The sequence below is a fragment of the Strix aluco genome, chromosome 1 (assembly GCF_031877795.1).
Source record: "Strix aluco isolate bStrAlu1 chromosome 1, bStrAlu1.hap1, whole genome shotgun sequence".
Classification (NCBI taxonomy): Eukaryota; Metazoa; Chordata; class Aves; order Strigiformes; family Strigidae; genus Strix; species Strix aluco.
This window is the reverse complement of record NC_133931.1, coordinates 25,364,962-25,436,145: the sequence shown is the minus strand read 5'-3', so window position 1 is coordinate 25,436,145 and position 71,184 is coordinate 25,364,962. Positions and strand designations below refer to the sequence as shown.

Here is a 71,184-nt window from a genome sequence, read left to right as displayed (position 1 = left end):
CTGCAATGCCGTGCCGGGCACTGTCACCGGCCAGGCAGCTGGAGGGGAAGCAGCGTTGACGCTTCCATTCCAAGAGGGCAAGGGAGAAGAAAGAAAGCAGGCTCCCCCCGTTATCTGGTAGAAGCAATAAAGAGCTTTCTACAGCTGTCAGGACGACCCAGGGAGATCTACCAGACAGCACCAGCTCAACCCTGTTTTCTGTCCCAAAGCCAAACAGTTGACACGTCAAAACCTTGTTGTCAATGCCTGCATCAGTCCAGGTCTCTGTGGGGGCCAATTCTGCGAGGTGCTGAGCACCCCTGATCAGAAGCCTAGAAAACTCGTTGTCCTGACAGCAAAATGCATTAGAAAGTAGTATTTGCAGTCAGTGGGGCACAAAATAAACTGTCATTTCTATTGCCCCTGTTTTCACTGTCACTCTGTGGTGTTTGCATTTCATGTGCGTATATTTTCTACAAGGGGTGCTTATCTGAGGTGCCCTGTCATCCACTCAAGGCAAAGCATTAACCTGGAACTATATAACCAGACATTAGCTGAGTGAGGAGCAGCTCCAGCATCTATTCCTTACATAGCTCCAAAGAGCTATTGCAAATAACGGGAATATTTGTTTGTGTGTGCTGTTTCAGATGCCCTGGCTCTAAGATGTTATCAGTACATGTCTGTGGAGGAAGTTTGTCAGAACTGAGCTTGTGCTGTTGGGGAACCTGAGAAACAAGGGGAAATAAAGGAGAATTCTTAACAGATGCAGCCTGAAAACAAAGAGTGTTTTTTTAAAAGAATAGAGAGAAAAAAAATTATTTTCTGAAGATCTGTTGTGCTATGTCTGGAGACATCCAAGTATAAAACAAAGAGTTTCAATTCTACTTCAGGCAAAAACCTTGACTGAAACTTTAACATGGAGCTCCTACCAACATCTTCATTTTATAACATGTAAAGCACACATGCAACCACAGAGCTATTAATTTCCATGCACAGAAACTTTTGAAGGCACAACACCAGCTGCTTAAATATGTCTATAATTATTCACGCATTAACACCTACTGAATTAGCAGCATTAGCACCTACTGAATCATCTTGTACATATTTAAATAAATTAAGGCTGGGATGTGGTGGCACTGGCCCAGGAGACTGTTGTTGCTGGGGATACAGATGCAGTGCTGCTTGACCCGCCAGGCCTGTAAAACAGGTGAAAGATGTGCAAATATCTTTTTAAGAAAGCCTGTCCTCTAATCGGCAGCAGTGGTGTAACCCCTCAGATGATGGCAGTTGGCACTGAAATTTATTCCTTCTGATTCCTTGTTTTTGTTTCAATTGAGGAAGATTCTTGTTGCCTTTTTTTTTTCCTCCTGCACTCTTTTTACTAGGCCCCATTAGGAAACACATTTCTCCATCTGTCTCAGAGCTTATTTTATGTGGAAATATTTCAAAACTCACGCAGCTCTTGTTCAGCCCCATGCAATTGAAAGAAGTTCAAAGTTGGGCAGGGCACCAAGTCAGCAGACATTAATAACATTACCTTGCAACCATTCAAAACCTGTCATTTGTTAAGTCTGTCCCTCTCTCATTCCAGCAGACATAAATCATGTGTATAAATGAGCTCCTACCCACAAAGGAGAGCTGATTTTAACATCTAAGGCTGCGCTGTCACCATCAGGAATTCTCTTTTTTTTCGCTGTTTTTATTTTTGAGTCCAAAACCAGAAGGGAGGTGACTCAACACAAATACACCCCTGGAACATTTTGGAAAAAGGAGATAAGCAACTTCTGCATGAAAACCTCAGCCCTCCCCAGCCCTTCCCACTCAGATCCCACACACACATCAAGCACAGCAGAAGCATCCTCCACATCCCAGCCTCGACACCTTCATCATCCAGGTGGGGAGGGTGGCTGCCTGAGGGAGGGCAGCGGGTGTCCGTGCTGTCCGAGCAATGACGGGTCTTTGGAGGGACCATCCTTCCCCACAATCTCTCCTGATCTTGACAACTGCTCTTCTAGCACTGAAACATCTGTGTCTGGTGGTGTCCTTCTGCAAAAGTCTTGCCAAATCTGAAGAGACAGTAAGTCTTCACATCACCACATCAAATTGTCATGGGGCTGAGGGTTGCAGGTCACAGGAGAGGCTCCCACCTGCCAGGCAGCCCCTTTTCCTTTCCCTCACCCCTCTCCTGCAGGCACCAACCTGCTGCTTCCTATGAGATAGCCTCCAGGCACTGTGGGCTGACCTCACAAATGGAAACACAAGAAATTCCACTTAGACCATAACAGAAAAACTTTTTTACGGTGAAGGTGGTCAAGCACTGACCAGAGAGGTTGTGGAGTCTCCATCCTTGGAGATACTCAAAGCCTGACTGGGCAGGGGCCTGGGCAACCTGCTGCAGCTGACCTTGCTTGATCAGGGGTTGGACCAGGCCATGTCCAGAGGTGCCTGCCAGACTCAGTTATTTTGTCATACTGTGACTCTGTGACTGCCTCCCAGCTGCCCTCAGACACTGTATTCTCCCCACCTCTAGTCCAAACCATCCTGCTGTGGCCAGAAAATGTCCTCTACTGTACTGTGAGACAAAGACCCCCAAGAGCACATTCCCCCCAGGCAGGAGTGCCTGTTGTCCTGCAGGTCATGGGAATAGCGAAGGCATCCTTCCCTTTTTATGCATTTGTGTATACACCAACTCCTTGCTCACTTCTGGTGCCCGCAACTAGAGCCTGAAGACCAGGCACCAGAATGACCTGGTGCCCAGGGCTGTGCACAGCTACAAGTCTGCGGCACTGTCATTTTCCCACAAAGCCTCCAAGCAGCGCATATGGTTGCAGACAAACATGACAAGTGCTGTCCTAACCACAGGCTGCCTGCCATGAGAAATCATAGTGATTGAGAAATTGTAGCTTTCTGGGACAAACCATTGCAAAGCAGTTCGAGCCTACTCGAGTCTTTTATACACTGGTAGACATGAATCACTCTGGATGGTCACTTGAAAGCCACTTCCATGCCCTTTTTGTTCATTCTCAGCCACGAATTTGGGGATTTGAATTTGATCTAATCTGCAAAAACACCTAAGAAATATTTCTGATTCGGCAAGCATTGTGGAGTCTCCCCCTCTTAGAGATATTCTTTTTTATATCCGTGGAGCTAGGCAAGCTGACTCCTCAGGTCTCTAGGTTATGAGTAAGTTCAGAAAGTGCTAAAAACCATCCTGTTTATCACTGTAAAATCCAGGTACTATATGACCACTGTGACCTTCAGTGTCCTTCTCAGAGCCATAATGCCTCTGGAGTCCTCACTTCAGTTTGTTTCTGCTGACAAGTTTCAAACCACTTACAAGTTTCATTCAGTTACAAGTTGCTTGGGCTCCTTTCTTTTAGTAGAAAATCTCCTGTGGAGTCTAAGAATCAGGTTACCAAGAACCTCAGCAAAGCCATTGGAAGCTAAAATTGATGCACCTTTGTGACTTCCCAAGGCGGGGTTATGCTTTGTAGATACTGCGTTCAACAACTGTCCATCTAAGACTTGTCCCTTTGCCTTTTTGGGAAACTTCCAGACACTGCGCTCATATTTTTACAAACCCTCCAACTCATATTTTAGATCCTCTTTTAATTCCTTCTCTGACATCTCCAGCTGCTTCTAGTCTTAATTGCAGCTGCAAAGTCCACGGATCTTGTTTTAGACCTTGGCTGTGATTTCTTCAGGTCTTCTCCTAACTCCAGTCAAGCCATTTTGATATCTCCATCATTTGGTTCTTCTCAGTTCAATGAGACCACCAGCTCACAACCCTTTTGCCAGGACTGTTTTGCTGCCTGACTGCAGGGTTGTGCTTCCCAATCCAGGCAGCACTGGGAATTCTCCTGTTCATTTCTGTTAGGAAAAGTAGATGGCAGAATCAGAGGTTTCACTGATGTGATCCTGCTCAGTTACAAAAACAAAAAGAGAAAACATGTTCTACAAACATATTTGGACTCAAAGTAGCAAGATATGTTTTCTTAGCTATTCCTATCCCCCATTCTCAGGTAGTACTCTAGTGTCTCTCAGGATCACATTACAAATGCTTCCCTCTGGCTGTCTTTAGCTGAACGCTGCCCTTTTTGCCTACTTTTCTGGTGATCTGGCTTCATTTTTCATGTCATGGTTCTACCACAGGTAACATCCAATCACTGGTTACCTGCCCCCAGTGAAACCTCTCGGCCTGCACAGTGTCCCTCCTGCTGTCCACTGTTTCATCAATGGATTTTTGTGTTTCACTTGTCATATAACTACAATGAGCTTCACCATTTCTTAGAAGTAATGTATAGGATGATTCATGTTGTTTTGTGTTCTGAGTAAGCCTAGGAAGCGTCTCTGGGTGAGTAGTACCTTTGCCTTCAAACAGCTGTACCCAACATGTCCTCTTTCATACCACATCAAAAAGAGAGAACAGGAGGATACTCTTACCCAAAGGCAGCAGTGGTGTCATTGCCTTTTCTCAGCCACCCTGGCAGAGTTTCTACCCACACTTCCTTTCTGAAGTTCTCAGGTCCCTGAAATGGCAATAATCTGTGGCCGGAAGTAACTGAGACAAGGGATGGAGATACAGAGGAGAGGAGGTATGAGGAAATCTTGTATGCCAGCCCTTGTGGTCGCAGGCTGTGTTTGGACAGCCTGGGTCCAGTCAGTCCTGGGGCATGGCCAGGGGGGAGCGCAATGGGGACGACACTTGCTTCTTAGGGGCAGACTGTCAGGCAACCGGATAACATGGGCACCTTCCATGACAAGCCACTTCTGCTGGGCTACCCTGTGCCCACCACCATCAAATGTCACCTAATGCTGCTTCTCATCACCTTCAGCAGAATTTGGGCTTGCTTGTGTCTACCTTGGGCAGCAGCGCCAGCTTCCAGATCTTCACCCAGGGTATGTGCATGCAATCCTGGAGTCTCAAATCAGGCACTGTCCTCCCCATCCTCCTATTTCCTCCCACCAAGGTGTGACCCCAAATCTATGTCCTACACTTGTACCCCTCACTACCCCTAAAAGGTAGGAGCACATTTTCTGACACCATCCTCACCCCTCACCTCCTGACTACTACACTTTTTGCTTTAGCTTCTGAACTCAATACATCCTTCTCTTCAGCCTGATATATAAATACCTGCAAAGGTCGAGCCATCAGCACCAGCTCTGGACACTGTCAAGGCACCAGCTTTCACTGGAGATAAAAGACACCTGCCCCACAGCATCTGTAAGAGCTTGTATCAGAGCTAGCAGCATCCATTGCCCCTCTTTAGATATGCTGCTTTGAAGTGCCTTGGGGTCAGTCAGGGACCAGTTTGGGATCCTATGCTTCCCAGTAATCTATTTACAAGTCTTTCAAAGATAAATATATTCCCATAGACAGATGTACATAGTTTTTACAATATCTGCATTTTTGATTTACCCTATACCCTGTTCCTACTATTGCAAAAGATTAAAAGCTGAGTGCTACTGTCCTGGGAAACCAGAAGCTGACTGCAGATCAGTTAGAACCCAGTTTTTCTTCTGAGCTATCAGCAACCAAGCATTGAGTTTTTGCATGGCTGCAAGAGTACCAGAAAAACAGTATCAGAGGCATATTGATCTTAAACACCCCTCTTCCACTCATGCAGGCACACACATACACAACCAGAGCAGAGACCAGGAGGAACAATAAAAAGCTCTGTAGAAATAGTTGTTTTAAAATAGAAGCTATAGCTCAGCTCTGCACTGATATACATGACAGTTGCCTGTGCAGCTTCTCTGCAGGGGCCTGTGAAACATTGCCTGTAGTAGCCAAGCAGACTGATAAAACCCTGGAGGTTCCTGCAGGGTTGGAAGGACCCAGCACAGCACTTCTTGCAGCCAGCCAGCACCACCACTCCATATTGACATTGGCAAGGCTGCATGGGTCCGTCAGAGGGAAACTGGTGACATCATGCAGCCTTCATCCTTTCACGGTGACCCACATCAAAGGCAATTTAATCACCGCCCAGAGGAATGGACATTCTGTAACACACCATGAATCACATTTTGAAGTCCTTGGAGGTCAAACACAGCTCCTGGCAAACCCAGAAGAGGAAGATGATGTGGATGACAACCCTTTGCAGCAGATCCCAGAAAGACTGCAACTCTGATGATGAACTAGCCCCCTCAGAGGTTTAGCCCTCGCATACTGTAATGGCTGGCTAATGTGGGGTTATCAGTAGCTCTGCAGGGACACTGATACACACATCATGGTTATCCCAAGTGTTAACACAGCTCAAGAAAGAAAATCTTGTTCAGAAATTATTAGGCCAGTTAAATCAGTTGAAGATACAAGTTGTCTGATTTAGCTGAGCACAGCTTGGCAACACAACAATGCTCTAGGCTGCCTTTCCAGTCCTATGAATCCAGGTCTGCTGGGCACAAGCATGGTCCTTTAGCCATGCTTTCCACCAGCAGCCAGGTCCCCTTGCTCTCCTTGCTTCAGCAGTACTTCTGCACCAGCAAGGGCATGATGGAGGACCTATTACTGCAAAGATGAGACCTTGGAAGTTGTATGCTGCAATCAGCACATATCTACACTGTTGTCAGCATCTTCTAGCAAGCCCACTTGGCAAGGCCAGAAGATTTGGCCTAGTAGCGCTTTAAGAGAGGTAAAGAAACCAAACACTTTGGCCAGATACAGCCACAAAAGCTCACGACTTTTTCATGTTTTTGTTACTAAAGAACATGTGTCTGAAAGATTATCTACCACTGACCAAGTTAAAGGTTGCCCTACCCCTGCTCTAGAAGAACTGTATAATGCCTAATTGTATCTCAAAGCTAACTTGAAGTTATACACGGCCAGTTAAATGCTGTTCATTGTTGACCACTTTTACATATATCAGTTTTTACTTAAATGTTTACACACACAGAGTCATATATACATATACAAATAATGTATTCTTTATTGTTGGATAGCAAAAAACTATAAATTAAAATGTTGTGAGACCCCCTTGTATTTCTAGATCTGTAAAATATTCATTAAAAAATTGCCAAGTGTCCAAAATATGCAGGGGAATATAGCATCCCTAAAGTTCAGTCTTATTACTCACTGCTAGCTAGGCCTGTTCAGAAAACCAGGACTCTATTTTGTGCAAAACATGAAGGTTATCATATTTCATTTCTCTGTAGAATGAAATCAAAATACAACCTTCTCCGTGAAAGTTTTCATGAAAAAACAGACTCCCAAGACATCTGGTGGCCCCACAGGGTGACCCGGACTCTAGTTTGGCTGAGGGACTTGAATCTTAGTCTCTGATATCCCAAGCTCTCTCCAAGGAAAGGTGAAATTCCTTCTGGATGTGAGAAACTTACTTAGCAGCTTCATTTAGGTACTGCTGTATTTTAGCAGAATGTTCCACAATGATGTTTTTTGAGGAGTCTGTGATTCTGTGAAGCACTTCACATTAAAAGCCTTGTTCAGCTGGACAGCAAATGCTCTATTCTGGTTAGTTCTTTAGATGAAGTCATAGGAGTCATGCCTTTTCTGTCCATGGGTACCACCTCTGCCTCCACTTTAGTATATCTCTGGGAGGAAAGATCATAACACAGGAGAGACACAATGGGAGTTTCTGGATGTCTGAAATCAATTTAATGTGTGTGGGAACCTCTTAGGATTGAAGTGAATCTTCCTGCCAGTGCAGCTACCCCTCTCAAGTCGAACCTCTGCAAGGACAAGGGAATAGTTCATTAGCCATGTACTGCCACCATGGGCCTCCAAGCCCCACCAGCTAAAGGCACTGTAGATTCTCAGCGTCTGACAAAATGCTAACTTGCAGGTACTTCAATATATTTAACATAGTAAAGAGCAGGACATTTGTGAACAGCTGCTTGGGGGACAGAGGTGAGAGGAGACCTTTGCCTTTTTTTTATGAGTACATTGCAGCTGCTGGCAGGTCTCTGTTCACAGTTGACAAAGGAGCAGAGGAAAACAGAGGTTGTTGCTTGCAGAGGGGAGGAGGCCTGTGTCTGCATCTGCAAGGGATTGGGAATCCAGAGATTATTTACCGCAGCTGCAAGCAACTTCATGGACAACTTCAGCAGGAAGAGTTTTCCTATTTGCCAAAAAGATCATCTCAAGAGTGTTTAGTTGTCCTTAGCTGTACTGAGCAAAGCAGAAAAGTCATGATTTCTTTGATCAACAGTTCAAAGGAGTACTCAAAATGCTGAGGTTGTTTGCAGACTCATTTTCAGCTGAACCTAAAGAAGGTAAGGGCAGAGCTTGTTCAGAACTGATAGTTACCATGTGGTGATCCGCTCTCCTAACAAGCTTCCAGACAGAAAAGTGAGGATTTTCTCTAAAAACCTGCCAAGTCACAGCTCCCCTAAGTCTAGCAAGAGAGCTGCCATTTTCATAACCCTCTTTGGAAGTCCTTCTATGTGTGAAGAGGGTTTTTTTTCTGGTCTGAATCTGACCAAATCAGAGCATTGCAACTGCTCAGCAGACTCACTCAAATTCCTCTGGCCATCTCAAAGGCAAAGCTGTTGGTTTGAGAGGAGCTAGGGACAGATTTCCTATTGACATCACTTTCCCGGCTGTGACAGGAAACCACAATGTCTTTATTGTTCAGGTGTTTAATGCACTCAGAGCAGTCAGTAATAAAAAATAATGACTCTGTGTATGTATCATGGAACAAAATCCAGTGATATGCAATTCTATGCAGTCCTCAGGTTCCCTCCATGCGCTGCTGTCAAAGTTGTGCACCTCTGCCATGCAATTCTAAAATACATCTTTTTACTATGAAATAGAATTGCCTGTGGCTTTTCCTGAAGATGGTGAGAATATTTCTCCTATTTACTGCAGGGTTCACCTCTCTAAGGACCTCCACAGAAAGTGAATATTGCAATACAAGAATCCAGCATTATGCTGCCTCCAGGGACTCCAAATCACACCTACCTTCTGCCTTCACTGAAATACCTTCTCAGAGCTCATGTCTTTTACTACCACTGCTAGTGGGAATCCTCCCAACCTTTCTTCTTTGCTGAGTGATTTAGCCAGCTTTTTTAGAAAGGCAGGTTTTCAAAAGGTTGCACGTCTAAGGGCATGCCTTCACTCCTGGTTAGAGCCAGTCCTAAGACCTACAGACAGTACTATCCATATTGCAAGACTGGGTCTTTTATCACTAACCCCCTTGGCTGTATCCTAGGCAATGGTCAGCACTGTGCCAGGAAGTCCTCTGCAGTCCTGGAAAACCACCTCAGCTCCCTTTTGGAGATATACTGAATAGCATGTATGTTCACTTTTTGACACAGTAAGATATAATTGCCTCAGCACTGGTGTTTAGGGCTATTTGAGATGCCCCAGACAGTCTCACCTGTCCCCAAGCAGCTGGAGAGCAGAGTCTTCCATAAACCCTTTCCCCATCAACCACCAGCAGATGTCTTGGTGTGTCAGAACCTCTCAAATGGGACTAGACACCTACAGCTGGGAAACTGCACTGAGCTGGTTGGTGCCTTCACTAGGAAATTCACAAGGTGGAGTTAGATCACACATCTAAATGCTTACGTAGAGACTTGTGGTTTAAAGCTGGGCTACTCATTTTCTAAAATGGTTTGGAAGAGATTTTATTGTCTGACTGTTGTGGTTTAACCCAGCAGGCAGCTAAACACCACACAGCCACTCACTCACTCCCCCGCAGTGGAATGGGGGAAAGAGAATTGGAAAAAAGATAAAACTCATTGGTTGAGATAAAGACAGTTTAATAGGACAGAAAAAGAAGTGAAAATAATAATAATGGTAAAAGAATATACAAAACAAGTGATGCACAATGAAATTGCTCACGACCCGCTGATCGATGTCCAGCCAGACCCTGAGCAGCGGGCTGCCACCCCCCCCGCCCCGGCTAACTCCCTCCATTCTTTTTTTTCCATGATGTCACATGGTATGGAATATCCCTTTGGTCCTTTTGGGTCAGCTGGCCTGGCTGAGTCCCAGCCCAGATTCTTGTGCACCCGCAGCCTCCTCGCTGTCAGGGCAGCATGAGAAGCTGAAAAGTCCTTGACTTAGTGTAAGCACTGCTCAGCAACGACTAAAACATCAGCGTGTTATCAACATTATTCTCATCCTAAATCCAAATCACAGAACTATACCAGCTACTAGGAAGAAAATTAGCTCTACCCCAGCTGAAACCAGGGCACTGGCTTAATTTGTAAATACAGACAGTAGTGAGTGCATCGGCTTACATATGCGAACGTATATTTTGTTCTCTGTATGTGTATCTGTCAGTGAGTGTGTGCATACCAGTCCCAGCACACAGATGACACTCAAGAAGCACCAAAGCCAGGTGGAGATAGTGCAGGTCTGGCTTAGCTCTAGATCTAGATCTTAATTCCTTCAAAGTCAGGAGGTGTTGGGATATGAGGTTTTGCAGCAGACAGAGCCCTTGCAAACCTCAACTTCACCTGCTTCCTCCTGCTGCCTCCCACCACGGAGCGGCAGAGGAAAGCAGGCAAAGCTGACTTCGCCAATGGAGCACAACCATGCACGAGTGGAAAAGTCCTCCCCAGTCCCTGCAGGGGAGTTCATGTGTATGCTGGTGCAAGGGGTCTATTTACCTCAATCTTCACTTGCCCAGCTCCAAGTGTAATTAATTGACATAAAATTATCCAGCCATTTTTCAAATCCTGACCCATTGTTTGAATCAGTGACCTCCTGTAGTACCAAATTCCACAGGTTGACTACATACTGTGTGAAGTAATATTTCTATCCATTTACTAGCCATTAATTTCTGGCCTTTGGGAAATCTGAAATATGTATGATCATGTGAAGGATCTTGAGCCATTCATAGTTGTGTGTTGTGCAAAACACATTTTCTCATTTAACTAACTCCCAAGCTCATTTGGCCCTCACTTGAGCACCAAGCAAGACAAATCAGCCCAGAAAGCAAGAGGAATAGCAAGAAGCAAGCTGCCAGCTGTTAGATGAGCAAATGGGGAGCTACAGAGATTGCTAGAGCCAAATTCTTATCTTATTTATGCTAGCATAAATCTAAAGTAACTGCACTGAGTTATTTTGGATTTACCCTTCTGTAAAAGAGATCAGAATCTGACACTCGCTTTGGAAACTTCCTTCCTCTGATTTCCATTCTTCCTAGAAACAGAATGAGACACCATTGTGCCACAGCTTTTCCAAGTATTTCTTCACAGAAAAGGATCAAATAACTAACAGTTCTGGGGAAAAAAAATCCCTTTCAAAACTTTCAATAACCAAAATAAATCTCACAGTTTTACAAAACCAGAGGTTGTAATGCCAAGACAACTATCCAGAATTAGTGTTTTAAGTGTCCTTTGTCTCTTTGGCTCCTACAACTCTCTGCTGTAAAGTCCAGTTGCCGGTCTCAGTCAATCCTAGCTGTGGAGCTGAATTTGATCAGAGGGAAATGCAAAGAGAGAGCAGGAACAGAGATGTTCTGCAACATGGAAGGGAAAGAGTTGCAGGCAGGTTCAAATGTGCACCATAAATTCAAGTGCTCACTTGTTCTTTGTGGTTTTTTTATCTTCTTATTGTCCCTTACAGTCATATCACAAGGCTGCTGTGAGAGGGAAGCAAAACGCAAATGTTGCAAAAGAAATACAGAGCAGGCTGTAATGCTGAGTTATGTAATAACATGTTGTTACAAACCAGACTGTCCTGAAAAAAATATTACTGCTTCCCTCATTTCTAGTAAAGCCTCCAGCTTCATTTTTCTAACACATACTATTTTATTGCCAGGGTGTTTTATGCAAGACGTGCCTGATTTGCAAAAGTAGTTCTGAAAACTTTCTTAAACGATTACCTTGCAAAACATTCTGGGACATTTAATTGAAATGGCATCACCCTGTTTTAAAACATTGTAGTGTTAAATAAACTTGACCTGTAGCACCAAAGCACTCATTTTTCTCCAGCTACGTCATACCCTTGAAATGCATATGGATGTATATAACACGCTGACTTCTCCAGCTGAAAGACAAATGTAAGCCCCCATTTAAAAATAATGATGCTCCCTCCTTTCTTCTTGTCACAGAGACTAACGGAGGAAGAGGCTCTAAGAAAGAAGTGGCTTGATCTTAAATACCAATGGAAAATGAGATTGAATGAGATGATAGCTATTTTAAGCACGCACTCATGCTATGAGTCCAGCTCCCACTTTGGTAGCTACAGACCTCTGCCTGCAGCCCCCAGCTGGCAGACAGCTCTGCCTGCACCGGGGCACTGGAGAGAGGGAGGGCAGGAGTGGGGCAGGAGGGTCATGCTGGGGATGTGGAGGTCAGAGCATCCTTGTGCAATCAGGCCATGGGCAACAAGGGGAGAAGGCTCCTGGCAAGACACAGGGCGAGCCAGGAGCACTCATCGTTGCACAGCCAACGTGTGTGTGCATGGCCTCCACCTCACCCTGCCCCTATCTGGGGCTGTGGAGGTCTTGAGCTGCCTGCCAGGAGCCATGTTATAGCCTTCACAAAGCTTGGTAAGGCAGAGTCCTTCATCTCTTCCCCCTCTCCAGATTCTGCTGGCCGTCCCTCCTTTGGTGCACTTTTTTTGGATGAGAATTAAAGAAGAGGAAGGCACAGCTCAGTGCAGTTACCCAAATCACATAACTGTGCTGTGAGGACCAATAAAACTATTAGCTGTTGGCATCAAGCCAAGAATCCATTAATGACAGAGTGGTATCTCTCCAGGAATGCAAAATGTTTTACTAAATAAACATTAAAAGCAGGAAGCATTCAACTTCTGTCACTAGGTAGAACTCCAGTGTGATTCTATCCCAAGGAGGGATAGCCAGGAGGTGAGCAAGAAAACTTTGTTTCACTGATAAAAAAACTATTTAGTACCAGGAGGAGCTGGTGAGATATGTTTTATAGTGCCTTACAAAGCGTGATGAATGAAGCTCAGTGCTTTCATGGGATCAACACGCTGGCTATACAGAAAAGGAAAGAAGGCAGCAGTCTGTGCAGGCAGAAAGCTGCATCATGCACGATGATACTCAGAAATCAGCTCACCAAAATTTGTACCTTTTTCTGGCTGTACAAGCTGAATTGAGAATGAATGAAAGTAGAAAGTTTGCTAAAATCTTGTTAGGCTGTTTTGGTTTTTTTTTCATCTGGGGATCACTGCAGTGTGATTGCAATGTTACACATGGGAAACATGATGAAAATATATACAGGTTAACATTCCCTTCCCCCAGAACATGAAATGTCCAATACCAGATCACCCATATTAAAGTCCTCCCAGTGCTAATGTGTGAGATCTCCATTTGGGGGCAGAAATTGTTGTTCTTTAAGCCAGCTATCCACTCTGGACCCTAAAGAAGGTCCATGCCAAAGGCAGAGTACTGTGGCATCACTGTGCCCTCATTTGAGGTTTTCTAGTGAGAGACCTGAAAATTGGAAATTCGGACATTTAAGTTCCCACAATTCACAAGGAGGCAACTTACTTCCACATAGCTGAAACACAGAAGGAATCCATCTCTTGGAATTCAGGAGGAAAAAAGAAAGCATGGTCAGATGGCTACTTCCTACAGGTTATGCCATTAGAAGGATTATGGTGTACAGCAGGTGGAACGCATGACATATTAATAAGAGTTAAATGGTGGGCATCTAAAGACAAAAACACACAGCAAGATATTTTGAAAACTATCAGTGGCAAGACACTTGTAAGAAAATCTGTGGCTCTTCCAAACTCATGCAGAGCCAAAGTCATTGCAGGAAAGTCAAAAATATGTTTATGCTGCCAGCTACAGCATCGTATAGAAATAAGAGAGTCCAAAGTATATTGTGACGGCCAGTGTAAGCTGATATCACCCTTCTTGGAAAGAGGATGGGATTTCCCACAGAAACTGAAGTCTGCAGTGGCAATACTGGGTGCAGTCACAGCGCTGGCCAGGGGAGACTCAGCTCCAGGAGCCCCACAAGGTGCTTTGTTTCTCTTGCCCTGCAGCCTGGGAGACAAGCTGTCCATTTGACAACTGGTACCTCAAATGCATGCAGCTTCTTCCATCTAGGTCTGCCCCAGAGAAGGGACCTCTTTTGTAAGTTCAGAGCCCCAAACTCTTAGATTCTCAGCCCAGATCTGAAAATACTCCTGCAGCTTTGACAATCTTCTCACATCTCTGGTTCCCATCCTCTGTAGAAGAAAAGTCTTCAAAGTTATCTTCTTACACCCAAGGTAGGGTCTTGGTCTTCCCATGCAAACCTGAAATTAGAGACTGCACAGAAATTGGTCTGAAGTTGAAGCAGGTAGATGTGGTATGAAAGCCACCTGCAGCACAGTTCCATCGAGCCTCCAAACCCAGCCCAAGAGCCTGTCTGGTGACCGTACTCGCGACACAAGAAGGCAGAAGTAGCTACTCTGCTAGAGAGGGAATACAGCCTGACATCCCCAAAGGCAGCTTGCTACTGCCAGGGGCAAGGGGAGGAGCTGCTGCTTGAGTGGAGGTTGAGATGCAGTGGCCTGGGGAGCTTGGGGGGCTATTGGCAAGGGGACAGGAGAGAAAAGGCTCAGAGGGGGAGCAGGGCAGAGTCTAGATTAAGTGCTGTGGCTATTGAGATGGGACATCCAGAGCTATGAGGTGCAGATTACTTTGGTGCACTTTGGGCTAGAGGCAGGGGTTAGCTGAATGTTGACATTCAGTGCTTGAAATTTACTCCCCCATTTGCTCCCTGTTGGCTTTTACACAGGATGCTCATCTGCACAGTCATGGACCAATTGGCTTGACTACAGCTACCTCTATGCGGGAAGAAAACAGTTTAGAGCCAGATCCTCAGCTGCAATAAATCATGCAGCCATGGACTCAGGCCAGCAGAGACCACGCGTGAGATCTCCCAGTTTCTCCTCTCAAACTGTTATATTAAACTAAACATAAGATTCAGTAGCTCCCTATCTTTGTCTTGTTTTTGCACTCTGACATTTTGTCTGACTTCACGTGCCAGGCTAAATACAAGAAAGATGATCACACCAGAATTGCATCCAAATTGTCAATGACTCACCCACTCAAACAACTACCTCGGTAAGGAAATATGGAGATAGTTTTCACCTCTCACTGTTTTAGGAAAGCAGAAGTATAATCCATATGGTCTTGCATAGGAGGAAGATCTTTATAATTCTACGCCCCAGTGTGCAGGATCTAAGAGCCAGCCCTACAGATACAAGAGCTCTTGAAGCTCAGCAGTGAAGAGGTGCTGCTACCCCACAGGGCACTTCCCGTGTGGGACCGCCTGGTGCTGGGATTGGAAAGCCAAGACCCAGCAGCCTACCTCTTTCTGGGGCTTCTCTGTGTCACCTCAAGCCACCTGAAGGCTGCTGTCACTTGTTTGGTAACTTCTGCAGAGCTCAGTGGGCTCTGTGAGGTGCTGGGAGGAGGTACATTGCTGCTGCCCTTTCCACGAGCACACCAGAGTGGAAGGGACTGTTAAACAGCTTGTTCCAGCAACACAAAGGGATCCCCTGGCACCACGGGCACCTTCCACTGGTCAGGCAAGCAAAATAGCAAGGTGTTTTGCACAAGTAGACACAAGGGTCAAGTAGCCTTTGCAGTATTGGCGGTCTCATACCTGTGAATCTGAGAGGAGCCATGAGTGCTCCAGCACACCAGGACCTGGGGTCAACCACAGCCATCCTGTGACATGAGGGCAGCCCTGTCGCCTGCTGTGCCCAGGAGGGCACCCCACACCAGTCCATTCCTCTGGCTTTTATGCCCTTTTGAGAACTACTCAGGTGCATTGCATGAAAAACACCACCTCTACATAAGGCTCACAGCCAGCATCAGGCTCCTTGGCTCAGATTCCTTCTGGACCCCTCCTTCAGTGAGGAAAGGGTTGTAGATAAAAAAGAACCTGGGTTTTTTTCCCCCAACAGCTTACAAATGATACCAAAGCACGTATTGGCCTGGACTTCCTAACTCCATAGAGATAATTCCTGCATACAGCCCATCTAACAAACAGATGAGCAATGGCTGTGGCATCCGAAGGTGACCAGTGGCTTGCGGCTCCGCAGCACTCAGGGGAGGTTCTTTGGTTTTCACATCTGGGCCAAGCTGTTACATTTGTGTGACCTTTCAAAATCAGGGGAACTTTCTGTGAAATACACAGGCAGCCAAATATTTAGGTCTGCAGAGTTAGTGAGCCTTTATTTACTTATCACAAACACACAGCTCAGGAGAGTCAGAGCTGTCCAAAGTTTGGCTTGCATGTCAACTCTCCACATTAATGTACTTTGTCTATCATTAAAGAGTAATACCATTTTTCTCCAAGAGCTTAGTTAGAGCCCATTTTTGGTAGGAATAGATATCCAGCTCTGTCATCCTAAAATATTGACCAGGGCTTTCCTACAGCATCTACATGCCTTAATTCCAGATGGTCCTCTCCCTCCCTATCACAACACCGCTGAGCACTATTCCACCAAGGGTTAGGGAAATCAAAGCTTGTGTTTCTTCACTGGGTCAATAACAGCACATTTTCTTCATGCACCACACCTGCTTTCCCACCCGGCGCAGGTGACCCCCCCCACAGTGGGCTACAGGAAGACTTGCCACCGATTGAGCCTTGCACAGACCTTCAGACAAGATTGTCTGCTGGTCTTGACCACAACTGTGTGTCTCACCTTGCGGGAACCCTCCTCCAGGTGAAAGGTTTCACGCTTGGTGCTAAAAAGTTAAAATTGTTTAAGATCTCTTAACTTTCATTAACCCCAAGAAACAAATCCAATGTCAGTTGTTGCTGGTTGATATTTGGGATGCCTGATTTTAAGGGAGTGTGACATACAAAATGTTCTGAGCATCAGAGCTGCTAAAAATCAAGTATTTTTTAAAGTGTATTTCAAGCTGGGGGCTCAGAAGTGGAAGACCCTAAAATTGCTTTTGTGCCTGGCCTCAGTTGCTCACTGTTGTGCATAGCTGCAAGTACTCAGAGTTAACCCTTTGCTGTGCTGTAGCCTTTGGACAGCTTCCAGCAGCCATTTAATTCCCAGGGTCACTTCACTGCCACACAAGGGTAGATGCATACACCATGCTTTTCAATCATGGTGGCTCTTCCTCATCAGTTGCTTTCCTCATTTTCAAGCAGATGCAGTTTGCAGACCTCAGAACTTCTTCATTGGTCTGGTCCTCATCTTCACACAGAGCATCTGCCATCTCAGGGAAGTGACACGGCTCACCTCCTTCCAGCTTCTCCCCACCCTCACTGGGCAGCATAGATATCCTCTGTAAGGTCAGGGGTCTTGGGAGTGCCAGGAAAGGAACATGGCAATGAGCTCTTTGAACTCCCTCTGCCACAGCAAGAGCCTCTCGCAGTGACTAGACACACTGGAGAGCCAGGACCACCTCCACAAGCTACCTCAGGCGCCCGCTTCGGAGACCCCACAGGCATCGCCCAGGGACGCATCCCAGCCAAAACCTGAGGCAGAGTGTTCATTACACTTAATGACAAGTGCTGTGCCTTTTCTATTCACTCGGTGTTTATGAGCAGCTCCGTCCCTCACACACCTCTGAGCACCATCACTACTTTTGTGTTTTGGTCACAAATATCCAGAACTGGGGCTGTGCCACATGTGAGCCACTGCTGCTCACATAAGTGACATGATATCCTCTCTCCTCCCAGCACAAATAACAGCAAATCCAAAGCATGAGAACTCTGCAATTTGCTTTCTAACTGCTCTTTTTTATACTTTTTTAAATTTTACATTTGATATTGTTAATAAAATTACCATTTTAAAATTAAATGGTTTTGTTGCCTGTGGAACCCAAACTTTGCCATGCTTGTGCACGAAGGGGACAGGAATGTAACTGCATTGAATCTGTTGCAAACTGCAACATGTAATGACAGAAAATGTGCTGCAATTTCCACACTCTCCATGCAGAACAATGTCTGTCTTTGTTTTGCTGTTTTCAGTCCTTATTGCAGCATGAAAAACCTTTCAGAAATATTCTGTATAATTATAGTATTTGCTGCACAGAGATACATCGCAGGCTATTTGCAAGAGGGAAATACCAAGCTGCTCCAGAGGTCTCCTCCACGGGAGGCACCTATGCCTGCCCTCAGGTCACGTACATATTTCTCCACTTCCCACAGCCTTCTAGGAGGAATCTCTTTGAATCTGTGAAAACAACGGATGGGTTGCACCGTGCAAGTTGTGTCAGGTTAGGTCAAACAGGAGCCATCAGCACGCTGGGGAAAGTCAGCATGGCCAAACATGGTGCCTGGGTTTATTGCTCAGCCGTGCCACGAAGCTGTGCTCAGCACAGGAAGGGACAGTCACTGCTCCCGGGGTCACCGTCGCTTCCCAGGGAGCCCCAGCGACCGGCACATTGGCCTGCACCTGGTTCCTGCAGTGCTGAGACCGCTGGGTCGCAGAGCATCCCTGCTGCCCCAGTAGCTCCTGCTGCAGAGGGGAACAGTGGCTGCTTTTGAAAAAAAAAAAAATAAAACAAAGCCTTGCTGGGGTGAGGAGGGTTGCTAAGTGGCTGAGGTTTTAATGAAATGAAAATGCTTACTTTGTTTACAAAAAAGAACTTCAAGTCTTTAGGGCTTTGTCTTTTATTATTTTGCTTGGCACTTGGTATTGAAAAAATGGAGAGGGCAGAGATGAGAAATCATAGGAAGTGGTATCTTACCTCCATCCTTGCAAAAGCTTCTCTAATACCAACAGTGAAAATTTTTCAGTGATAATTTTCCCACATAAAAATCCCTTTTATTCTTCTTAGAAGTCTGTCTTTTCCAGTGGGAGGGAAGAGATGGCATCATAAAAATTGTAGCCATTTTTATGTAAAAATGACAAAGCAAAAAAGGCACTGGGGAAAATAGGTTTTTTGCACACCAGAGACAGCCTCCACCTTCTCTACCAGGATTTTGCCAGGTTAGTCTTGGGCGGGGGTGGGAGGGGGTATGAAATGAAGTGAACTAGCAGGATTTCAAGGGTACAGTGCTCCTGAAGAAAATGCAATTTTTGTAGCTATGAGAGTGATGAGAGATTTGGGATCTGGGAGTAAGAAGGGATGACTAACGTGGAAAAAGCCACAATGGAGAGGCAGAGGCACGAGGAACAAGCAGATGCCATCATCTCTGAGAGGGCTGAAGGATTGTGCCCTGAGAAACCACAACATCCAGACTGGTAAGTGGCTGCACAGGGTCTTGAAAGTAAAACTAAGTGCAAAAGGAACAAAGTGTAAAAGAAAAAGCAGAGGGAAGGGTGTGAGAGGGGAGCGTTGTTAGCCTGAGCAAAGGAGACGGATGGTTATTTACTAGCTGTGCTTGGCTGGGACGGAGTGGAGCGATGTCAGAACCTGGACGGGTGCAAGGGAGCAGAGCGGGTGATCAGCAGGCAGGGAACGACAGCGTTGAAAAGGATGGATCACTCCAGGGCAATGGTTTATACTTGCTTCATTATTTAAAAGTAGGCTGAGGCAGGTAATTACTCATGAGTCTGACCACGAGGTATTTAGCAGTTGAACCACAGAAGAAACTGCACGCACAGCCTACCTCTGCCTGGCAGGAGGCATAAGTTGATGATTAATACAGCTTAAGTCACTTACAGCTCACCTCTCCATGGGCCCATTTTCCTTGAGGAATAGGTCTGCTGTGTACAGCTTGGCTCCTGCCAGCTTAGGAATGCTGTGAAATGATGCCCGCACCTTGCAAGGCCATACGGAGCCAGGCAGAACAGAAGCCCCTCCGCCCAGAGGCACCCATCGCACCCATCCAGATGCTCGATGTGGTGTCCCAGGGAGGCTGAGCAGGACATGGGCTGAGGGTGGGTGCTGCACCCTCAGGGAACCCCAGAGCCCGTGGAAGAAGTGCTGCACCCTGAGGCAGAGTGGGCTTCGTTTCCCCCAGAGACAGGAAAGGAGAAGGCATGGCCATGCCAGCCCAAAGTCCCAGCTGTGCAAAGCAGTCCAGTCTGTTTGCACGTGTTGGCTTCTCAACATGTGCTTGGGGGTGCAGAGCTCAGCCATAGCTTTTTTTTTCAGTTGTACTTTGCCTGTTGTGACAACAGAAGGTTTAATTTTGAAGAGCACTATGAAACCAGTGAGATAGATGTAAGTATTAGCTGATACTCAATGATAGAAAAGACCTGTCTTTTATGTCCTCTCACTGTTCTGGTAGAAGCCTACCAGAATGCAGGACACATGTTTTCCAACTCAATAGCAGGTATCCAGCTGGAGAAATGTGTTTCCCTGAATTATGGCCATATGCTATATATCCCACTTCAACATATCATATCATGTTCCATCTGCACAGAATTCAACACTGCATAAAACAATCTGCTTTGAATTTGAATGCATATACTTCCTCATACAAAACAAAACTCTCTTGCTAGGCTATGAGTCTAAATGCTCTAGAGTTGCTGGTAAAGGTTGTGCCACAAGCGAAAAATACCAGAACCAAAACTGTAGGGAAGAGAAGGCATTAGCACTGGGCTGTGCCATCTGAAACAAATTCCACCTTCCCACTGAGGAGCTTGTCCTGGCGGTTGCTGGGAGTGGACAGAGCTGAACCCAGAGCAAGAAATATTAGCAGACACGCTAGGACTACCAAACTGTACAAAGCATGATATGAAGTACATCGTTCGTGCTTTCTCTAAGCTGCTCTAGCCCTTTCACATCTGTAACAGTGCAATACTTAAAAGACAGCTAGAGAGTAGATGTCTCAGCAATTTTTAATATTATAGCACTCAGAAGTATAGAAAAATTCAAAAAATTTTCACGCATGTTGAAGACAGCTTCTCCTCACACAGACTAACAGCTATGACAAGTCAATCAGGCAACACAGAGTGGTTTTTGTTGTTTTACAAGAAAATGTGAATGCTTTCGAATTGTTTGCCACACTTCTAATGGCCCCAGGGTGATCCCATCTGCCTCACCCCCTCAAGCATTCATCCTCTCCTAAGGAGGCCTATTCCTCTTTAGGAAGAAATGTGAAGTCAGAAATACTCAACAAGACCTTAAATGATGAGCACTTCTTCTCTATTTCCTCTTTCTCTCTCAAAACCTTTCAGCCAGACTTGCTGTAGCTGCTTTACATTTGATGGCTCTGCTGCCTGTTTCGTCAGTGACGAATTTGTTTGCATTGCCTCCTGGCAGACCAGCCTTTGGCAAGGTACATCCCAGGTTAAATACGTTTTTAGACTCTAGTCCAAAAGAACAAAAAGAAACAGCAACTGAACGATAGAGAAGGGTCAGTACAACTTCAGCACTGTTAAGAGTCTGGTCATAGGGTATTGACAAAAAGGGAGAGAAGTATGTTTTACAAAATTCCAGTTCTGGATGACGGTAGTCACTTATTTCACTCTAACATAACAGAACAAAACAACTAACATTTGGGAGTCTGTAGCATACTGGATGCTGATCTTCTTCACTAGTAAAAGACGTGCGTGAAGGGGTTGATTAGCAGGTATGCTGTATGCAGTTCACAGCTGTGCTGATGGCCAGCAGACACATCTGAGAACCACTTCCCCTCAGGTCTTCAGGGTTTCTGGTTCAAGATGGATCAAAGTTTTCCATTGCTTTTATCCAGCTGATCACAAATAAGGTCCAAAACCCCTCAGCAGAGATCCTCATCTGAACCAATATGAATAGTACATAACAAACAGAACAGCAGTGCCAGATTAAAACTCTTGAGGACACAAAACCCAGTCTCTGAAAAGTATTTGGGAGTCAGCTGCAGGACGCAGAAGTGCTGGATGCAGAATATCTGCTGGAAAGTGGAGATAACTGGTTTTAGGCAGATTGAGGTTTGGGACATTTTTGGCCAGCATCAGCATCAACAGCAGATCATGTCTGGTGAATTAACAGAAGCCCATCAAAACAGCACATTGTTGTCATGCCATGAGCCATTGTCTGGTTTATGATGGCAACAAGAGACTCTCATCCAGCACAGGACTCCACTGGAGTGGGAGTGAACAAAGGGTCTCTCTGATTCTGAAGCATTCAGCTGGCTGTATTAAACAGAATGCCTTATATAAAGTTATGGGAGACATTTATTCCACTCTGCTCAGTACTAATGACATCCCAGCAGGACTACTGCTCAGTTTAGGTGCCACAATAGGCATTACAATAAATCCCCTTTTTCCCATTTTAAGAGCAAAATTCAGGCCTGTATTTCTCAAGGGAGTTAATTGCAGATGAGTGCGTAACAGTTTTTAGAAGTACCATGGCATCCAATTCTCCTCGGTCTCAGGCAGTTTATGATGAAAAGACTGTGGCACTGCAGAGAGTGCTCCATGCACTGAGCCCCTGGGAGCTCCACTCCTTCCTCTTCTGATGGCGAGGGACCGAGCGAGGCCCATCCTAGTAGGGATATTTGAAAATATTTCTCAGAACATAGAGAGAAAGAAGGCAAGGAACACCTGGTCTGTGGACCACAAGCTGCCCAGTCTTACCTACATATCTGTCGTGCCCAGATATATTTAGGTCTCAGGCCTTGTTAGTCAGTCTGTGGTCAGCAGACCACCAATGGTCCAGAAGACATCAGAAAATGATCTGCAAGAGCATGACCCCTAAAACTGGACACAGAACTTTATCTGAGCCCTCATCAGTCCAAAGCACTATGGAGTATTTCTGACATCTGATATCCCGATTGTTATATTCTGGAATATCCTGGGCAACAGCACCTCATATTCAGAATTCATTTCACCATAAAGCCCAGATTCTTTCTTGCAGAACCATTATCTAGCCAGCATTCCATCTTATGCTTGAGGTTATCCTTCCTTAAGTGTAATATTTTGCGTTTGTTGCTATTACATTTCTCTGTACTTATGTCAAACTGCCCCTTTAATGTAGGAAGACCATGTAGAAACCCATTTTCTTAAGTGCTTGAGTCACATTTCACTCTTACCAAAGAAGAACATTAGACTAGTTCTGGATAAATTCACATTTCCTTTTTTTAATCACATTATCATTCTGCAGTTGCTATTTTATGAAGCACTTGAATTTTTTTCAGTATTTCTCAAAGTATTTGAGATACGTGAAGCAGGTTGGCTGATCTGTAATTCTTGGTAGCTCTTAATTCTTCTGTGTGTTCTTAAATACACTAGTTAATATTTCAGAAAAGACTGTGGCTAGTTCTTTAGTTATACCAGAGCAAACGTCCCCAGGACTTCCTTCTCTGAGTACATGCACTTTATTCAAATATTCCTTCACTTCTTTTCCATGTCTTTGCTCACTTTTTGTATGACAGATTTTTGTTGCCAGATAACCAAGAAGCTCCTGACTCAGACCCCCTGATTTCTTCCAATGCTGTCCTCCTTGCCAGCAGGATAGCTTCCTATGGGACCTTTAAACAAGGACTTTTTCCAAACTGCCTGTTTCCTTAAGCTCCTTTCAGCTCCTCCCTACAGAACCTTCCCTATCAATTCCCCAATGTGAGGAAATCTGCCTTACAGGAGTCATTTGGTCTTGCTCTCCTCCTCTCAACCCTCCTTTTTCTACAGACACATGAGCTCCAATTGCCTTCTTGCAAGTTTCTCTTTATTAGTCATATCTATCATAGCTTATCTAGCCATGTCTCCTGAAACTGCCTCCACTCTTTGAAACAAAAAAGTTGTCCCAACACATTACAAAAACTTGAAGAACTGTCCGTGCTGTGCTGTTGGGTTTTTTTCTTACAGCAGGTATCTGGTTAGATAAAGTCCTCCATAACCACTACCTCATATCCTCAGGACACTCCCAGTAGTTGCTCAGAAAACATGACATCGACCTCCTCCTCCTCATTAAGTAACCTTTAGCAGAGCTTTACAGTTTCTCTCTATTTTATCTCCAACAGCTCTGTCCCTCCCCTCTTTCTGGCCTTATATACATTCCTAATATACCAGATAATACTCTTCCCTTTTTTCCTGCTTGTCCTTCCTACACAAATTATGCTCTCTCTGCTAATACTGAAGTGCTGCAATTTATTCCACTGAGTCTGTGTGATGCTGATTAAACTGTAGCCTTTGTTGTGTCCCAAGACTTCTAGTTCTTCCTGTTTATTCTCCATACTCTTAGCATTAGTGTAAAGACATCTCAGATGTTTGGCAGTTTGCCCTTACATTATCCCTTTTGTTCTTCTATGGCCCTCCTGCAATTTCCCACTTCCACTGTAGAAATCTGTTGTCAACCAGACCTCCAGTTTTTGTATTCACCTGAGGTCTTTCCTGCCCACCCAGTCAAGAACTGGTGTCCTAGGAGTCTTCTCACTCATTCTTTCCCAGTAATAAAATTCTCATGTTCTGAAAAATGTTTTTTTCATTGATTAAACAATGATCCATAGGATGGAGATTCTCCTAAGGGTCCTCCTAAAAAGTGGCACACAAAGCTGTTAGTAGGAAAGTGATCTTACTGGATAAAAGTCCCCAGTCCAATTTCAGATTTCTCAGTTCCAGAGAGAAGGCTGACAGTGTTCATAGTTTAAACGAACACTAGTTTTGTCAAAATGCTAGCAATGGGCAAATATAGGGTCCCATACTCTGCATCAGGCTGACGTGCAAAATTTGCTCTGGTTAAAACCTTGGGAGAACCCTTTCTAATTCCCAGCAGTATAATACACTAAATAGTAATGTATATTAACTAAGACAGTGGTACTTTTCAAGGCTGCAGTCATCAAGGAACAGGCAGATGATGAGCATAGCAGGGATATGTTGACTCTCCTCGCTCACAATTATGAACAGCTGGAACATCCTCAGTTTACAATGGGTCTGACACTGCAAAGGAACAAGAACAAATATTTGGAAATCTAATCATATAATATAGCTGAATGCTGACAAGAGGACTCCGCTCTAGGGGAGTATACTCCTTTACAGCACATGGCTGCTATGTGACAGAACAAATTACATGCTATTGAAATCTGCTGTCCTGCTGCACGGCCTCTGAATGATTGACAAGGGTGAAGTTCAGTCACTTGACTTCCTCAAGGCTTCAGATGTGCTTCTGAAGCAAAAAATAAGAGTTTATGAAGGAAGATGCTTCATACAATGTGATCAACTCTGTCCCTCAGCTAACATTTGAGGTTAAACATTGAGGTGTTAAAAATAAACATGCTTATTTTATACATTTCAGTAAACAGACCAACCTCTCATCTATGTGGGGATAATGAAAAGGAAGACTGGATCTATTCTTCATGAGGGGGTTCCAGAATTTTCCCACAAAAGCCATTTTAAAAAAAAAAGCCCTCCTATAAATCAATGTTAAGAGGGAGTCTGTGACCCAAAAAGGAGCGGTACTTAAAAAGAGCTTAAGGCCCGTGCTATTTTTTTCATTCACAGAGTCAGAATTTAATGGTTCCAATGCATATCTACACTTCAAAGATGAGCCAGTGGTTTTCTTGTGTTTGAGCAACACAACCAGCATGATGGATGAGTTGTGTAACGTCTGCTGATACGTATCACACCATCAGCCAGACTGACTTCAGCTGTCTTCTGTCCGCTGGTGTCTATTCCCACTACTTCATAGATTCTGCTCCCTCTTCTGGCCAGCAACATAATAAAAGAAATCATTTCCCCTTTTTAAATATGATTTTGAGCATGGGGAGTTGAGAAATGGAAAAGAAAATTCATATTACTTTGGCAGGACAAAGAGATCTGAGCTGCGCATCCACTGAATTTCCATATTTGGATTTCTCTGTAACAAAGGCTTGCAGTATTTGTGGTAAAAGCTGAAAAAATAATTACTGGTATTTTTTGTTCAGTTTACTGGTTAGCTCTTGGGGGGGAGGGTGGGAGAGAGGAAGGGAGGTACAGGGAAGGAAAGCCCATCGATCAGCTTTGCTTTATCTTTTCAATTCTTCTAGGCACTGTACTGCTCCTTCTCAGTTTTGTGCAAAAGAATATTGCAGACCTAAAAAAGGAAACGAGCAGAGATCCCATCTTTAGGAACAGCAGACTTGCCAAAATGGGCTCAGATAATGTTTTTTATATATATGTGTATATATATATATATAATGTTATCCAGAGCACATGCTCAGAAAGGCCCATATTTCCTCTCAGTAAGCAAAATCCAAAAGGTTTGTCTCCAAAGCAAATACTGCAGATTCTGACTATTTTTGCTTTTTTTCAGGTCCTCCCACTTCCCTTGGAGGTTAACAAGCACAGACCAGACATTTGGGACAAAGGGCTTTCAAACCTTTTCTGGCCATTAAAGATGCCACCAGAGATTCAGCTAATGTAGGAGAAGGTACAAACTGCTCTACACTGTACATCCAAGGCAGCAAAATCTTCTCTGTTGCCTCTTCAAGGACTTCCTCTGAGGAGAGATTTCTTAGGCCTCCCACAGTTGAACTTTGTCCCATGAAGCTCTCCAAAGCCATGTCTGAGGCAGAGCAGAAAGAGCAACTCAGTGACAGTACAGCTTGCTACCGAGCATTCGACGTACCAGCTTGCAATAGAAGTGATATTGATTTTTACATGGAAAGGAAATTGCATCGAAAATCTCCGTGCATGTTTTTAGCCAAAGCACTGTCTGTACACCGGATGATTCATTTGCTCACTGGACAGCAAAAGAAAGAGATGATTCATTCAGCATTTGTTATCTGTAAATTTTGTAAAATTTCAGATTTTTACACCATGTTCATTTTCAGTTGACAGCGTCTTACATATCTTGATTACCTTTCCTCAGAGAGCATATTGCAGCCTGTTGGGCATCATTTGCCCATTGCTTTCCTTCATAAAGATAGCAGGAGCTTGATCTATAGCAGAAAACTGAACTGGTGTGGTCGGAGCAGCAACCAAAGTTCACACCGGTCAGAGCTGCAAACAGTGACCCCAGCTTTAAAACTAAAGCTGTTTTTAAAGCTGCGATTTCCGTATCTACTGTTAGTCATGAACTTGAAACACTATTAAGTACTAAAAAGAAATATTCCTCTGGCAGTTGTACCAATTCTAAGGCTGGACTCTTCTACAGGTCTCTCAGCTGCTGCTATTCAAACACTCGGGCCCGATTCTGCAATCCTTTGTTTAAGCACCAGTCCGAGGGGGTGAAAGTCGGCCAGAGAAAAATGTGTGTGATCAGATCCTGTGATATGGTAAAAAAATTCCACTTTCCATGAAAAGAACCTTGTTTTCAAACACATTCCACAAGGTGAGCAGCTCTTTCAGACCTTCTGCATATAAGATGAGGCTTTTTTTTTTTTTTTTGAGAGTGGGACTCACAGCCCCCACGCTGCCTGCACCACCTTCTCCTCACACATTGCTGCAAGAGAGGAGGGGAATCCTCTTACTGAAACAGCTACTCATTGAATAGTTCTTCATTATCTAAGAGATAGCCAGGAAATATTTAATAAATATATTACCCATTGCATCAAAATAAATATAATTTATAAAACATTCATTGTCTTTCGCTCATCATCATCATACAGTGTATATAAATGTGCCCAGTACAGATGAGATTTACAAAGGTTTGCCTGAATTTTTCCCCTTAATGCATTCTCCCACTTACAGTAATCATTGCGTAAAAACATAATGCAGCTTAATGCCACCAGCATATACCAAAGACGAAACCAAAGATCTTGTGAGAGTACAAAAAGTCTTCAGGTAGAAGGAATGGCTTTAGGTACGTCTTAAAGTGGCACTTGCTCCAACTCAGCTCTTCAGCATTTTAGAACTGGAGCCAATGTTTACTTGTGAACTCAGAATTATTTAACCAAATAATAGAACATATAAAAGCAAGCTGACTTTTTGGAAAAAAAAAAGTTTAATAATACAGTAATAGTTGTAGTATCGTCCAGTAAAGGTGTATTGTAAAAATGTTCTGAATATTAATTTACCTCAGATAACTTTCGAGTCGTAAATACTTGCATTATAGTGAGGTAGACAGTAAAAAAAAAAGTTCTTTTCTCCATTATTAGCACAGAATTTAAATCTTGTAATAATATCTTCAGGAAACGATAATGTTAAGCAAGGATGAAATATTTGATTAATGCTTAATTCTGTACAACTCAAATATAAACTTTTAAAAATATTAGAAATTATAACATTTCGAGTGCATATAATGTTTTGTACATTAAAAAAAAGAAATGCATGTTGTTCATCTCCATTTTGCACTTTCAGTCTGTTTAAATAAACAAATATTTACAACTTTTATATGAACAACAGTGCATCCAAAGCAAAATGTGCATTTTAAATTATTGCTTCTGGTCGAGTCTTTTTATTAGCATTTTATATTATTATTATTATCTTATCTTTATTTTTTTTCCACCAGTTTGTAGCTCTGCGAAACCAGATGAGCCAACAATTCTAGAAATCAGTGGGGAAAAGCCTGAAACTACGAACATAATAGTTACATTATGAAAGGGCTAGGCATGCTTCGAAGTGCACTTTCCTCGTGTGAAGACACAGCTGAGACCAAAGGTGGGAAAGAAACAGAAATCTTACATAAAACGCCTTTTCCAGCACGACATTTGCGTATAATACTGCTGCAGGTTGCGAGGGCTGCCGAGCTCGAGCTACCCAGAGATCTGGCACCGGCATCCTTGCACTGTTCGTGAAATCCGAAGGAGTTTCCTTTCCAATCCACCCAGGTTGTGCTTTCTGCAACACTTCGCTCTTCACAGTTTTTCATTGCCGTCTTAAAATAAAACCTAACTGGTAATTACAATCTTGAGCATTTTTTTTTCCTTTTCTCTTTCTTTTTTTTCTTTTTGGGGGTGGGGGGCCGTAGGCTATTTCTGGCTCGTAATCTTGCAGGAATGTGAAAGAGAGAGGGCAGAAATGACACAGCCCTCTCCAGCGCAACTTCAGAGAGCGGGATCAGCCTACTCCCTCTCCCTCCCCCGACTCTTTTTGTACTTGGTAAATTGCCTTCACCTTTGGAGGGAGGAGGGTAGATCGCCAGATAAACCCCGCGGGAGGGGAGGGAAGCTGGGAAGGGACCCGGCGGGGGCCCCGCTGCCCGCTCGCCCTTCCCCGGGCGGCAGCCGCGGGCCGGCGCTACCCGGCCCACCCCCACCCACCCCCCCCGGCCGCGGGAAAGAGGCGCCGGGGCCGCCGCCACCCGCCGCGCCGCTCCGCGCCGCTCCCTTGGCCCCAGCCGCGCTCCGGGCGGGCGCGGGCCGCCGCCGCTCGCCGGCGCATCTCCGCCAGACGCAGCCCCGGCTGCCGCCGAGGGCCGGCCCGCCCGCTACCTGCAGCCGCAGGACTCCACCACCATGTCCTCGTACTGCTTGTACACCACGTTGTTGCCCGCGTCGATGTAGAGGATGCTGATGGGAGTCAATTTGGTGGGGACGCAGCAGCTGGGCGGCGTGGAGCCGGGGTCCATGGAGTTCATGAGGGTCTGGATGATGGCGTGGTTCGTGGGCTCCAGGTGGGAGCGCAGCGGGAAGTCGCAGACCCCCTCGCAGTGGTGGGCCTCGTACTCCAGCGGGGCGATAATCCAGTCGTCCCAGCCCAGCTCCTTGAAGTTGACGTGCAGCGGCTTCTTGCTGCAGCGCAGGCGGGACTTCTTGCCGTGCCGCTTGCCGTGCCGGCTGGCGAAGGCGCTGCGCCGCTGGCGCCGGGGCGGCGGGCGGCGGGCGGCGGCGGGCGGCGGCGGGGGGGGCGGCGGCGCGCCCCGCTCGGCGCGCAGCTCCCCGAGGAGGCTCCGCCGCCGGGCGCGGGTGAAGACCACCAGCAGCGCCCGCTCCTGCGGGGGCCGCGCCCGGCGCCCGAAGCCCAGGCCCCGCAGGTCCAGCCAGCGCGGCGGCCCGCGGCCCGCCGAGGCCCGCAGCTCCAGGCACAGCCGCCTGCGGGGCCGCTGCTCCCGCAGGCCCTGCCGCACGTCGAAGACCTCCCAGCCGGCGGCCGGGGCCGCCCGCAGGTCCAGGGCGCGGGAGTCGAGCGGCCGCGGCGAGAGGCAGGGGAAGAGCTGCATGTGCAGCGGGGTGGCGGGCGGCGGGCGGCCGCGGGGGGCCCGGCGGAAGAGCCGCAGCTCGGCCCCCACCAGCTCCTCCGTCTCGGAGAGGGTCGACACATCAAACACGTACTGCTGCCGCCTCAAGGGAGCGGGCGAGAGATCGTCTGCGAGATAAAAAATAATTACAGTCAGTTGCGCCCGGGGGGATCGGCCGAGAGGTCTCCGCGGAGGTGAAGGGCGGGCAGGGCCGCCGCCTGCCCGGCCGGGGCCGCCCCCGGAGCGAGACGGGGGCTGAGCCGGGAGCGGGGGAGGACGGGGAGAAGAAGAAGGAAGAAGGAGAAGGAAAGAGAAGAAGGAAGGAGGAGAAGGAGAAAGAAAAAGAGGGAAGGGAAGGGAAGGGAAGGGAAGGGAAGGGAAGGGAAGGGAAGGGAAGGGAAGGGAAGGGAAGGGAAGGGAAGGGAAGGGAAGGGAAGGCGAAGAGAAGAGGAAGAGGAAGAGGAAGAAGAGAAGAGAAGAGAAGAGAAGAGAAGAGAAGAGAAGAGAAGAGAAGAGAAGAGAAGAGAAGAGAAGAGAGAAGAGAAGAAGCAGAGGAAAAGGAGAGGAAAAAGGAAGAGGAGAGGAGGTACTGAAGGACCCGCACCAGACAGGAGACCACTCTCCTGCACCAGAGGCAGCCCGCGCTCCACATACATCTTCTGCCCGTCAGCCCCGCCAGCACTGTGGGACTGGCAAGGTTTGTGTGCTCATGTACGTTACGCACACATATATAGACATACACATCTCGATTCTCCTTCAAGAGAAAAACCTGGACTTCTTTTTTGACACATTGGTGTACAAAGTGCAGCGCAGAAAGCAAACCAGATTCCCCTGAGCTGCTTTCCAATAAAATGTTTACAACCCAGCAAATACAAAAATTCCCAAAGCCGCTGGGTTTCCCCAGAAGCTAGTAAAGCTTGTGTAGATTTCAATAGTAAAAGTGTCACTGGAGCCTCTGTTCAGCAGCCCCTCACCGCTTTTCCAAGCTCGGCCCGCTCCAGAGGTAGAAACGAGACTAAAGAAATATACAGCCCCCTGTTATTTATTGATATCAAAGGTCACTGCGGTTCCTAATCAGTGTATTTCACAACCTCGGCTCTACCTGACAGGTCTGGGGGAACCTCCTGGGGGGCAGGAGGAGCAAGGGGATGATTTATGCAAACCAAGACCTTCAGCCGCGCCACGGCAATGTAAAAATCACTGCGGATTAAGGTGCAGTTAATCAGTGCGGATTAGCATACTCGAAAGTCGCCCTGCGCTGCTGCGTGTTCCCCCCCGCACGCCAACAGGGAGATGGAGCGCGGAGTGCAGCAGGGACAGCAGGAATTGCTGGGGGAAAGTCCTGCCCCACAGCCAGGACACGGGAGCCCACGGCGGAGCCTGCCTGCCGGCCGAGCGCATCCTTCCCGCCCCGCCGCCCGCCCGGCCGCAGCGCGCACCTCCGAGGCTGCGCACCTCCGCGGCTGAGGAGCTGGGTGCCCGCCGGGCACCCCCCGCCTGCCCTGCTTGCGGGCGCGGCCGGTCACGGCGGGGCGGGCGGCGAGAGGGACTTCGCGGGCCGGAGCTGCCCCCGCCCCGCGCCGGCCGCGCTGCGCTCCGCGGGGGCTGCGCGCCGCGGGGAGCGGGGCGAAAATAGGTCAGACCCTCCAGGCATCGCGGGGAGTTGGGACCCAGGCCCGCCGCATCTCTGCCCCCGCCTCCCGCCGCGGGCGCGGGGGTTTCCCTGCCGCGGCGAGGCCGCTCCTTCCCCGGCGAAGAGCGCGTCCCCCCGGCCGGCCCTCTCGGCGGGGCCCGGGGGAAATCTGCAAAAAAACTACACACACAGCCCAAAAATGTCGTCACAGCCTCAGGTGACCACAACAGCTTCTCCATCGAGCTGCTGACAAGCAAAGTGAAATCCAGCGGGAGCTGCCTACGGGCGCTGGACGGAGCAGGGTTTGGCCCACGGGTCGCTCGTGGGTTTGGGGGCGTTTTACCGCCCTTCATACGCTTGCGACTGGGGGCTGAGGTGCGCCTGGGCTGCGGGAGGTGGATCTGGCAGCTCAGGAGACCTCAGGGGCCATATTGACCCCTTTTCAAGGTGTCCCGAGCTGGACTGGAAGCTTCAGACAGAAGGGGATGTGCATCCCTCCTTCTCCTCGCCTTTGGCTTTCCCTGTGCCCAGCATCTGTCAGATACCTGGGCATCCCACACGCCGCGGACGAGTCTCCTGGCCCTGCCGAGCTGCTCTCACCTTCCTCCAAGGGCTTCAGCGACCGTCGAGGAAACCAGATCAGCACCTTCCCCTGCCGCTATCCCCACCTTTAGGGTGCGGGCAGAGCTGGGGCTGAGCACAGCCCCCCCACGCTTTTAAGCCGTCTCTCTGCTTGAAGGGTGGTGGTGGTGTGTCAGGCTTGGTTTCAAACGGAGATGCTCGCCCTGTTTGGTACTCCCTGTCGCGATGGGGTGGAGGTGGGAGGAGCGCTGCCTCCAGCCGCTGTCCCTCCGGAGCAGACATCCCCCCCACCCGTCCCCGTCCTACCCCTCGACGGTGCCCCCACCCTGGGGGCCCCCGCATCCCTGCCGGGGTGCAGGATCAGGGTAGCGCTGCCCGGCCGCCCGGGCTTTCGGGAAAAGAGGGGGCAGCCCTTTCCCCGGGAAGGTGGAGGGACACAGAGGTGACAGCGCGCTCCCCCCCTCCTCGCGCCCCCAGGGAACCCCACGCAGGCGGGAGGCTGCGGCGCGGGGACTCGTCCCCTTCGGGGGTGACATCCAGGCGTGCGGGCCGGCCGCGAGGGCAGCGGGGAGAGGCTGAATTCCCTGCGGGTCCCCGCTGCTGAAAGCGATTTATAAAGGGTCTGCAGAGCCCTGTCATGCGGCGGGGTGGGGGGACGCCAGTTCCGGCCCTGCGGGTGTCAGAGCCTTGCTCAGGGGGTGCGCCTGCAACTCGCTCCCCTGCAGCATCCTTGGAAGCTCCAGCTTGGCGGGAGTTGAACGCAGTGCACGGCCACCCCGGCTGGCTCGGTGGCTGGGGGGGACACGGCCGAACGGCAGAGAAATGTGCCCCCGGGCAAGCGGGTCTCCGAGCCGGGTTTAGACAGCACCGACTCTGCGCTGGAAAACTCCCAGTGGTTCGTGCAGCCGCCGGCTCCCGCTCCTCTCCCGAAAGGGGCAGGGCTGCCGGTTGTTTCAAATAAGCAGCTTTGAATCCGATCAGATAAACGCTATTTATTCACTCTTGTAACCTAATAATTCCAGATGAATACATAATCCTAAACCAGTACTGGCTCGCTCCCAGCGCAGTCGAGAGGGTGGGAAAAGCAGCGGAGGGCGGGGAGGGAAAGCGGTACCTCCGGAGCCTCCACAAACCGGGGAGAGACGGGTCTGGTTTGGGGACCCTTTGTTCCAGCGAAGCTGCCGCCTTCCCAGCACACAAAGAGCGGCGGCAGCGGCGGCGTGGGGACACCCTGGCTGTCCCTCTCCCTCCGTGTGAGGAGCACACGCGGATCGGGGCTTGTCCTCTTCGGTTTTCCTATAAACCCGAGGAGCGGTTGGGGTAAAATCCGGGGTTTCTAACAGCCAGCTCGAGATCTGCCTTTTTCTCAGACTGGTTGAGGCTGTCATTGCCGTTATTCCCGTTACCGAAATATTTGGAGAGAGCAGCAAAGCCATCTCACATCCAGCCGGGCTGGGGAAAGCCACATTGCAGAAAATGCACCGGAGAGGTGTGTTTGTATTTGTAACGTTACTGTAGATGACTGTTAGTTACGCAGTAAGTATTAGCTTTATTTCGACTGTCCGTTTTTTAATTTTTCGGGCGAAGAGAAAATATTGGGAGCGGGAAGGAGGGGGAGAAGAAGAGAGTAGCTCTATCTGGAATTTAAGCATGTGTCAGCGGAGAGGGACGAGAGCAGCCCTGCTCCTCTCTGCCCTTGCCGCAGCGCCCGGACAGCCGGCGTGCCCTGTGCTCCCGGGCCGGGCCCGGGGGGCTGCGCCGCCCCCCCGCCTCCTCCCCGCTTTCCTCCGCTTTGCGGTGGCGGCGGTTTTACCGTCTCCAAGGTGAAATGAATGGCTGGGTTGGGACGTTTCCTTTGACTCCCTGGTGAAGCCTCTCCTGCTTCCCGGGTTCGCTTTCTCGCCGGCAGCCGGGGCTTTGAGGCGAGCCGGGGGTTAACGAAGGCTACACAAAGTTTCCCTTTTCATGGCAGATCAGGTACTGGGCTCCCAGCCAATTCATCAGGGCTCAGATCTTAACTTTACATCACTGCAAATTATACCCAAACCACATTCAAGAAGAATTTTCCCATTCCCAAATTCTCTTTCAAGCCATATTTAAACTCGCAAACCAAAAGCACATTTGCAGTTTAAAGACCCTTCGCAGGCGCTCGCTTAACAATAATCTGGAAATTAAAACATATATCCCCCGTAATTGCGAGGGGCTGCCCACACGTTGTCTGCAGAGTCGCAAGGCTGACAGGTATTTCTTTTGGAGCATTACCCGAGCCGTGCAAACAAGGGGCTGACTCTCCATGTGTGGTATTTCTCCGGGTTTCAATTCCGCATCTCCCAGCGCCTGCCTCGCCGTGGTTTTTTATTACACCGGGTGATTAGATTTAAACGTTTCGTTCGCTTCGCTATCGAGTAACCGGGAAAGACCACACCTTACTCGGACGAGTTGCCAATCCTCCAAAAACCCCGGAGAGCTGATGGAGGGCTGTTTTCTTTTTTTTCCTTTCCTTTCTTTTTTTTTTTTTTTTTCTCTTCTCCCGGAGCGGGGAGGCACCTGGCTGCGATATACCTTTGATCACCGCTTTACCGTCCCCGCGCGGGTTAGGCTGCCCGCCCTCGCCCCGCTCCCGGCTTGCCCCCACGAGGGACGCTCGGCCCTCGGGCGCAGGGGGAGCGTAGCAACACCCGTGAGGCATCCCGCGGGGCCTCCGGGCCCCTCGTCTGTCGGCATCGCCCCGGGAGATGCGCCGAGGCGCAGAGGGGCTTCCTTGGGGGTTTCTACCTGCTGTAACAGACATTAACCGAGTCCCCTTCCCTTTCCCCGTTTGCGGCGGTTTCGCTACCCGAAATACTTCGATCGAGGAGAAATTATTCCTCCAAAATTATTCGTGTTGAGAAAATCGGACTGAATGTTCCCAGCGCTCGGAGCTAGAAATGGAGCGAGGGGACGCTTTAGAGGATATTTCTGAGCGATATATGTGGAGGCGCCGGGATACAGCAACACAACATACGGATCTGGCCACAACTAGCAAGGACTGAAACGTCCCCTTTCGCCCAGATACCAGACTTCAGGCACGGAAGGACGCCCACCCTCAGTTCCAGCCTACCCCGAAATCGCAAGGAAAGGAGCATTTCTCCGATGGGCTGCTTTTTTTCTATGGGACTAGGAAGCGAGGAGGAAAACTAGGAGGGCGAGGCGCCCCGCTGCCGTGCCCAGCGCCGCGCTGGCCCCGGGTTGCGCCGGGTGTTCGCCCCGCGGGCCCCTCGGCTCCCGGTTGGGGCCAGCTCAGGCCGCAGCACGGCATCGCCCCGCGGGCGGCGGAAACTAAACAGCTCCGGAGCGGAGAGCTCGGTCCTACAGTCCTCAAAAAACAAAAACAAAAACAAAAACCGCGGCCTCTTAGCAAGCCCCGCAGGGGGGCTTCTGGATTTAAAAATTAAAAATAAACAATCAGGATCGGGTCCGAAATGAGCCACCGGAATGGCTTGATAGGCTTTAATAACTCCTTCCCGTTCACAGAGCGGCTCCGCGGCCGCGCACCACCCCGCCGAGCTACCTGTGCGGCGGAGCGGCCGCGGGGGCTGCGTTTCCCAGCTTGTGGGCTCTGCTTTCCCCACACCGCCCTCCCCGCGCCGTTGCGCTGCTGTGCGCAAACCTCCGCGCCTCCGCAAAAGCAAACAAAAAAAAAGCACCCCTTCCGAAACCCCCGATTTTCAACGGGGAGAGACGAGCGGTGTGGCCGCGGCTTCCGAGGGGACGCGTCGCCGCCCGCTCCGCCCGCGCGCCAGCTCCGCGCCTTCCCGCAGCTCGGGGGGGGCGGGGGGGGAGGATACACACACACACAAACACGACACCAAACCCCTCCGTACCCCTCAGGCGCAGGCAGCGCGGAGCCGCAGCCCGCTCCCCACCACCGCCCGCCCCCGCGCTGCCGGCTCCGCGGGCGCGGAGGCCCCGCCGGGCCGGGCCGGGCCGCTCGCTCCTTGCCCGGGCGCACGGCGGGATGAGAAGCGGCTGCTCGCTGCAGCGCTCCGGCCGTCTGGTCTGCATTAGTGTTTTTATAAGGGGCTCAAACAAATCGAATACAAGGTCACCAAATAATTAACAGTTGTGAATTCCCTCCTTCCCCATTAAAATACTTCCCTGCTTATATTTCATTTTCCTCCTGCCAACGACAACACTGCCTGGGCAAAGGCGCTGCGCAGATTACACTATATTGCAGCTTTCGGTCCACCCAGAAACCCGCTGTTTTGCATAAACATGTTGCGCTAGATGAACTTCAAGTGGGATTTACGCTCTTTTCTTCTGCCACATGCACAGCCGGGCCATTTCCAGTTTCTGCACTCGGGATCCCCCTTTCGTCCTGCCCCCTCTCCTCACCCCCCTCCCGACCCCAATGGCGAGAGCAAAATAACGACGGTCGGACCCCTGCCCATCTGAATCAGCTGCCTCTCAACTGGAACACGAAACTGCACAAAGAAAACGGGGAGAGGAAAAGGAGACGATCTCGACCCATTTCGATTTCCCCGTCTCTTAGGCGCGGAGCTCGACATTTCGTACGCGGGAGCCCGGGCGCGGTACCGCGGCTGCGGGCGGCTCTGCGGACACAAAAGGGAAAGGCGAGATGAACCCACTGCAGCCGGCACTTGTGGCATTCCCTTCCCACGGGAGATCCCTTTGAAAATCGCGCTCCCTCGCACCTCGGCTATTTCTTTTTTGTTTTCGGTTTGTTCCGAGCCGTGGCGCGGTTTTTGCTCGCTGTGGATTTGCTTGTTTATGCTCCCTTCTCCAGCTTCCTCCCGCTCTCTTTTTTTTTTTTTTTTTTTTTTTTCCCCTGCCTGGTGGAGTCCTTGCAGCTCCTAATTGTCCTGCCTTACTGTGGAGCTCCAATGCTGGGGGTCCTGAGGCCAGCGAGAGCACCATCTGCGTTTTAATGAGTTACTTCATGTGCCAACAGTAATTTTCCTACATTCAGCTAGGTCCTGTCTGATCTTGCGACCGTAACAAGGGGGAGCGAGTGGGGGGCGGGAGGGGGTGGAGAAGGGGGAATCGCAAACCCTTTCCCCCCTTTCTGCCCTCTTTTTCCACTGATGCGGAGATATATATATACGTATATACCGCAGCAGTGTGGCTTTCCTGCCTCTCGAGCTAGCCTGAAAGCGATCTTATTAGCTTCGAGCGGGAAGGAAAGCAACAAGAGGCGAGGCGGAGAGGTTGTTGGTGTCCGCACCGGAGCGCGCTGCCCCGCGCAGCTGCGGAGGGCGGTGGGACGGGCAGGCGGGCTGCTGCAGGCAGGAGCAGGCAGCCGAGCTGCCCTTCCCGCGGGACGCTCTCACGGACACGCAGGCACAGCAGCCCACGCCGCGCGGGAAGGGTGTTTCTCGGCAGGAGTAAAAGCTGCTTCGCGCTCCTCTCTGGGCTGCTGTCACCCCGAAATCCTGCCATGAAGGATGCCGTGCGGGCAGTCTCCCTCGGAGCTGCCGCTTAGGTAAAGAGCAGCCCACCTAATTGGGTCAATTTGAGCGGCTATATTGTCTGCAAATGAATTGACAGAAACCTCCCCCCCTCCCCGCTTTCCCTGAGCAAAGACTGTTCATCATCAGCACAACTCCAGCTCGCCAATTAACTGGGCTAGGAGCCCACGGGGAGGTGGGCAGTAAAATAGCTACCACTTCAGAGGAACGGAAGCTCTCTTGAAGTTTTTTGGTGATGTGCCATTGGCTGGTCCGCTTCATTATGGGAGACTAGACAATATTTGATATGTTATGACATGAACACTCAATTAGATCACTGAGTTGAAATACTCCAATCAGTGGCTTGATGCTAAGCAACCCTCAGAAGGTCCAGCAGAAGGTCACAGCCTGTGACACATCAAATCAAAATCAATGGGGAAAAGTGAGGCTTTTCCTTAATCAAACCAGAACTTCTGTTAGCAAATCACTTCCCCCGGAGTAGAATCTCCCATGCAGCGAGATGAGCTAAATTTGTTAAATTAACTGTCTTTCTTCTGGTTATCAAGAATAAGATGATCTTGAGCGCGGCTCTATTTCCCCGTGGCTCGCAGAATTAGCACCCCGTTTCCTCTCCGGCGGGGAAAGCGGGCCGCCTCGTTTCTGACGGCTGAACTTTCAAAACCGTATTTCTAGAAAGTGAGTCCTCTGCCCCCCCTCCCTTTTAACAGCGACGAAGAAAACAACCCCCATAAGGTGAAGGCGGAAAAGCAAAACCCCGTCTCCCCTCTCCCCTCGGAAACGGCTGGGCGCTTCCGACCGCGGCGGGCACCCACTGTGGGCTCTTCCACGCACCTTCCCGAGCCCAGAGGGGCGCGACGGACACCGGGGAGGGAGGGGAAGAGCCCCGCCGAGCTCCCTCCGCGGGGGAGGACCGACCCCCGGAGGCAAGAGGCTGCGCCGTGGGTGCCGGGGGTGGGGGGGGAGAGGCTGCCGGCTCGGGAAGGTGGCGGAGGGGGTTGGTTTGGGTTCGGTTTGGGGAGCGAGTGGCTCCTGTAGCTCCAGGGAGCCGTGCGGTTTTCCCGGCGCTGCGTTTTGCCCTGAACCGTCTGGGAAGCGGGAGGTCGGCGTGCTGCCCCCGGCCGCCGGAGCGGCGGGACGCCCCTGCCAGCCACCGGCAGGTACAGGGGCAGGGACCCGCGCGGGGGGGGGGGGGGGGGGGGAGCGCGGGAGGAGGGGAGGGTCTTCAAATCGGGGAGGTGGGGGAGAAGGAAAGAATGCACAGCCTTAATTAAGAACCTGTTAATTAGTCTGTCCTTAATGGCTCACAAACCAGGGTAATGAAAAAAAAAGAAAAAAAGGAAGGGAAATTTTCCTCTGAATCGCCGAGAAACCTCCACCCGCTTCCCCGGGTACGAGCGATAAAACAACGAGAGAAAAGCAAAGCAGGGCCCCGGCCGGGGCTGCGGGTCGCGGAGGGGTCCCGGGAGCTCCGCAGCACCGGTGCTGCCCGGGGAGAGAGGGGGCAAGGCCTGGGGCCCGGCTGGCCCCGGGCTCTGCCGCCCGCCCCGTCGTCTCCTCCGCTCCGTGCTCCCGCCACGGGGCAGCCAAGGGCTCGGGGGAGCGGCCCCCGCTGCCGCCCCCGGCCCGGGGCCGGACGAGGACCAGCCCCGCACACACCGAGCTTAAAGGACGTAGGAGGCGGCCCCGAAGCGGGCGGCGAGTGCGGGCCACCCCCCGCCGAGCCCCGGGGCCGGGAGGTACCTGGGCTTCGGGCTGCCCCCCCGCCAGCGGAGCCGGCGGCGTCCCCGCCCCAGCGCTTTCAAACGGGGCTGGTGCTCTTCCAGGTAACCCCGATAAAGCGACCCTTCGCGGGAGCAGCTTTAGGCAGCAAATGTTTGCCCTCGGTCAGTTTGAACTTTCTATTTGCCTTACAGCCGCAGCGATAAGAGCGATCCTTTTCTCCGGCAGACAGAAAGAAACCAGAAGAGATTGTGGTTTGTGGGTTTGTTTTTTTTTTTTTTCCCCCCGAGGTTGTATTTACACCCAAAGTGCGCCTGCAAAGGTGGGGTGTGTTTCCCACCACCCCGTGGCGATTCGGGGACGACCACGCGTGTTTCTCGCACGCAGCATTTACGCCTGCCGCGGTCCGGGTTTAGCGCCGCGGGGCAGTTAGCTTTAAAATAAAACAACGCTATCCACAATTTACCGAAAGATCCACTTTTCTGCAGTACTGGGGCGGGGGGTAAACACCAGTGACCGATGCAGCTGCTGCCCGCCTCCCAGCGCCGGGCTCCGCGGGACGGCAGCCTCGCACCGCGGAGCGCAGCGGGAAGGGGCGCCCGCAGCCCCGGGGGGGCGGCGAGGGGCGGGGGGCGGGGGGGGGGGGGGGGGGCAGAACTTACCTCGTCCCCTGTCTACAAAACTAGTGATGGTGTTGGCGGATTTGGACGACTGAAAAAAGCTGGCGTTGATGCCCAGTTTCTCCGCGATGGAGTAAGTCCTGAATAGGGACAGCATGTACTCGTGGGGTTCCGCCCGTGGGAGCGCCCGGCCCACGGCGTGTCCCCCTTGCCGCGGGCGGTTCTCCCGTGGGGACCGCGGCACCCTGCGGCCCCGTCCGCCCTTGGAGGAGGCGGCGAGCTCCGAGGCGGCGGGGAGGGAAGCCGGGAGGCAGCAAGGTAAATCCCAGAGGAGGCTGGCGAGCAAGGCGGCGGAGAGCAGGGCCCGGCGTGCATTCATAGCGAGAGGCGGCGGCGGTGGGGAGGAAGAGGAGGGCGGCCCGACGTGCGGCTCCGGCGGCCCACGGAGCGGCGCGGGGACTGCGCGGCGGCGTGGCGCGGAGCGGGGACTGCACCCGGGCGGGCTCGGCCCGGAGCAGCCCGCCCCGCCCCGTGGGTACCGCCCCGCCGCGGACCGCCCCGTGGGGGCACCCAGCCCGCCCCCGCGGGGCGGTCCGCGGCGGGGCGGGACACCCCGCGGTCGGGTGCTTGGGGGTCCCTTTGCTCCCTCCTCGCTGTGGACTCCACGTGGGAAGTGGACGCGAGGGCCGGGGAGATGCTGCGCGTCTGGCTGCCGCCCTTCGGGTGCCGCTTCTCGTCACCCGACCAACGCTTTGGTGCGTCCAGGTGCCTCTTGGGTGCTGCAGTTTCGGGTGAGGACAGACTCGTGCAGTGCTAAGGATCTTGCTCGAGGCTCTCCATATTCCCACGGCCATGTGCCCGAGAGCTGGGCACAAAGCAGGGGTCTCTCAGGACGGAGAATTTGGTAGAAAGCGGGGGTCTCGCCCTGGGATGCACCAGGGCCCAGCTAGTGGGCAGCCTTGAGGCGGGCCCTGCCACCCAACAGAGAGGGAAGGGAAAGCACAGGAGAGAAGAGCCAGAGACTGTTCCCCTTCTCTCAACATCTGCACAGCCACCAACTGGGGACCAGTCTTCAGAGGAGCATGGTGACAGGCTGGGGCTTGGGAAAATGCAGTGCAGGGCAGCGCTGGGCAGGCAGAACTGCAAGATAATCAAGGCAGCCCCGGCGGGAAAGCCTCAAAGGACACAGATCCTTGAGCTGGTCATGCAGAAGACAGCCGTGGAGCAGAAGCAGGAGGATTCACCCACCCCTTTTTGTTTGGCTTTTTAGAGGTGCACCCACCAGTGTAAGGCATGTCAGCTCTCCAAATGGCTTAATCCAACCACCTATCTAGGGTTCACCACCACGGACAAAGCATGGTAACAAGCTTGCGTTACCCTACCTGTCCCGTTCCCTCCTTGCCTCTTCCTGACCTCCTTCTCATCCTCCTGCTTGAACATGGCACTGCTGCTGCTGGCAGCCACAAGTCACCCTCCTCCACTTCCCCACGTTGGTTTCCTTTGCCCTGTGCTGAGCTTCCCTCCTCTTCTCTCCTGATCTCCCATTCTCTACTTCTTCCTGTCTCTCCTATCTGCCCCAGCTCTGCCACCGGTGGATTTTCCTCTCATTCCAGAAAGAGAAGCTGCAGCCTGAGGGTTGTACGTGTTTAGCAGTGGAAGCTCAGTCCATAGCAAATAAAGGGAATCTGGCTTTCACCCCACGTTGAATCTGACATCTCTGACCACACACCTCCATTAGGTGCCTTCATGGGCCAGGCAGTCGTACACTGGACTTTCTTGTAATTTTCTTCCTCCTTCTCCTTTACCACCAAGACAGGGCTGGGCTTTTGGCACCGCTCCCAGTGCAACACACACATCAGTGGGATGAGGCAGACCCAGGCGGGGCATATGGATCAGGCATTAGCCCGGTAGGTCCCAGTTTGCCTGTAGGGATCTCAGTCCCAGCAGGCTCCCTCAGCTCTTGGGGAGAGACGCTAGGGGAGATAAGGAGCATGAGGGGGACATTAAAAGCAAGTGAAGGACTCAGGTTCCAAGACACCCCGGCTGCATCTCTGCTAGGCAGGGGCTCACACGCTGCCCTGCAGTCCTCCATGCAGGGCTTAGCGAGATCCCTGGTGTGGTTTTGGCCCATGCCGGTTAGCACTTTTCCAGCCAGCACCCAGGCCTGTTACAAGTTATGGCTTGTGCCAGGGGCTGTCCCTAGACGGCCATTTGAATGTGACCGTGTGGATGTGGGACACATCATATAGCTTGGATTAGAGAACGGGGCCTGTCATTGCCTTGGCTTCTTTTTAGTAGGATAGATGTACTGCGAGGTGCTGGCAAATGAACTGTGAAGAATCAGGGCTACAAAAGAGTATCAGTGACAGTGCAGAAATGAGGCAAGTGTTCTGCAAAACCAATTCCCACATCTCTCCATTCCATTTTTTCACCCCCTTTTATTTATTATGCTTTTACTCCTTCTGCCTATCCCCTGGCTTTACAGCCGCCCTCCTGACCATTCCCTTCCCTTTTCATCAGCTGCTTTCTGCTCTGGGACATTCCCCCCTCCTCCTGTCCCTTCGGCTTCACTTTTCTGATGCCTCACTTCTGTTACTTCTACTCCCCTTTGCCACTCCCATCCTTTCTGCTCTATACTTAGCATTTCAGCTATTTTTTCTTGCCATGACCCAGTTCCTTCCGGAGCCTTATCATCACTTTTTTGTTTCCTTCTGCCCCTTTTTGTGCCCTCTTCACTTATTCCACGCTCCTGCCTGCTATCTCCAATCAGCTGCCCAGCTCCAGTTTCTTCTCTGCCAACTTTTGCCCAACCCTAGTCCCTCAGGCTCTTTCTTTTCTCTCCTGCTGCATTTCATTGTCCTATTTTCCTTTTCTGATATTGTTTCCACTTCCCACATCCCCTCCTTGCGGTCCCCAGTGCTGCTGCTGTACGGCTGCCCTTTCCCACTCCCACCCTGCTGGTTTCCAGGGTCTCCTCACTGCTCCCGGAGTGTCTGTTCCCTTCCTGCCTTTGTCTCTCGCTCTGTCTCTCCTCTTCCCTCTTTGTTCTCGGCTTTTTCCTCCTCCTCTCCCAAGGGAAGGTGGTTTCATACTAATGCAAAGCTGCAAGGGTCGAGTGGTCTCAAGAGCAACTTCCATCAGCCTGATTTCATTTCTACCTGCTGCTTTTGCACATTTTAACGCATTCTCTAAAATTGACTTGGGTGGCTGCTTTCCACCCTCGCTTCTTTATCGGGGGCCTGACTCGAAGCCTTCTGCAGACAATGGGGGTCTTTCCCCTGGCTCCAGCAACCTTTCAGGCAGGACAGAGGCTGGGAGAGTCACACGCACTGTTGTTATCACCCCAAGACAGCGATGCTCACCAGAGGATAGTGTAGCCAGGTAGTAGTGACAGCCATACAGTAGGCAGTGCTGCTCCCCTGCCTGTTTCTCGCAGTGTTAGGCCTGGTTGCTCAGGGTGTCCCCTTGCCATTTCAGAAGACAATGCCATTGTTCGATACAGCTAATTGCCAGGATAGTCATTTAAGGGAATGACAGAGCATAGGGAACAGAGAAGATGTAGCAATCGTGGCGCCTTATGCAGCTATGCAGTCAGATCACTGCGAGGGACTTGAATATATCAAACCATTTCAAGAAGTTTTGGTTTTGATTGGCATTGAGAAAACCACGTGGAACTGGACCTGGGAACTGCAGGCAGGAGCAGGCACCTCACGGGGCAGTGCAAGAATGAATCAGCGCCTGTGAAACACTTGGGATCCTGGCTTCGGAGCTCAGCAAAGGGCATAATAATGGCAGCAACAATAAAATTAAAAAAACCCGTTAAAATAATAGCAGCCACCAGAAAAGAAGAATAGCATTTTTAAAAATTATTTCCTTTCCGGTTTTCTCAACAATAAAAGTTGGCCGGATTTCAGTTTATAATTGCATTATAAATATTTCGGAACAATTTTTTTATTTCAAATATGTTTCTCCAAACTAAAGCAATTTGGAGACTGCAAAACTGCAGTTTTAAAACCAGTTTCATTAATTTCCTTGCAGTAGCACACACAGTTTTCACATCTTTCAGATTTTTTCCTTTCTGTGAGTTTCCTACTCTGGGGAAAAGAAAAATAAGCAGAGGCAAATTTTAAAAGCCAGAAGACAGCCAAAATCAAATGTAATTTTTTTCTCCTGGAAGTTTAATAGAAATTTCTCTTGTTATAACCATAAAGTGCACAGCGATGTTGAGGACTAGCGTCAGAGGTTAAAATTCATCCCTGTGCAAGTGGCCAAGTCAAGGCCTAAGCATCACTCGTTTCACCTCTGGTTTGTGGAAGACTAACTGTGGTGCATAAGTGGCACTGGTACAGAGCTGATCGGTTTGGAGACAGTCCCTCTTAATATCTTTTATTTTTTTGCAGCTAGCTTGTGGTTTATTTTAACATGAATGATCAGTGGTAGGGTTTTTATTTTTGAGAAGCAAAATTATTCTCTATTAGGATGACTAGAAAATGTACCCACTCAAAGTATGGGCTTCTTCCCCCTTTACCACAAAAAGCTCTGAGAAGGCCGTGGCCACACCACATAATCAGCAGGTAGGGATTCCTGCTGGCAGAGTAGTTAGTGCAATGTTTTCTGAAATGCCTGTGTAGTTCTTCTGTGCTGATTTTCAGCAAAACACCAGCCTTCACAAGTCTTGGCTTTGAAAATGGGATTTGTCTTTCAAAGGCCCCAGATCTGAGGCGTCAAACTCCTATCTGTTTTAGCTTCAACATTTTTAGCATCTCTGCTTCCGTGCTGCAGTGCTCCTGAAAAGGTTTGTTTTCAGTGCTCCATACTAACAGGAATATTTGTTTTCAGAAGGTAGATTTTGACCCAGAGTTTTCTTCCTCTTCCCCATATGGACCTTCCCTCATGGGTAATGTGCCAGCAACTCTCCCTGCCTCACTCCCATCCAGGCTGCCCTGCTCTCGGCTGAGAGCATCCCTGGGGACAGAGCACCAATCTCCCTTCTCTGCTGTCTGCATCCTGGACCATCACATTAGCCAAATATTCTTTTTTTTTTTTTTTTTTTAACTTAGTACAGCAAACCATCAGTTTTTTCTCGGCATATTTCTTTCAGCCTGCCCACTCTCCAAACTGTTAACATAAACCTCAAAAATCTAAGCGGACCAAGAATTTAAACTGTCAAAACTACGGCATGTGAACTAACAGGAGGTGAAGGAGCACACCCAAATAAATAGGGTTGCTTTAGGAGAGTCTGAACTAGCTCCCACATTGTGGTCCTCCAAGGAAAGTTCTGTTTCACTTTCCAAGTATCCTGCAATGGATCTGTGCCTCTCCCAGTGCCTCACGGCCCGCAAGGCTCTTCCAGGCGAGTCTCCCATGCTCCGGCTCGGCAGAGGCTTGTGTAGCTCCACCGTGCAAGGACAGCTTTCCCATTTCTCTTCCTTTTGCTCCTGCTTTTGGTGGTTAGTCTTTTCACAAGAAAAGTCGGGAGAAGTAGCAGGGCTAACCCTACACACCACTGTTGCTTTTTACAGTGTTTTATTTTGCCACGAACCAGTGGCAATGTTGCTTCTCTGCAAGCTCTCTGCATTTTTGTCACTGTCTTAGATTAGAAACATATTGTCTCTCACTCACAGTTAAAAACTTAATATATGGGCACGAAGAGTGAAGCCACTCCTGCATTCTTGGTGCGTCAAAACACATCCTGACGTCGGGGGCACAAACTGTGGCATATAGAGCAGGAGAAAGGGAAGAGGTTTGCAAGACCGGTTCTGCTTTCATTTGCTCTGGAGTAGAAAATTAAAATGATGTAGGAAATTGTCTTTCCTGTTTAGGATAGATTTGGTTTTGAAAAATTACTGCTAACTTTGTAAACATTAAAATAGAAGCAATAAAGATGTGAAATTTCACACAGGGGATCTACAATGTTTGTATAATTATAAGCATATGGTTACTTTACATGAGGTCTCTGTTATACTTTTATTTACTAGTGCTTGGGGAAAACAGAGGTTCTCAAATTCAGTGTTTATTTACATGTGTAGGGAATGTCACAGTTCCCATTAACCTGTCATAGTCTGTATTTCTGTCTCGGAGCGCCAGCTATATAAATCGAACCCCCAGTTATACTATAATTTCTAATTTGTTCAGCTACACTGCTAACTCAGACAATTTCTGTCGTTTCTAAATAATGTATATCCTGCTGCCGGTGGCAGGATGGGAACCACTCACCGCCTCGGCGCCTTCGTATTTCAGCTCTTGGGGGGCTAAAAGTGAAAGGCTGTTCCTTCGATGCAGTTTTCTCTCTTCTGAGGACTTTGGTGGCACTTTAATTTATTGTTTTCTTTTTAGTCTGACTTTCCACTAGGCTGCAAGCCCAGCCCCAGAGGATATTCGGCATTTCTTCTTCGGTGCAGAGTATCCACAATTCCTAATTTTGTAGGACACAAAAGGACCTCAGTCCCAGCAGGATCCAGACCTCCATTTGTGGGCTGAATTATACTTTTTGTTGTCTTTAATACTTAGTGGCCATATGTCTAGGGCTTCAGTGCAGTGAGTGCAGGAGCTCACATATGCATAGTAACTTCTGATCTCAGAAAAACTGTGGAATAATTTGCAGACATTTCTTGCACTTTTACATTCTACATAAGGATACTTACAGTTTTGATAAGCTAGATTTCACTGGAGATTTTGGAGGTTTTTTGCGGTGAGTACCTCAGCTCAGGCTTACAGCTTTGGCTTCACTCAGGCTGGTGCTATGAAACGATGGTATTGTCACAAATGATCACAACTACATGTTCTGCCTGAAGAGGGACAGGGACATACAGCAAATCCTCTTTAAAAAAAGATGAAGGATTCTGAACAAAGAGCTGCATCATCACAGTTTGGCCTAACAGCATGAAGGAATTTATTTGCATCTTTTTATTTTACAATTTCTTTCTCACTCCTCTCATTTCCCTCGCTTCTCTGTCATCGCTTGAGCACTGTATAGGCACTCTGAGCACAGCAGCTGGATTTTGTTGCAGGCCCTGACTTTAAGGCATTTCAGTTACTGTCCTGTTACCAGTGTTGGGATGCAGGCAAGCAGCTTACCTGAAGACTCCAAAGATCTTCCAATCTCATCCGTACTCACATTACCTCAGGAGTTTCACTCCATCTTTCCTTGCTGCCATCTCTGCCTCATTCCTTGTTTCAACTGCAAACTCTTCAGGACAGGTGCTGCTTCCCACCATACCACTGCTATTTAATTTTTTTCTTGGTAGGGAAAATTAAATTTTTCCTTATGTTTATTCAGTTCAAAGCAGTCCGCCAGTGCCAGCTCTGATGAGCCCACTGGGTATTGTTTACTGTCTTCCTGGGCAAGGAGCTGCAGCTGTTTCCCCTAAAGAAATCCCTTTAGGAACAACGTAGCAGTCTCACTGCATACAGACCCAAAACAGGGAGTGCCAACTGAGAAGCCTCTGGCAAAGGAAACCAGCTCCTGGGAAGTAAAAAATTCATGTTGACCCTTGTTGATGCTTTGGTGTTGGAAGGAGCTGTGCTGCAGCAGTGACCAGGCTGGGGACATTCCCTGATGGATGGAGGTTATGCCTGAAGATGGCGGCAGGGGAAGGGGATGCACAGGCTGAAACATGTGATAGTGACAGCTGTCATGTTAATTCCACTCTTCCCCCCCATTCTGTTTTTTGTTGGGTTTATTGAGGAGAGGAGAGAAATGCATAGAGGGGAAGAGGAGGGGATCAAGGAAGGAGAGGAAAGGGCAGGCTTGCAACCGTTTTATATCAAAAGGTTAGCTGTCAGCTGGATCCCTACTAAATAGATGGGCACCCTCAGTGTGAATTCAACTCCATCTCAGAAGACATCCCCACATGCTGGAAGTGTTTCTTTTCCATTTTTGCAGTTTAAAATCTCTGTGATTTTAAAAAGTCACTTTTCCTATCTCTAGTACAGCGTGAGACAGGCAGAGCCAGGCGAAGCCACCAACTTTTCTTGGGGAAACAGAGTATTTCTCCAAGAGGGCAGTGCAAGGGCACACAGCCCCACACCAAGCCAGCTGCCACAGAGAAGCTTCCCTGCCACGCAGACTAGTGATGCCCCAACCTGAGCCAGCCATGGAGTCCACATCCTTTTCTGGTCCCAAATTAATTCAGTTATTTTGCTGAGTAAAAGATGATTAAACAAGCATGAATATTTTATCGTTAGAGGCTTCCTATTAAACTACGACTATAAGAACTGGCACAGGGCAAATAAAGCTTCCTCGAGATAAGCATGTTAGCAGCTATGTTTCCTTAAACATTGTCCACAAAACGCATTGGCTGACCAAAATGTTTATCAGTGCTACCCGTCAGGAACTTGTTTATTTTCAGTTCCTCTGACTGCCTTATATTTAGTGTAGTAATGTGGTTACCTTTTACATAAAACTGCATCATTAAATAGATTCCTCAAACGATTTTCAACACCACAAAGGCAAAAGACTAATGCAAAAGAATGCCGAGGCTGAAAAAGAAGCATTCACCAGCCAGAACACAGCAAAAACCTCTCGCCCATAGCATATTTTGATTCCTTTGCAGTTTAAACATAATTCTGGATTCACTTATTTGAAATGCTTGTTCTGGGATTAATTAAATCAGCTGGTCTGATCTTTGAGCTACTGATGTGTACACTTACTCTTTCTTAATGTAGGGTGGGTTTTCTTCTATATACAGGAGCAGTGGTAGCAAGCCAGAGCAACGCCAGCGTGCTGTAGTGAACAAAGAACTCTAAAGCAGAAGTAGATGTCAGAGTGCTGCTCCTCCGCACCAATGCCAACGCTGCCCTAGCACAGGGAATCACGCTCCCTCCCCTCCTACCACCACACGTGCATGGCTACTGGCATGGGCAAACGCCAGCAAGGCAGGAGGGAACCAGGAGAGATGACAGACTAAAAATATTAGTGCATTTGAAAGCAGAAAATGTGGGCATTGCTTTTATCCTGGGCATTTTATCTGTGGCAATCAAGCAGTGAAAAAGTCCTTTAGGAAAGCCAAGCTGAAACTGCAAACAGTGTAGATAACAACCCCCACGGTCGCCGCGGATGAAACAGAGAATAAATGTGCAATACTTTGGGAGGTGTTGGTTTGCCTCTGAATTTCCAAAGTCCAGAGAGATTTATTCATTTTGGGCCAGAGCCCAAAGCCATCCCTAGGCAAGGGGAGTCTTGGCTGGGGCAGAGGGTTGACCTCTTTATGGCAGGGCTGGTCTATGGTGATCGGAAAAGAGCTGCTTCCGTTCAACCCGTGTCTGCTTTGCACGGGGAAACACGCAAATGTTGCTCTCACTGACGTTAATGGGAATTATGGTTGCAGTTTAACTTCCTCACATGCCAAGGTATCCCACAGGTATCAGCCCGGGTATGTGTATACAAATTAGATCTTAAAGCTGCACACATTTTTCCTCTTTATAAAAGAAGACCAGGGACTCTATAACTGCTAAGAACAGGCTGTCTGAAAGGTGTTTTATTAACTAAAGTTAGGGAAGAAAATGAAACTGAAAAGAATACGACTGCATATTAAACTACATGAAGTGGTCATGACAACTGGGGATCTTGGTATCATAAAATTTTAACAGCTGGATGCAATCAGTGGGGATTTTCCATTTTTCTTTTTTGTTAAGCTTAAGAAAGAAAGAGAAAGGGAAAAAAAAAAAGAGAAAAGCTTCATTTTACTAGAGCAAGTTCTTCATCCAGCTCAGCTTTCTTTGCTTAATATCAGAAGTTGTCTTTACTTCTCTATAAATCTCAGCACTGCCTATGCTAGGGCAACGCCATCCCTTTCCCAGGGCAGGGATTCCACAGCAGGAGGTGTTCAATATGCCCAATAGCAGCACAACAAGGAATGGAAACCAGAGAAATGCATGTTGTAGGGAGACTTCCCCAGCATGTATACAATTGTCAGAACTTCACAAATAATTAACCGACATCAAATTTTGCCTCAGACTTCATCAAGACTCATCTGTGCCTGAAACCTCACAGTAGTTCTTCAGCAAAAGGACTGAGTTCCAGGGTAAGTCAATAGAAATGCTTCACTATTTGGCTGGGCATCTTCCATTTCATCACATGTAATCACAACCTGGGCTTTCCCTTATGTACATTTGTTTTGCTTTAGCACTGCTTACTTCTTGGTGATGTCAACACTTGCTTTGAGGTAGCTGAAGAAATATTTCACAGACTGAGCTTTATCAGAGCTATAGAAAAGGAGAGCATTGGCCAAAAATAATGTAATGGGCTTCTTACCAAAAAAATTAATGCATATGTTTAGAAAACAAGTCCAGAATTGTATATAACTTACTGGAATCATGTTCCTTGATAGCTCCATTGAGGACTGCCTTATTCATTCAGGGAGTAATGGGATATTATTCAGCACAAGTAAGTTTGATGGCTCTCAGTCTGACTCGTATGGCTTAGCTCAGGCAGCCCTGAGAACAAGCATGTTTCCTCAGTTTGTTGTTATTTCCATGTCTGTTAAAATGTAAAGCAACTCCAAACTCCTGACTTCACCTTCCAATGGTTGCATGTGAATGTTTGTTTACTAAAATAACTTCATTTTTCATTAACGATGCTTCACGAAGTCTACAACAGCATCTACACATCTGAAGAAAATCTGCTCTTCTTGCTGCATTTTCAGCCCGTCCAAACCCCACTTGTCTCCAAAGTCACAGGATTTCCAGAGCAGAGGTTGGGTTCTGGATAAACTCCTAAGCTCCAGTTTTGAGAACTACAGATGGCCCTTGCCTGTCCCGAGGGACTTGGCGCTGCGCACTCGTACCAGGGCTCAGAGCAAGGCAGGATGGAGCACTGAAGCTGCTAAAAGAGCAGATGTCAGTGCGGGGAGTTTTCACCTTCAGTCTCCCAGTTCCTTCAATGGGTTGTCCTAAATCTTGTTTTCCATGTTTCTCCCACAAAAGTCATTTGGAAACACCTGTAGGAGGGCCAAAATAAACATCAGCAGATGGTGACTGGAAAATGTCATGGGCTGCCCTTTGCCCAGGTGCCTGGAAGGGAGCAGAGCACATCACAGGGAGAGCTGGTAGTGCCCGTAGCAGTGGGCTGTGAAGAAAACAACTGGTGGGCAACAAAATGCTGGCTGCACTCAGTGACTGCTGAGAGCTGGGATGGGGATCTGGTTTCTGAATTTGGGGGAACACATCTGGACTGGGATGGACTTCTGAACTGTGTGCTTGCTTCAATACCAAATGTGTCTGAACTAAAGTGAGCTGTTGCTAAATGATACTGTGAAGCTGCTGCAAGTGTCTTGGGCAGAGATGGGAGCTCAGAGCTGCCCGCACAGAATAAAATGATCAGAGGGAAGAGCCAAGAAACACGCTTGTCTATGGAAGGCCGGTAGGATCAAACCACAGTGGCTGAACTACATGATGCATTGCAGAGGCTAGTACGAGGCACTGGGCAGTGAGGAGGCTTTTCTTCTGTTCCAGGAGAAGTTACCAAGCCTTTCCAGATGTCATTCAAAAGGAACTAACAGAAAAACAGGTGAAAAACCCGGGCGGCCCGTGAATAAACCCTCCTGGGAATATGTTCCACCGAAAACGAGGATCATACTGGCACGTCACGTGAGTCACTAGGACGCCCCAGCCATCGGGGGGGTGACACTGAACGGGCTGTGGAGGAGCCGGCCCACAGGCTCCCAGCGGGCTTTTTCCACTTAAGGCCAAGACCGGCCCCTGCACCGAGGCCGGGGAGGGGGGCCGCGGGGTAACGGCTCTCCTCTCCTCTCCTCTTTCCTGACCGCTTCCTCGCACCTCCCGCTACAGACGGCCCGGAGAGCCCGGTGTGCTCCGGCCGCGGCCGGGAGAGCGGCCAGAAGCGGGCAGGGGCGGCCCCTCCCCCCGCCGCGGACCCCCGGCCCAGTGTCCCCCCGCGGCCGGGCCCTCCCCTCCCCGCTCCCCGCGGCCGGCGGGGGCGGCCGGGCCGTGCCCGGGGCGACAGCGCCACCTGGCGGTCAGAACGAGCCGCGCCGCCGCCCTGCCGCCACCGGCCCCGGCCCCAGGGCGGCGGAGGGGGGACAGCGTGACGGGGGGGACACCCCGGGGACACCCCCCCCCCGCCCTGCCGTGTGCTTTCCCTGCCGTGAGTCCGCTTCTGACCCACCGGCACACACACAGGCGCGCACGTTCTTCTGAGTGTCTCCCGAATGCCCCGTGACAGTCACTCTGGTCTTTTCGAGGACGGTTTGCTTAATTTTATGTTCTCTGGGGTGGGGCTGTACCGCTGAAGTGCCCTGACTTCACGAAAATCTCTGACTTAATTTCTGTGTTCATTTGTTCTCTATGTTCATTTCTGCACTCAAAGCAGCAGCCTGCAGGCTGATCTTTCCCCATGATGCTCACCCTGTGCACTGCGAGGATCAAACAGGGATGACAGCAGAGATGTGAAGCGGCTACAGAAAGCATCCGAGGTGAGGAACCAAGAAGGTAAAGGTTGAAACAGCAGGCACCCATCCCAGAAATCACATAAGCCATTCACAGTGCAGGGGAACGATGAGATAAGGGCTTCTCTCACAATAACGAAGAGGAGAAATGCAGGGCTATGGAAAATTGAAAGTTATTTTCCTACACTTAGTGTAAGTCCTGAAATAGTGAAAAGTTTGGGGAAAAGCAGCTCAGTGTGTGCTGGTCCATGGACATCATCAACCTGACGGGTGCAACAGCTACCCAGGGGACGCCTGGGGCCTTTGCTGCAGGTGCTCTTGCAGAGAATACAAACATTCTGAGGATTCATGCTTTTTTGCATGTCCTCATAGGACAGCTTATAAACTCTGTGAGAACTCTGCCTGAGTTTACAGGCTCACAAAGGTACACTGCAAAACGATAAAACCAGTGTGAGTTTCAGGAGCACTTCTGTAACGTGTACAGATCTGAAATCCATGAGCACATTTTCTCATGAGACTGTGCCAGAGCCAAAACCCTGCCCCGTGTGTCACTCACCAGTGTCAGAAACCAGTGTCAGTGTTCAGTTTTGTCACCCCTGCTAGGTAGCAATGACTTCCAGCAAACTGCCAAGAGGCTGATGCCTCAAACAGGCACAGTGATGTCTAACAGAACCTGTCTGTCCACAGGAACCATGAGATATATGGGCTTAGCATCCTAACGGTCTGTGAGGTGATGCATATGGCTCTGCATCTCTGCTTATGCAGGACTCAGGTGAAGAAGTGAGGTTCCTCTGTGGCACCCAAGCCCTACAGGTCCCTGTTTTCCACTCCTTGAAAAGATTTCTTCTTGATGTAGAATGGCCTTTTAATGATTTTTCTTTTCTAACATTCACGTACATTTTGTCCTTTCAACTTACTGATAAATGTAGCAATCTGCTTTCCATTTTCACAATGTGTTTTACCCATGAACTTAATCTTCTCATCAGATGTTGAGAGCTTCAGAGGCACTTAGAAAGCTTTCGGCTCACATGCACTGCCCCAGACCACACCTTCTCCTTGAGGAATTCCCAGGCTTTCAACTTGAGACTGTGATCTCTGTAAACCCTTGTCTGTGATGTCTCAATATTTGTAATACTTCTCATTGTTCAGGATTTAGCACTGCCCAAGTGCATGGGGTGGCTTGCCATTCACCAGCAAAAATGTGCTGGGCTTCCTCCAGCGAATCTTCCTCACCTCCCCAAGATCTCCTGTGCTCACCAGCAGGCTGTCAAGGAGGGCTGGGGGCAAGAAATCATGGCTCCCTCATAAGACAATCAATAGAAAACTTTCTGCCGGCTTTTGCTGAGTCCAGGCTGTGCCTTCCACGCAGACGTCTCGCCCTGCTGTCCCCCGCAGCGCCTGGGCAGCGACCCAGCTTGGCCTCCGACGAGGACTTCGGCTTCTCCCTGTTGTAAGCTGCATCCCTGCGTGGCGGATGCTGCTGTGGCCAGACAGCGAGCACGAACCTCGCTTGGTGCCGGTGTCCTGCTGCGTCAGCCACTGGCAACCTCAGTTAGATCCAAGGAGCTGCGCAGCTGTAGACCCCGAAGGAGTTTGTGGGTGGGAGCAGAAAAGCATCGCTCTTAAACATACTGGCTTTGGGCATGAGAAAGATCGAGTCTTCAAATTGTGCCTGGACTATTCAGTGCTTCATAAGCTTTGGCACAAGAGAAGGGAGAGCCTGGGAGTTCCAGTGAAAGAAAAAAGTCCATGGTACATAAATAAGATTTAAAAGTAATGGAGCTGTAAGAACAATAATTGCAGAACTACATGCTGGTAAATTTTTATCACACAATAATACATATGGCAGCAGCAAAGAGAGTCTCTGATTTCTTTGCTTAAGTATATAAAGTACACGCATTTATAAAAGCAACCATTCCCATTCTGTTATGCTGTTCGGAATGTGTTTGAAAAGCACATTAAAGTGTGGGGAAGTGTCCAAAAAAGTTGGATCGGTCTGGTTTATGACTGACAGGAAAGGCCAAGCAATTATCTGAACTCCTGATGGGACAATTTTGTTCAGATGTATTTTGGGGTCAGGAGGCAAGGATTTCATCAGAGAGAGTTCTTCAGCATATGAAACATACAATGTGTCCAAAACAAGGTCTGAAGTTGATTAGACATAAGTATTCAAAAGGAAATGATTTACATGACAGCCCTGGATGTATCGTCCTCTCAGTAGGATCTGACCCAGCAAGGCTGAGATAACTTACTTATAAAATAGGACTTGTGGACCCAGCTAGGCAAGTCTTTTTTTTTTTCATTATAATACTTTGCAGTGAATTACTATATAAATCTTCATGAAACAGGTGAAAATATAAGAACAGTTCCTCAGCTGGTGTAAATCAGCAAAACTCCACCAACTGTGCTGGTTTACATCAGCACAAAACTGGGACTGTGGTTTCTAGATGGGCTGAAAGGTTTTGCTGTGTTTGGATGCTACCTGTCAGGTGCTTTGAAAGAGGCATTTTGAGACATTTTTACTCCATTTCTAAGTAACTACCATGGACATATGACAGGTTCATGCATTTTAGTGGAGTTCCTGTAAAAGGGTGCCAGTGTGATTGCGTCCAGCATCCAGGTTGCCGGGCGGTACTGAGGTCATTCCCTCTGATGCAGCACACGTCACATGCGTGCACAGCTTTGTCATGGCCACTGGCTCATGGGGTCCGCCCAAGGACAGATGCCAAAGCCAAAAGAGACAGCTCCCTTGTCACCAGGGGCTTTGCCACGAGGAGCACATGGGGGACACCTGCAGTTTGCAGTAGGCAGCAAGAGGATGGGGTCTTTTCGTGGTGCAACATTTCCCTCTTCTTTATCACCTTGGAAGCCATATGATCTCAGTGCCTTCATAGGGAAAGATCACATAGAAGGTATTTTAAAAAAAAAATAGTTTTCCTGTATTTTGTCTTCTTCTTTTTTCTCCTGTTAATTTTTTGGGGGTATTGCAATAGACAAAGCAGCCTATCTGCAAGTGGTTTAGCCTTGCTGTGTTTAAATGTTGTTGTTTATTTCTACGCATTTTGCATTTTTGTCTTCAAATTCTGGCACGCACGCAGAGTTTGCTGTGAAAAATGGAGAATGGATATTTTAAAATTCAAACAGGTTCACTTTTGCAAGCTTTCTTCTTACAGGTGAGATCCCTTTCTCACACCTTCTTAGAGGGCTTTGCAAATGTCCCTCATGCTTTTAGCAAGACAGGCTTGATGTCTCCAGAAGATTTATTATGAGTCACAACTTAATCAAGGAACTAAGAAAGATTCATTTTTCATGTAACTTGTACAGCATCATCACCTGAGAGACTCAGCACTAGTAAATCTTGCTGGCATACTGAGAAGGGTGATCCCAAATTTTCGGAGACTTCCCAAATGCAGACTGAAGAGATACACTGCTTTATGTCTCCTTCCAAGCCGAAAAGAATTATGTTTGGGAAATAAGCCCTTTAGATGGTAATTTAATTTGGGGCAGATGTGCCCAACAGCTATGACATCATCCTAAAGCAGGTCTTTTCTCCTTCTCTGCGCATCCCCCCCAGCTTTACAGGAAAGATACGGAATGTAAAGGGATTTATCAGGTGTCTTATCATAAATGTGCTTTATATCCTGAACTGTTTCTGTGAGCTGGTTCTCATAGGTAAGACCAGCTGTTAGCTCCAAATCAGGACAAATAAAAGAAAAAAAAAAAAGATTGTGCACAGGAAAGAAAGAAATTCCAGCAATCATGCATATTGTGGGAAAGAAGAATAAAATCAAATATACATCTCATTTGTCTTTAAGCATGTGATTTCTTTCGCTGTCAGAACTGTAGGTGAATTTGCTTTCATCTGAAAGTGAATTCAGCTCTGGATTTAGCAGCAAACAATGTTGCTCGCAGTGAACCTGGAGAAACTGTCTTCGACTGGTAAATCAGGCTCCATCCGTTTAATCATTGGCAGCCAATGCAGATGTAAAGTAATGCTGCCTGTCATGGTGGTTTTGGCTCTCTGAACACCCTTCCTCAAAACCTTCACCCACACCCAAATTAATTTAACATCAATTAACAACTACCATCATGCCCGAGGAATTCACGGATGGCCAAAGTTAGGTGCCGGGGACCTGGCAAGTGCCCAGTGAATGCAGGTACCTCCTGGGAGGAGACAGCCCTGGAGACTAAATCAGTCCTAATTTAGTTGAGTTTTACGTGGCCTAGATCTTTCCCCTATTCCATACCAGAAGAATTATATTGGAAGGAAGAAACAGGGGATTTTGTAGCATGCTTTAGTAGGTGTAGCATAAAAGGGATTTTGTCTTCATTTTCCATAGATGTATTGGGAAGCACGGAAAGCCTGTGGTCTTTTCTCAGAGGCTTTTTTATATAATGCTTTTTTTTTTTTTTTTATGTGAAGGGCTTCAGGTTTTCACAGTATAGTAATGTCCATCCTTTAGACGAAAATGCAGAGATCTCTTGGCATCGGGCAGCTTGTAATGGGGAACATGTAAGATGCCTCATCACTTCACCCGGTGCCGAATGTTCTCCCATCACATGATGGAAAACCCCTGTGCTTTCACCACCCAAACCCCACGTTTTGTTGGGTAAGGGGGAAAAGTGCCTACCCCAAAGAAAAAGGCTGCTGAGACAAGAAGTATTGCTCATCACTGCGTGGTGCTTGCTGGGAGAACAAGATGACCCATGCTGGTGCTGAGGGCCAGGGGAAGCTCTTCATGTCCATAAAAGAATAAATATCTGCTTAAATTAACAAAGAGGAGGGAAAAATGCTAAATGAAAAAAAGAAAAAGGAGCTAACTGCAATACTCGCTCTTTTTGCTCTTTAAATATCTGCAGCCAGCAATGTTCACAGTGAGTGCCAGGAATATGAAAAGGTTGATGAAGGGCGAGCGCCAGCAGTCTCAGCCTTTTCACACTTGTTGCTGCTGAATCATACATAACTCCACATAACTCCACATAGCCCCGTTTGGGGCTGTGCGAGTCATTGCCAAGATAGTGACATCTTTGGGCCAGTGTAGATTTTTGAAGTGTGGAGAGCTGTATTGACTATTCTGAGGGAACTGGGGGGGTAGGATTTATCCAAACATGACAGAAATATGTGTATCTGGGAAAAAACAAAAAAAAGAGATCATGATAAAATTAATTTTTACTGCAGCCCTTTAGGTCTTGGCTTTGTGAAAACTGTTTCAAGCCATTGCCTTTCCTTAGGCAGGTCAGCGGGCCAAATCCAATGATAAATACAAAACTCTGAGATCATTATTCCCTTCTTGGATTTTAACTGATGAAAAGCTCCGTTCTGTTTGGCTGGGCTGTGGTCCAAAGCCCAGTGACCACCCTGCTGCAGCAAAATGCTGAATTAGGGTATTCTTGAAAACCTAAAACATCACTTATTCTTTTCCTGATAGGAAAAAGATAAAAGTCTGCCGAATCTCTATCTTTAATCATTTGTGCCCTCACAATCATCTTTCTCTAGGCTTGATAAAACCCTCTTGCAGTTGAAGGGTGTAGCAGTTGGGGCGTTTGGTGCCAGCAGATTTTTGTGCTGAGATTTCACTCCTTGAAGGCAGGGGAAGGCTGGCTGCCAGCCCAGCAGCGTGTGGGCAAGGCTGCCCGAAGCCTGCAGTGGGCTGGGGTTGTGTTGCTGGCTGAGCAGTGGCTAGGACACTCATCCCTGTGCTTTTTGAAGGTGTCCACCAAAATCTGGGTTGAGAGCATTGTTGTCACTGGTGTTGGCAACATCAACTGAATCTTGGTTAAAATAATGTTTTATTTCCACAGGTTTTAATCTGGGGAATGATCTCAGTGCATTTTCTAAATAGTCTTAAACACTGATTTCCAGTGGTCCTGTATGTTCAAGATGGAATATTTTCATGTTAAACTCCTCCTTCTGATTTTAAGTGAGGGTGAGCATTTCAGGACAAAAAGAAACCCAAGCCACTTAAACCTATCCACCTCCACTGCAGTAGGTGAAACTTGGTTTCCACAAGAATTCCCAAGCATATTATGGCAAATTTCCCCAACCTTTCTGCAGCTGTGCTGGCAGGAGGCCAGCAGGCTAAAGGCAGTATCAAATTGAATGTAAAGGTGCAATATACATAGCCCAGAGCTACCAGCACAAAAGGCTCTGCCCTGGATCCTGTGGCTGCAGACCACTGTGGCACCCAGTGCACACCTGGCCCCAGGCAACCAAAATGTGTATTGAAAATTATTTGTCTCTTCCCTTATGATGAATAACAAAGTCCCGTTACTCCTGGAGCATCTTCTTCAAGCTTGTGCTTGAGAAGCTCAGCCAGCCTTCTCCTGTGCTCTCCCAGGAGGATGTTTCAACTCCCTCTGGGGGATCCTCCACCTAAAGGAGATTCCCCCAAGCTTTTCTTCCCTGCGGCGGGCACCTTTCTTGGTCTGGGTAAAACAATGTCTCTTCATTTTCCGAACTCCCTGTGAGGGCTGCATGGAAATGTTAATCCTGTCTTGAATCAAGGAGAATGATTTTTACGTTGCAATGGCAACAGTATGACACACCTCAGACTTTCCAGGGCTGTGGGTGCTGCTGCTCTCACTGCTGGCTGTCAGAGGTGTTGGATTTTGGTTTGGAGGGGACTACAGATGAACTCAGGTCTGGATGTAGGATGAAGGAAGGAGCCTCCAGACAGGCTGCTGCCTGTGCAGGATGCTGCCTTGCTCTCCTCCTTCCCTTCTTAGCTGTTTCCTTAGATGCCTGGTAGTAGCATTACAGACTCATGATCATTGCAGGCACAAGCATTTATCAGCAGTAAGAAATGCTGTATTTTAACAGTGCATTTTTTTTACAGTTTTAAAATAACATTTGCCAAAAACTTCCCTGACCCCAGTTGATGCTTTGCAACTGGTTGGGCAGGAGTCCTACTCCTCATGCTTGGCACAGCATGGCCAAGGCAAATCTGATTCAGAAGAACAAACATGTTTCCTCTTGGTGACAGGCAGGGAGCAGCAATACATACCTTGACTGGAGTGGGGCATTTGAATGCATCCCCCATGATGTTCTTATGAGGCCAGGTAAGGACATAGAGGCCATATGAAATCATTAGTCAGTGGGTGCACAAGTGGCTGAAAAACATGCTGAACTTATCACGGTTTGCCATCAAACTGAAAATTCATTTTTAGTGGGGTCAACCAGGGTCTCTCCGGGGCCTGTTTCTGTTTGATATTTTCACTAGTAACTCGGATAATGGAATAAAGTATGCTTATAAAAATGGCCCATCACACTAAACTAGGAGGATTGCAAGCATATTGGGGCCCAGGACTAAAATTCAAAACAGCTATGAAAAATTGGAGAGTTTTTCCAGAATCAACAAATGGAACCAAAGAGAGACATGTGCAAAGTGCAAGGAGGTCAAAAGGACTTGTGTTGAAACAGGGGGTGACTGACCAGATGGCAGAAGAGACCTGTGAATAAGCACAGACTGCATGACCACAGTGACACCCATGTGTGTACTCATGGGGATGGGAAAGCCAAGGGCTGGATGATAACTTCATGGTGCTGGGAACTTCTCAGCTCAAGTGCTGTGTCCAGCACTGGGCATCACCTTTTAACAAAGATGTAAATGAAATAGAAAGCCCTGAGAGACCAACAAGTGTGTTAAGAGGTTTATAAAACCTGACCTGTGAGGAGAGGTTGAAAGAGCTTGGGGTTGTTTAGTCTAGTGAAGAGAAGATGGATGGGTCTGGAGGGAGCAGGATAACAGCCTTCAAAGATTACTGTAAAAGAGGATGAACATCTGTTGCCTTGATGTTCACTGAGACTGGAACAAGGAGTAATGGGTTTAACTGGAAGCAAGGGAGATTTAGATCAGATATTAGGACAAACTCCCAACTGTAATCAAAGATAAACTCAAGAGCAGGCTACCTTTGTGGGCTGGGAGAGCACAGACATTAGAGGTTTTTAAGAACAGATTAGAGGAACATCTGTCAGAGATGGTCTATTACAGCTCATCTCACCTCAGCACCAGGGAATAAGCCACACAGCCCTACCTTTCTGGGATTGCTTTATCTTTCCCTGCAGTAATTTGGTGGAGTTTTGCAGGAGCTGAGGGATCTGTGTCAATAGCTCTTGGTCTGTTGCTTGGGAAGCAGAGCAGCTCCGACAGGAGGGAAACCCAAACATCTACCTGACACATGAGTAATATGAGCACATGGTGGCTAGTACTTACACAGGCATGATCCAAATCTGCATGTCTTTGCTTACAGAGCAAGATATTTCAGAACTCCACTTAAATTCAGGTTGTCCTTGAGCTTCCTCTCTCAGTGGGATCCTTCCTTAACACATCTCCTAAGGCACCTGAAAGCAGTGATGAAGTTCTCTCAAGCCTCATTCCTGATGTTTAAGCAGGTTTGGTACTTGGAGGCGGCGCTCACAGGAACCATCTAACACCACAGTACTGATGTTATAAATTGAGTCAATCTCCATGACACAGTTCCTAAATAAGGTGCTAAAAAGTAAAACATCAAAGCTGCAAATGGCAAAAGCAACCACACTGCTTTGTACATCAAACCAGTTGTAGATCGGTAACTCATTGTCTTCCTATTTCCCTACCTTTTTTCAGTGTGATACAGCCTATGATAAAATGTGCTTTTAAAAACAGATGGTTAAACAAGATGTGCAATCTGCTTACTATTATAGCTTCTGCCCCAAGCTGTGAAAGAGTGCCTCTTCACTGCGACAGTCCAGGATAATTTGAGCATATAGGTTTGTGTTCTAGGAAACAGTAAAAATTGTCTATTCAATGATAAATAGTTGTCTCTTCTTTAGAAGCACTTGTTATCACCTCCTCATACTGAATATTTTTAGTACTAGCAAAGTATCTTCTTTTCAACTCCCTTGAGACATCTGCTCTCCATATGGTAGACTTGCCTCTGCTTCCACAGCCTGTTTCTGGGAAGGAGACTCCCGATACGACAAATTGGAATTATTTCCAGGTCTTCAAACACTTCACTAGTTCCTAACTCATGGAATTGACCCTAGCAAATTCTGCACAATTGCACATGTTTTAATCCCTCTTGCCTACCTAATTTTTGTCATATTGCTTCCACTGTCAGTAAATTGCCCTTAAAACATCTATGTGAGGTTGTCGGTGGCAGAGAGCCACTTGGGAGCCAGTGCTGGTGCTGAGCCCACCTATGGTACATCGACCCACCAAGCCATCCTGCTCCTCTGCTCCTTGAAGGAAACCCGCTGGAAGCAGCACAACCCCATCCCAGACGTGACGGTGGGGCTGTTGGCACGACAGCACAGCCCCTTTGAGCATCCAGCTCCTTAGCACCATGACTCATGCAAGTAAAACTGGGCCATCCCATCGCTATGGACCACGCTGTTTGCTTTCTGTGGTTTCTAAACCTAATTCTGTGGAGAGAAGAGTCCTTCTGCAATCACACAGAAAGGGGACAGCATTTTTTTTTCTTTTGGTTTGGCAGCAAATGCCAGAAGATGGATCAAGAGCTAAAAAATAATCGCTCATGTTTGTGTGTTGTGTGTATATCTATAGTTACCCTCTTATTCCCCACTGTAGCCTGTGATGTATGTATACTCTCTGACCTTGCACTGTAAAACACATGCACTATTCAAATATATTTCCTCATGCCTTACTATAGGAACTGTCAGTTTGAATTTTTCTAGAAGCTGTTACAGTACAAAGAGACACAAAGGTCTGTCAAGCAATTCATTCTGCACAACAACATGATATTGTAAGTATCAGCAAAGGAAAACCACACAGCTGATATTTGAAGGGCAAGACCTTCGTAGAGAGTCAGTGGACAGCACTGAATATTGATATCTCTGATGCGTAATGTTTGCATATGTTAATAACACCCATTCTTCTTCTGTGATTACAGAAATCAGGGAAGTGACACACCAATTGGAAGAAAGCTGTGTGTGCGGGGAGGAACAGCATCAACACCCCGCTGAGCTGCAGAGAAGTGAGGAGTGCTCTACATCAGCAGACCCCCCATCGTGCTGACCCCCCAGCACACCGCTGAGCTTAGGTTATACTGAATGAGCCGTGATTTTGTCTTGAAAAGCTAATGCTTTAAACTATCCACACGATATTTTTTTCCAGGATCTATAGCTAAAATTCCAATGGTATAATATGTGGCCATGAGAAATGCATCTAGCCATAACATCTTTTCTATGGTACCTATTAAATCCTTCTTAATTAGAAATAAGTCAATTGTTTTGGCAGCTGAGTGCCATATACAAAATACCTGGAGAAAAGTATTCCAGATCCTACTGAAAATACTGGGGACAAAGTAAAAGCAGAGTAACCCAGATGAAAAATAAAACCTGAGGAAAAAACCCCAATGTTTTTCTTAAATTTTTGGTTAGTGAGAAAGAAACCTACCCGGCTTTTTATTCTTTAAGTAATATATATGGAAAGATTTTGTTTCTTTCAAATTAAAGTAGTATGTGGACTTGCTCTTTTGAGATAGCTCAGAAATCTGTTTTATGGAGATGCAAATAAACTTCACATATGAAGCAGCAGATAGGGCACATTCAGCATGTTATCACTTAGCTTCTGCATATAATACAGTTTCTGCTGCTAAACAATATTAAATGTTTTAGTAATTCATTGCATCATTAATTAAGGACCTAAAGGGCAAAGATGTGTCAAACTGAGTACACTGCTTTGTCTCAACTTTTCCTACATCCAAGGTTACAGCCGGACAGTTCAGTGGCATGTTCCCAAACACTGAGCCACTGCCAACATTTTCTTAATGGGATTAAATTGTGCCTTGTTACTGTACAAAGACACCTTTTAAATACGCTTGGCCATTTATTTGATGTATGATTCTCTTTAGCTGAATTATTATCCTGAATTTGTGTATAGTAAACTCTTTACTTCATTACTTGCTGTAATTCTTCTCCTAAAATGTATCCAATTAGTGACAGAGATATTAATAGAATGGAGAAGCAAGACGGGTCATTTAGAAGTTTTTCCCTTCTGTTAGTATCTTTATCAATAATTGAATAAATACTAAGAGAAGTACATCATCTTGATGTATGTACAATAAAAAAAAAATGAAATTGATAAACAAGTGTCTGGAGGAACTATCCTGAAATGACACCATGCCTTGCAGAGCCAGAAGGAGGGGTTTACAGACCACAGTAATACTAACCACAGATAAAACAAAGGACAGGCCGGTCAGGGACAGGGCTCAGAAGCTGGGATGGTGATGGTGAGGGATGGGGATGGGGATGGGGATGGGGAGGGAACTTCTGCCAAACTGGGCCTCTGGCATCTTTCTGCCACAGGCAATAGAGCAGCAGGGATCATCAGACAAAGTCATCTCTGGGCCATGATACAGGCAGTAGCCACAGTCACAGCAGATTAAATATGCTGAAAAAAATTTCCAGTTGCTGCAAATTCTAAATTAGACTGTAACTAAAAGGCAGTTTTCCCTCCCTCGAAGCTGGGCACTCAAATGTCTACAGCATGCTCAGGTTTGCCAGACTCCTTTCCTCCCAGTTTGCCAGGCTCCTTTCCTCCCAGCTCCTCTCCCTCCCCTGAAAGCATCAGCTCAGCCTCCCAGCCCTGTGCGGCACAGGCAGGTGTCTGTGTCTTCCTGTCTTGCACTGCTGAGCAGCCTGAGTGAGCCAAGGCACCAGAGCCCTGCGCCTTGAACGAGCACAGCAAAGACACATACTCTGCTGCAAAGGCTGCTTTCAAGATCTCATATGAAAATTTGTTGACTGTTGCTTTTGAGCCCCTGTAATAACAGTTTGCAGACAGAGGGGACCATTCCCTGCTCCAGCACTCCACTGCAGTAGTTCTGCAATGGTACCTTGTCCTCAAATCAGGACCGGCACCTGGCTGGGTCAGAAATACCCAGTCTGAGGCAGGAGAGAGCGAGTTCCTGCTGCAGGGGCAGTGGTGACTTCAATAAGGCTAAGGAAATCACATGAGTGCTGCTTGTTGCAGAGGTGGGGAGGAAAATTAGAAAGTTGTAACTAGATGTATTATATGTAGATGTCATCTCCAGGCAGGTGACACCCATGCAGGACTCTGTTAAACATCTTTACTGATGATCTAGATGAGGGGATTGAGTGCACCCTCAGTAAGTTTGCAGACGACACCAAGTTGGGTGGGAGTGTTGATTGGCTCGAGGGTAGGGAGGCTCTGCAGAGAGATCTGGACAGGCTGGAGTGATGGGCTAAGGCCAACTGTAGGAGTTTCAATAAGGCCAAATGCTGGGTGCTGCACTTCGGCCACAACAACCCCCAGCAGCGCTACAGGCTTGGGGAGGAGTGGCTGGAGAGCTGCCAGTCAGAGAGGGACCTGGGGGTGTTGATTGACAGCCGGCTGAACATGAGCCAGCAGTGTGCCCAGGTGGCCAAGAAGGCCAATGTTATCCTGGCTTGTATCAGAAATAGTGTGGCCAGCAGGGACAGGGAAGTGATCTTCCCCCTGTACTCGGCACTGGTGAGGCTGCACCTGGATTCCTGTGTTCAGTTTTGGGCCCCTCACTACAAAAAGGACATTGAAATTCTGGACCGTGTCCAGAGAAGGGCAACGAAGCTGGTGAAGGGTCTGGAGCACATGTCGTACGAGGAGCGGCTGAGGGAACTGGGGTTGTTTAGTCTGGAGAAGAGGAGGCTGAGGGGAGACCTCATTGCCCTCTACAGCTACCTGAAAGGAGGTTGCAGAGAGCTGGGGATGAGCCTCTTTAACCAAGTAATAAGTGATAGGACAAGAGCTAATGGCCTCAAGTTGCGCCAGGGCAGGTTTAGACTGGATATTAGGAAGCATTTCTTTACAGAACGGGTTGTTAGGCGTTGGAACGGGCTGCCCAGGGAGGTGGTGGAGTCCCCATCCCTGGAGGTGTTTAAGAGTCGGGTTGACATAGCGCTGAGGGATATGGTGTAGTTGGGAACGGTCAGTGTTAGGTTAATGGTTGGACTGGATGATCTTCAAGGTCTTTTCCAACCTAGAAGATTCTGTGACCCCAGCCAGCAGCGCTGGAGACCTCTGTGTGCCCACAGTGGGTGGCTTGCTAGATAGCAGCAGCATGCTAAAGCCTTACAATAGCCGCAGTCTGTATTAACACGGACACAAGCTCTTACTGCAGAGTTGTTAACCATCATAAAACGTGTTCTACAATAACTTTTGAGAACTCAACACTCACTATGAACATATCACAACTGGGACTCTACACTGCTTGGTTCCTGCAATTGTTCAGCAGTTGAAGTCCTTTACTTGCTTAAACGTTGATTTATTAAAGACTTGATTCTGATCTTATTTCACAGCTATATAATTCCACTGCTATGACGTTATCCCGCATGACTTTAAAATACAATGCATAAATGTGGAAAAATTAGGAGGATTGCCAAAAGGCTCATGGACAGAACATTCATATATTTGATTTCAATGCTGAAGACCATAAACCTGATTCTCTCCTCTTGAAGAATGGTAGAAACCAGGATGAGTATATTGCAGTTATGCTGGTAAATATGAGAGGTAAATTAAGACAATGACTTATATCACAGATCAATGTTTTCTGTCTTTCATTTTATTCTAAAAATCTTTCCATTTCTGTGTATAATCACCAAGGGTGAGCACTGGTGACTAACTATGCTTTATTATGAAGCAGGGTCACCCAGATCCTTCCCACAAAGGATCTGAGACAACACTACTAAGGTCTGCTCTGCTAACAAGGAGTGCACCACTTCCAGTGCAAAAGCCACCATTGGTAGAATTAAACCAAATTTATGGCAAAAATTAAAACATTTATATTTTAACATCTCCAGACTTTATTAGGTGTTCTTTATACAGTCATCTGGTATGTTTAAAGAGTGAGCAATCATATAAAAGGAAATATGGTCATAACTGATTGAAGTAATAAAATCCTGAAACTAAATAACATCTCATAACTCATTACACAGCATATATTAGATTTCATTACATCAGTATATGACTTAGTAGTAAATTCTCCTGTTGGTCATAAACCTCTAAAGTGTTGTCATCCTGAAAAATGAAATTAAAAAAGAGAAGACAATGCCAGCACGCTCCGGTGGTGCTCGTACTGTTACAGCACAGCCCCACCTTGTGTCAGGGTGAGCTGGCCTTGATGGGTGATGCTGGGGATGGGTGATGTGTTTCTCCCCGCCACTGTCACCATGTCCAGGATGAAACCACCACTTGACATGATGGACTGGTATCGCCAGGGGTTCATTTTTGTGTGGCTGATCTGCTGCTGAGCTCGTTACCCTGTGTGCTAAGGAAGCCACATCCGTCTCCAGCACTGGGCAGCTTCCTGCAAGGGCGATCAGTGAGAGCACCCTCCTGGCACACACCCCACTGCACTGCTGCTCTGTGCCGGGGGTCAGCAACCCTGCTGTGTTAGTGCCGGTAAAGCAGTGACATGCTGGTAATAGAAGCCAGAGCTGTGGGCCAGGTGCCTGTGTCCCCCTCCCCACAGCTCCGCTGGGAGCGTTAGCTAGCTGCTGGAGCTGTCGCTCACCACCTCAGGCAGGGCACACAGACAGGTTGCTGCCCAGTCATCCTCCTTGCCCTCTGCCAGGGGCTGTGTCACCACAAGGGCATGGCACCGCTTCCAGTTTTCACCCATCGTCATTCACCCTGAGGTATTGCTGCGAGCTGGCGAACACAAGCTGGTAGCTCTGCCACGGGCTCTGGGGAGCTGGATGAACACCCCAGCTACTCGCCCCTTGGGGAGGAGGCAAACGACTCAAAGGGATGGCATGGCTGCAGTCCAGTGGGACTGCGATCTGGGACTGTTGGAAGGGACCTTGGAGAGGCAGTTCACCAGTGAGGCACCCCATGGAAACACCAGCACAGGGGCTTTCCAAAATCCTCTCTCTTTCTGAGGCTGAAGCATCTCCCAACACTTGGGCTGCTGAATCCCAAAGGCTCTTCAGGGTGCTGGTGCCTTCCAGTGTCCTTCAAAGGGCTGAGCAGAGGGTTGCTGGCGGCCTGAGCATGCCCCACAAGGCCAGTGCTCTGCTTGTGGATATGAGGGGGTAGCACCTACCTTCGGGGAGGAGAGTACCTGGGGCTCATTCCTGACATAAGCCCACCAGGCCTCTTTCTCCCCATGCCTACAGCTCCTCTGCACTACGAACAGCAAATGCTTCACAGCAACTGCACAAAAATGCACCTTTGAGCTGGGGACAGACTCTGATAAGTGTCTGAGCCAACTGTCAGGGACCTGCTCCCTGTCTTCTTGCAGCCTCCAAAGTCTTGAACTCTTGTTGTCCTGCAGCACAGCACTGGCACCTCGTCTGAGGCTCCCTCCTCCAGCTGCACAGCCCAGGTCCAGGGGACCAGCCCTGGGGCCAGGTAAGTTCTTTCCCCCCAAGGCCAACAAGGTGCAGCTTTTCCCCAGGTTCCCCTTTCCATTTGAGTGTCAAGGGCTTACATCATCTTCTTCAGGACCAGATAGGCTTCTGTTAGTGAGGTGGGGGGCAGGTCCCTCACCCTAGGCTGGGAGATGCTGCCAACATGATTTCTGAGCAGCCCTACGATCACCCCACAGCAAGCTCCTTGCTGGGGGGTTCATCCCTTCCATGCAGCACACCAGAGTTCAGGCATAAGGTAGGCTCTGAGACACGTCCGCAACACTGGCCTGGCAAAGCCAGGCATAAGCAGAGGCTGTCGTGTCTCTGGGCATCAGCTATGAACAGTGAGTGGATCTTCTCTTCGATTCCCCAAAAGACTTTCATGCTTTTTTAATTTGAGAACCAACTTCCCCTCCTTCATTTGACAGTTTATAATTACCCAGAGCAACCGATCAGCAACTGTGCCATTTGCAACATCTGGGAGATCTTAAGGCAGATCCCAGTCCAAGCTGCGCTGATGTAATTGTTTTGCTGGGTGAAGGATGATAACTCTCCCCACGTGTGTTTATACTCCTTCAAAATAATCCAATGGTTTTTTTGAAGCTCACTTATGTCAACACGTGTTTTATTGTGTCTTATGTGTTTTTAAAGTGCTGGGTGGAAGCAGCTGGAGAAATCCCCTTTCAAAGCATACCTCCTCAGTTCTTTTTGAGGTAGCTTGTTGAACCACCATAAAGTATCAAGGCTTTAATGGCTGTTTTGAAGGTGTCCAGTCATACCACTGGGTTCAATATACATATGGAAAGCTAAGTATAAAAATTCATGAAAGAGATCCCCCAAAGCTTCAGGGGTGAAGATGGCTACACCCCTCCCTTCCATGAGAAACAGCAAGTGCCTGTGATCAGATAAGAACAAGGCTGTGCAAAGCCAGGCACTCTGTACCCCAAGTTCTGCACCAAGAATCAGCTTTGGGGAATATCTGCAAACCTACGAGTTGTCCAGCAGAAGATGCTGCTCCCAGCAGAAGTTGTCCTCAAGACCTGGGCAACAGATGGGGTAGATAATGATGCTCTTTGGGGTAAGCCATGTGAACCTGGGCTACCATATGCAAACATTAAACTACAGATCTAAACATCTAATCTGTCATAATTACATCATCAATCTTATAATGGGAATAGCAGACTCTCCGTAAGACAGCTGTACTTCTGAAAGGAAATATGCTTTGTTACTTTTTCCCTGGAATTTCTTTTATTGTGGTGTTTTGTTTTTTCTAGAAAAATAAAGCACCTCTGGCTGCTGCCAGTGCAGACTCAGGTCCTAACTTTGCCCTGCTAGAGCCTAAGAGCTCCTAGGTAGGGATGACTGCCTCCATAAGGCTCTGAAATGCTGATCTCACCCCTCCTCTGGTACCTCAGCTTTTGCAACGCACAGAGCAGAGCTGAGCCAAACCTCACCTGGCAGCAGAATACATTTTGCTTTTTATCAGAGCCACCTCCACACTGCTGTGACAGTCTCGTGAGCTCCAGCAGGCAGGCTGGGCGCCGAGCATCGCTGGAGGCCTGATTATACACTGATGGAAAATTAAAGGAGTTTTCTTCTGTCTTCTTCAGGGTGAGAGACTGCAGCTGAGAAACATTTAGGATTTGGAGAATTTTTAGTTAATTGAAGTAAACCAAACATATCTAGCTGCTTTTATGACTATTTCATAATAGTATCTTTTTAAGCTAATACTCCATCGGGGAACACAACTTGCAGACAAAAAAAAACCCTCTGAAAGTGTCTTGAAGAGATCTGAGCTTTGGACTCTGAACTTTGCTGCTTATAAACAATCATTTCAATCTGCTGGGCCGCAGCGGGAGTATGAGGCTTCATAAAAGGGCTTAGGTGTTGTAATACTGAGTGCAGCAGTGTTTAACTCCATGTCTCGCTATCCAGCCTCCCCATGCAATCCAGAAGATTTAGACACAAAGAACCAGATCTGCACAGGCCAGCAGGGAACCGCTTTAGGAACCGCTGAGGAGAGCACAGCCCAGCTGTGCTGAGGTACGTCTTTCTGATCGGGTTTCAGACCCCAGATCCCTTCCCAGTGCAGGAACTGAAGCAGCACACTCTCATAAAAGAGCTACAGCAATTCCAGCACTTGCTTAGGGTTTGGAAGAGAAAGATCCAGTGCTCGTCTTTCACTGCAGAGATGCAAGCACCCCAAACCCCGACCTGCCCTGTAGCTGTTGGGGCATCCTCTTGAAGCCATTCTGGTTTTCATGGAAAGAAACAGATGAGGTCAAGCACTTAGACCATGTCCAGACACTCTGGAGGCAGGATGAGGACAGCTTGGGCTTCACTCATGATCTAGTTCAATGGATGATACTTAAATATTCTTTATGAAAAACTTAAGCCTCAGTGAGTGCCATGGAAGTTAGGACACATAGGCATCACCCACTGCAGTGGCCTGCAAAGCACCCTGGCGTTTGCCAAACCACCACATACTTCTTTTTCTTCACCATCCTACTCAGTGGTCCCATTTCCCAAAATGTGTTCAACCACAGGTTTTTCTTTCTCCTCCTTCTCAGTGGCCATCTTTGGCCTACACATAAATGCCACCACCTCATCACTCACCCCCAAAGTGGGCAAAGGGGATGGACATCAACTTCTTTTCCCTAGACTTCTTCCAAAACTCTGCACATGGTTTCCTAACCTTGGGTCTACCCCAATCCCTCATGCACCCTGAGTTCCTCACTCAAGCCCTTGCCTTACCTCCCTCGTCCAGGTGCCACGGCTGACTCAGGGCTCAGGTACTGCAGGAGAGAGCTGAGCAGGGCAGAAGCTGTGAGTGAAGACAATCAGCTGGTGGGCAGTAATTGGCTGAGCAGGGAAGTGCCTCCAGGCAGGAGGAATTAGGCATTACCCTTATTTTGAAGTAGTTTGTAAACCAGCCGAGAAAACAGCTCTCACCCACCTACTCGAGTCACGGTCTCTCCTGGTGCAGTTAATTAGACTTTTCAAAGCAGAACATAGTCAGCCGAAGGGACTAACAGACCCACCTGCACTCCAGAAAAGACGTTAATTAGAGAACTAAAGCATTCGAAGAGAAGGAAACTGTGAATTCACATCTTTTTGTGAAGAGAAAGAAACTGAGCTCACAGCCTGCCCGCATAAGCCAGCATTAAATCACCAGTAGAGGCATCGAGGGCTCCTTCTCCAGACACACCATGAGAACACCCACCTTGCCGGGGAAGCAGAAGTGCACGTGATTTCTGGCACCTTGGGGTCAGAGCAGGCTGTAACCTAGTCCCAGCACAGAGGTCCTAGGCGAGTCAGGAACTATTGACAGTGAAGACAGTGAAACTGCACCAAAGGAAGCTTGCAGCTCTGCATGACCTGCAGAGGAGTTTGAGGAAACTGTGTTTTGGGATCAGGCCCCATTCTTCAAGGGTACTTAAATGCTAACCGGAATTGTTTACAACGGAGATAGTTGCCTACAGATTTTTCAAGATCTTAGCCCTTTGAGCCTTAGACCAACTAGAAGAGGCTAAGAGAAGTGAAGTCACTCAAGGTATTCAGGCCAGCTGCATACCAGGTGGGACACCAAGTTCCAGCCCTGG

General features: G+C 48.2%; 1 protein-coding gene and 1 long non-coding RNA gene across 3 annotated transcripts; one reads left to right on the top strand and one right to left on the bottom strand.

Moving 5' to 3' along the window:
* Positions 1-27,197: 27,197 nt before the first annotated feature.
* Positions 27,198-40,265, bottom strand: GDF6 (growth differentiation factor 6). The gene is made up of 2 exons (XM_074815451.1): positions 39,866-40,265; positions 27,198-29,929 (listed from the first exon to the last, which is right to left on the bottom strand). The coding sequence occupies exons 1-2, from the start codon at positions 40,200-40,202 to the stop codon at positions 29,052-29,054; spliced, it is 1,215 nt and encodes a 404-aa protein (XP_074671552.1). The 5' UTR covers positions 40,203-40,265; the 3' UTR covers positions 27,198-29,051.
* Positions 40,266-50,737: 10,472 nt separating this feature from the next.
* LOC141932797 (uncharacterized) lies at positions 50,738-63,308 on the top strand. 2 transcript variants are annotated; one of them, XR_012625927.1, is made up of 3 exons: positions 50,738-51,412; positions 52,155-52,257; positions 62,122-63,308. It is a non-coding gene; the product is annotated as an uncharacterized LOC141932797 (long non-coding RNA). The 2 variants fall into 2 exon arrangements; XR_012625926.1 differs by lacking the exon at positions 62,122-63,308 and adding an exon at positions 53,380-54,371.
* Positions 63,309-71,184: the final 7,876 nt, after the last annotated feature.

What these genes read in the sequence shown, in the direction of transcription:
- GDF6 (XM_074815451.1), bottom strand. Translation starts at nt 40,202, where the DNA reads ATGAATGCACGCCGGGCCCTGCTCTCCGCCGCCTTGCTCGCCAGCCTC. An exon ending in TTTTGTAGACAGGGGACGAG is followed by an intron (nt 29,930 to 39,865) that starts GTAAGTTCTGCC and finishes TTTATCTCGCAG; the next exon opens with ACGATCTCTCGCCCGCTCCC.